Genomic DNA, 72089 nt, shown 5'->3' on the forward strand with positions numbered 1-72089 from the left:
GCTGACCTGACAGTGTGTCCTGCCCAAGTACCCAGGACCATAACCAGCTTTCCCATTCAACAGACAAATAGCAACTCACAACACCTACACCAAATATGTCTCCTAGCCAGCCCAGTTCTTTGTTTGTAAATACGAACGGACAACAAAGGATTATTAGATTGTTTTGAGGATCAACAGATTACAAAAAACCTGAAAATGAAGGAAGGGATGGAATAAACTGAACAATCGACAAAGTGAAAACAAATAATTCAGGGAAGATAAAATAATTTAAAAGTTATAAGTAATATTCTTAAAGATATTCTAAAAGATATTGCATCTATCAAACAAGAACAAGCTTCTGTGAAAAAACAAGGTATCAATTAATAAGAAAAGCTTGTTGCAAAATTAGTTGGCCAAAGGAATCATTGCTAGAGTTGAACAATAAAATGAAATCATCTGAAGATTAAGTTAGACATCTAGAAGATGAAGTTAAGAAACTCTACCGGAACATAGACCAAAAAGACAAAGATGGAAAATATAAGACATCCTAGAAGGAGAAAACAAAAAGAACAGAGAAGAAATTATCAAAGATATAATACAAGAAGATTTGACTTACCTAAATAAGGACATACAATTACTATGTGGGGTAGAATATATTTAAAAAGTCCAATATCTAGACACATTCAAATGATAAGCATTCCAAGGATTTAACAAAATCCTAAAAATTCCAGAGATTAAGAAAACATATCTACAAAGAAAAGATAATGAAATGTACATGAGACTTCTTACCAGTAATACTGGACTCTAGAAAATAATGAATGTCTTCAAAGTTCAGGGGAAACATACATTATATCTGAAAAATACATTGAATAATAGCTACCTATTTTAAAAGTTTGTTGATTTTCAATTTTTAGGATCAATAAATTGACAAGACACAGTAGACTCAATTATAGCTAGAGAACAGAATGTTGTTGTTATAGACAACAACATCATTAACCAAATTTGGGTAGCAGAGGTGGAGTGAGGAAGAAAGAAAGTATTGTGGGAGTATTGGACTCCCCAACTTTCAAATTCAGAAGTCAGCATTTTGTAAGTTGGTAAATCAAGAAATGGAGAAATATAAAGTATATTTTTAAAAGATATAATTGTAACTACCAGAAAAAAATAAAAATGGAAAGTGTTAATTGTGAATAATTCCTCCAGAGAATAGAATTGTACTTTCCTATAGTGTATGATTTTTTCGTGCAATATATTATATACACACACACACATATATATGTATGTGTGTTTGTATAAGAGTGATGTCTGAATAGGATCACAATGGAGCCAAGGGAGGAATCAACATTACTAGGAGGTTGTGGCTTTTGAGACAAATCGGCAGCTTTGGTGGCCTCTGGATGCAGATGATTTGGGATTGCATGGCTGTTGGGAGGCCATAAATGAGCCCATAATTGCATGCACAATGTTTAGACAGGATCAAGCAGGGACATCTCTAGCATTGTAAGTGTAGGATGTGTGCATGTCACCTCAGGGCTGGATGGTACTAGGTGTGTCAGCCAATGTGCCTGCCGTGGCCTCTTCCTCCCCTGCTCAAACTGCCCTGCCCAGAACCCTATGTTGAAGGATGAAGAAAGCAGCACTAAATTGGTCTTTGCATAGGGATGGCCAATGACTGTTCTGCAGTCATTCAATAGCCTACTCATTGGACCATGGCATAACCTGGTAGCTAGAGTTGAAATAATTCAATCAAATTCCTTTTTTTCATGAATTTGAACTCAGAATGTGGAGAGATTTGGCTGGAAGCTGACAGTGTCAGGAAGCTGCTATGAAAAGGCCCACAAACTGCAAGCTTGAGACCCCCTGGAGCCACGCGAGTCCACAGCTGTCCCCCAGCTGCAGGGGCCCACGGCTCTCTTTTACCTCCTGTGCCTGATTTCCAAGGGAGTCCATCTCCCTTGTTAGACCACGTGTGCCATTCCAGTAACTACTTCTTTTGCCTGAGCTAGCTTGAGACACTCTTTTAGGCATCCAAAATCAATCTAATTGAAAAAGAAGCCTGACAACTGTGTTCACTTTGCATTCAGAAGGGAAGAGAGGCCTGGTGACCGCTGTCCCCTGGGGCAATAGGATGAGCCAGTATCGCTTTATTGCACTCCAGCCTGCACAAGAGTTGGGTGCAGGAGGCTGAGGTTGCTTTTTCAAGAATAGTGTTTTTTTGGTTTTCTTTTTTTTGAGGAAGATTAGCCCTGAGCTAACATCCGATGCCAACCCTCCTCTTTTTGCTGAGGAAGATTGGCCCTGGGCTAACATCCATGTCCATCTTCCTCTGCTTTATATGGGACGCCGCCACAGCATGGCTTGACAAGCGGTGTGTCAGTCCACACCCAGGATCCGAACCTGCAAACCCGGGCCCGCCAAAGCGAAGAGCGCAAACAACCGCTCCGCCACTGGGCCAGCCCCAAGAATAGATTTTTTTAACTGCTTAATTTTTTTCTTTTTTAAAGATTATTGAGCTATTAGATTGGAGGTCTCAAGATATTTCTCAAAGCCTCCAGTCTTCTAAAACGAGCTTAGGAGATAATTAAGAGGAAATAAGGTTCAAGTTCTCTTTAATGAGTTTTATTTTGCTCAGATCCAGAGACAACAGAACGTGTACTGAATCTAAACCTTCAAAACAGGAAGAACAAAGGTGTCTGGAAGAGGTCAGAATGACCACCCTGCTTTTCTGTGAAACTCTTCTCCCTGAGAGCCCTTCCCAGGGGGCCTGAGAAAGAAAAAAGCAGCCCTTGACAGCAGGCAGCTGGTCTGGCACCATCAGCCAGGCCTTGGTATCTTCCTGTTGAGCAAAAAATTTCACAGAACATCAAGATCAAGCAAGGCCACCCTGTGAGTGTGATGGATCAAGAAAAAATAGGACCACTCTGCAATCACATCTGGACACAAACAAAACATGAACATTGTCCAAACCACAAAAATGACCAAACATCCCCCTATCTAAATAAGCTTTATTAAGGCACCCTGTCATAGAATTAGCCCCACTTCCTGATAGCATCCAATTTAGAGTAAAGCCCCACTTTCTTCAGCCTTCCCTAAAAATCACCTACCACAAGCCCAGATCCTTTCAAACCTTTTAACACCTCTTACTGAGATGCCCCATGGTGCCCCATGAAGTGTGTTTTCTCTCCCTAAAAAAGTAATAAACTCAACTTGTTCAGCAACAGATGTGTTCCTGGTGGTGTTTTGCTGGAGAGTTTTGACAGGCCTAAGGAATGTCATGTTTCTCTGCTCTTCTCCTACTATTACTTGTCTCAGTTCATCAGAGTGGCTGCCCTGGATTAACTTTCTCGGTCCAAGCAACAATTGCCAACATTTAGCAAGCACTTATTACCTGCCAGGCGCTTTGTAAGGATTATCTCATTTGATCCCCACAGTGGCTCTATGAATTGATAAGCTTCGTACCCCATTTAGAGATCAGGAAACTGAGGTGCCAAGGTTACAACACTATTAAGTGGCTGAACCAGGACTCCAAGGCAGCCAGTTGGCCCGGCCCTAGGGCTCCGATGCCCATACCTCACTGCCTCCTGCTGCATCGGTCTACTGGGTTCTCATGCGTCACTGAATAGTGTGCGGTCACAGGTCACTGTGCCATCAGCCCACACTGAAGGGCACTATGATAAGCAGCACCAGGAAATCACTGCTGAGTTTCCTACAAGATATGAGAGAATGCAGACCCACAGTAAAAAAAAAAATCTCCCTAATCACAGTACCAGAAATAACTGAGCTGCTTCTAAGCAGTTGGAGTTTTTTTCACCTAATGAAGACAATTGTGTAATCAGAGTTTTTCAACCTAATTTAAGAAAGATATGGGATGATTTTAAGTTGAATAAACCTAAGCAAGAAAGATATTCCCTTTGCATTTTTCTTTCAGTTTTACTAAAGTGATCAAGAGAGCATTCCTGCTTGGTAGTGATACGACTAGCATTTCTTATCTCCCCAGGAAGACAGAGGCTGAGACACAGAGCCTTGGAAGGTGATAGTTAATATCTAGTGAGATTTCAATAACTCAGTTTTATTTTATTTTATTTATTTTTGTAATTACCTTCCATCTATAGCCAACTATACTGATTTTCCATTTATAAGTGACGTAAGTTTCCTTTTTAAAGTTATTTCAGTAAAAATTTGAGTTCATTTAAAGAAAAATGTTAGGTAAATAGTGGTACAGGTGGTAGGAAACCTAACAAGGAAACGAAAATCATGAGAGTGTTTTGGGAAACTCTGACTTCAGTGCCCTCTTTGCCTCAGACGCTGGAAAGACCAGAGTTAATTCACGTGTCATTGATCTCCAGGGTGCAGTGCCAGGCTCCATGATTTCACCTTTTAATCTAACTCTTGGCTTTCTCTTCTATCTCCTCCCTCACTTTCCCGTCTGCCTTCTTGTCTTGCTACTCTATATCCTTTCAGAAAAAAATACTAGGGGTGTGGGGGTGGGGTGGGGGCGAGGGACACTCCTGTTCTTGGACACCGTGCCCAAAGAGTAGAAGTGACCCGGGCTACCTCTTCGCTATGTAAGGAGCAGGGAGCTCTCAGAAAGCCCAGCGCATCAGATTTCCTCTGGTCCTGGGAAGTTTTAGTTCTTCAAACTGGGCAGGCACTGCGTTTCTAAAACTGCTTGGACAGCGGGTTCTTTGGCCCTCCTCGGTCCCAGCTTCGAGTCACTCTGAGAGCCTGTTCTTAGAAGAAGCGTGAATGAATTCAAGTCCTGCAGTGTTTGAAAGGCAAGGAGGAGGTGCCACAGATGCATGCCACTCCCCCTTTCTCATTAAGCTGCATCTTGACCTTCAGTCCACCTCCCTCCTCTTTCCAATCCCTCAGAGTGGGGGAGTTCTTGGGGACCCCATGGAGGCCTGGGGGTGGGGTGGGGGTAGAGGGCAGGGATGGAGACTGGCTCCCGGGATTGGGAGGGGGATGGGCAGCGCTGGAGAATGACGCCCAGAAGTCGGGGCAGCGCAGCCCCAGACTCTCTGGAAAGCCCAGCAATCTAGAAAAGCGAGCTTTGGATTCTCCCCCAAGAGTTCTCAGGAAGTTTGGGGGAGGGGCGAGCCGCCCTCTCCTGCTCCACCGCGCGGGAGGGTGCAGAGGGACGATTGCAGCGGCGGGTCTCGGAGCTGTCACGTTCCGCCCAAGGGCGGGCTCGGGTGCTCCTGGCGGCGTCCGCCGGGCGCAGGCGAGGGGCCGCGGGCAGAGCGCGCCGGCCGGCATGGAGGGACTGGTGCTGCTCAACGCCCTGGCCACCCGCCTGCTGTTCGTGCTGCACTCGCTGGTTGGGGTCTGGCGAGTGACCGAGGTGAAGAAGGAACCGTGGTACTGGCTGCTCGCGCTGCTCAACCTCCTGCTCCTTCTGGAGACTGCGCTTACCCTCAAGTTCAAGCGCGGCAGAGGCTACAAATGGTGAGCGTACCCCGGGAGAGGGAGGGCGCGCGGGGTCCCCAGGTACCGTCCCCCATGGCACTCGCAGCCCAAGAGCCCATCTCCTAGCAGCCCGCCGATTCTTTCCTCGGATTCGGACCCCCTTTGTCCTTGCTGGGAGCTTCAAAAGAGCGCGAGATGCTTGCGTGTCTCGTGGGCAAGCCAGGAGTACCCGCAGGGTCCCAGGGCAACACTGGGAAGGCTCGAGCCGTGAACGCAGCCGCGCGTCACCCAGTCCCAGGTTTGGGAACTTGGAAGATGAGAAAAAAGAAGGAAAAGGCTTGCCTGCTCTGCAGAAAGTGCTCCGAAGTGGGGGAGTTGTGGGGCAAGGAGAGTGGCGTGTGCCTTGTTCTTCGAATTTGGAATGTGTGGGTGTGCACGGGTTAGTCTGCGTTCATGCAGATGTGGGAATGCCCTTCGCTGAGCATCAGTGACTTTTGCAAGAGGTTGTCGTTTTCCGGCAGCCTCCCAGGGCGAGAAGCCCTCGCAGCACGTCTGTGATTTCAGACTCTTCGCTTCCTTCCGGCCCCTGGCGCCCTGGCATGGCACCAGCCTCAGATGTCCCGGGTTGGTCGCTTCTTCGGAGCTTGGTTAATAGCCCATCTTGTCAAAGACGAGTTGGGACGCTGGTGGAGGGACCAGTAGGTAGTGGTTCAGACTTAACCTCAACGTGCAAGGACTGTTGGAGGCTCCGCATGGTGCTTTATTTCCTCCCCAAAGACTTGAACGGCAATAGAAGAATTGGAAAAAGATTCTCTCGCCCTTTACAAAGAGCCTCCACCTCCATCCCTCCACATCCGGTAGATTTTCATCCCAAACTTCTCCAAGTTAGTCCTCTTCCTGTATTGATTTTTAAAAACAGCGAGGCTGTGTTTTCTTATACGTCAATTTTTTAAAATACCTAATACTATGAGAAGGAAGAAAATAGTATTAGCCAATTCAAGAATTACATATGCTATGGCATTATACTTAGCCACCATATTCAGGAAAAAACAAAAAACAAAACAAAAAAACTTTCTCTATCGTTTTACGTATTAAACTGCAAAAGGCGGTGTATTTCGTGACAGTCCCAGGAAGAGAACGTGTCTCTTAAAACGTGAATCTTGCTTAAATTTTCCACTGTTAAAAAATTTCTAGAATTATCAATGAAAAAATTTTCAGTAGAATCATACTTGAATACAATGAGCATTGGAATGTTACTGTTCTCTACCCCACGCCCCCGGTGAACAGCTTACTAAGCAATAGAGATCTGAGGTACTTTCCAGTGCGTCTCCTGGAAATCTCAAAGAAAAATGGCATTAGCTTCCTAAATAAGCCTTAGGGTTAAAGAAACAAAATGAGTGAAAAGTGTTCACCCAGCAGGTCAGATGACATTGATTTACTTTTTACTGAGTAGCTTTAGTATGCTAGGGTAGAAATACCTTCAGTAACAGGAGGATGAACTCTGAGGCTGAAAAATGTTGCATTTAAGTAGTCCTGCTACCAACCATCAGAGCTTCTGGGAGAAATGTCAACCTCAGAAAAGGGACCAGCTCAACAGCACTGAAATATTCCACCTCCCTCTCCAAGGGTAGACCACAGACCTTAGCTCAGGTTAAGTCAAAATTCCACTCCAGTTGTGTAGAATTACTGTAGCCAATGGAAGTTTACCTCCATGTCTATATCATCATTGACAGCTGACTCAGACTGACGTGTAATTTACAAGCAAGTGAGGAAAAAAGATTGGGGCAAAGAGGGTGATGGTCAATGCAACAAGTTCAATAAAGAACTGAGGACATCGTTGTGTTTAGAGTGTGGCCTCAAAATCAGAGACACAATTGAGTAAAATCAGAGCTTTTCTACTTGCTGTGAGGCAAGTAGAGCAAGTTACTTAACCTTTCTGAGCCTCAGTTTCCTCATCTCAGAGGTTATAAAAGAATTAAATGAAATAACATATCTTGATGGTCAACAAGTAAAAAAGAAATGGTCTTTTCTAGATCCTAAGGTTTTTCTTTTTTTTTTCTTATTAAAAAATATTCTGTGTCAACTGGGCACATTTTCAGTCTGCGCAAGTCAAAAAAATTTATTTGAGAGACTGGCCAATAAACCATTAGTTCAGAGCCAAAAAGTAGAAAAGAAATTCTCATCTTTATTTCAGAACAGGCCCATGATGTACATTATAGCACTACTTAAAAAAAATCTTGCTGGCTTAGTATCTAGGCTAACATTTGAAAATAAGCAGAGAAACAAAGCTGATAGATTTGGCTTATTATAAAATTTCAGGAACAAATGAGTCTTTGTAAATGATCTAAATAGAAGTGTGATGTAATGCTTTGTTCTACTGATGTTACCAAATACAACTAAGTCTGCAGATATGGTCATTTTTATGGTGGACAAAGCCCACATGCCATTGTGTCACAAGTTTGAAAAAAAATTAGAGGATAGAGTGCTAAAAAAGAAAAAAAGGAAATTGTCCTTGAAATAACATGGCAACAATTAAAAAGGGTTTGATTTGGGGCATATTTCATTTCTGAGTCCAAGTTTTCTGAGTAAAACAAGGCATAATGTTTTGTTGTTTTTGAGTGTTAAAAAATGTTTCCATCAGAAAATCTAGGCCGATAGAATAAAAAAAAGATAAAGTAAATATTATGGCAGTATCTATAACTTTATACAGGAAAATGTTAATATATAGAGATCTAGATAAATATAGATATATAGATATGTCTTTCGATCCATTGGTCTTACATTTTGGAATCTACCTTATAGAACCAAAAGTACCAATGTGTGAAGACATATGTATAAAAATATTAATTTCCATCATGTTAGTGGAAACTAAGCCCAAAGCAACCTGATTATCCATCAATAGAATGGTTGAAAAATTGTATTATACCCACACTATAGAATATTTTGCTGGTATTAAAAATAATGAACTAGATTTTAGCTATTGACCTAGAAGGATGTCCATGATATGTTGTCAGGAGAGTAAAGTTACGGGGTTATGTATATTATGGTCTCATTTTCTTAAAAAAAGGACTTGTCAAAGAATTCCCTTTGTATCAACTGAATACATTATCTATTAAGTCAAGAAAAAGAAGAAGGAGAAACTCCCCCATACTGAAAATCAACCAACCAATCAATCGATCAATCAAATAATGCCTGAATGGTAGACTAAACTCTGTACACACATGAGGTGAAAATTTCTTTTCGGGAACATCAGACCCATGAACCTCCTTTAGACTATTCTGGGCTAGTTTGAACATTGTTCTTTTTACTAAAATTTGCACCTGGCCCCAAACAAATCAAATCTACAGACATCATGGAACAATAAACAGAGCTATAGAGGAAAATGTGAGCCAAATTTCTTGAAATGTAGCAAACATATCACACTTGTCCAAAGAATGTTTCTTTAGCTATCCTTTGGAAAGGAAAAATGGAACTGAAGCTGCTGAACTCAGCTGTCCAGGGACAGGCAACATTACGTCAACACTCATAACTTGCCAGTTAGAGAAGTTTAATTTGCTGAAATCCTATAGGATAGAGAGAGTAAGCCAACGACACGTCCCTTGTTAAGTCCTATCAATGTGTGCTAGCGGAATTTGCTCCTTTTCACCTAGTATTTATTTATTTCACCTGCATTTTCACTTACATTTCTATAAGATGGATATTAGTATCACTTTGCTTTATTTTTTTGTGATTTTATTTTCTATGGACTGGGCAACAATCCAATGGATCTGTGAATTATGATTTAGGTAAAGTCAAATAGAAGACAATATTTTAGTTGCTTTCCAGCCAATACTGATGAAATATTCCTTAGGGGATAGAAAAATTACCAAGAATGTGACAAGTTTGAAGCCTGTTCACTTGAACGCAGGAGGTATCTGAGAATAAGTAGAAATCTAAGTTGAATTTACTGGCAAAAGGACAGAATTTTAAGCACTGAGTTTTATTCATCAGAATTGCAAGAATACAAGGGAAATATAATTGAGTTAACAGAAATACCTCACCTATGTGGTCACCTTTCTTTGTTATCTCTCTTTCCCTTTTCCTTTATTAAGTTCAGTCAGACAACTGTTTATTGAATTGCCAACTAAGTAAGCATGATACTGTGCTAGACACTGTGTGACAAGGCAGAAGAAACAGAAAACAAACACATTTGAAATTTTAAGATAAAAGGTAGCGTTTTGATTAAGTGCTCACATGCATGAGAATAAGAAGGATTATAAACATTTAGCATTTACTCTGTTTAGGCTCTTTCACATGTTCTACACTGATAATCCCATTTGATCGTGATAACATTTGTAATTATTTTCTGTTTCTCTGTTTCCTCCCATTTTTAGTTGAGGAAACTGAGGCACAGAGCTATTAAATTATTTTACCTAGGATCATTTACTTGGCAATTGGGAGAGCAGGGATATTAAGACTCCAAGCTCACGCTCTGACCCACTACTGTCTTTAACAATTTAAAGAAAAGATATGATGAGGAGTACTGTGGGGGGGGGAGCAGAGAGATGAGACTTTAGGGCATCTGAGCTGTAGCATGAAAAATGGATAAGATCTACATCTGGAAAGAGGAGTGCAAAGGCTGCGTAGGTAAAAGACGTCCTGAGGGAGGAGAGTGTAGGGAAACATGAGCAGATTTCTCTCAAGGAAGCACAGAGCTCTATCATTCTTCATTCAACACATATATCTGGAACGTATAATATGTGTTAGACGTTGTTTGAGTGCCAAGAATATGGAAGTGAATAAAACAGGTAAGATCCTGCCCTGAAATAACTCACATTTTTGTCAGGGGACTCAGAAAATAAAGTAAATGATAAATAAAGGAGCTAATAAGTAACAACAAGCAAGTAAACAAATGAGTGACCAGAACTGTGAAGGCCTAGGTGATATGGGTTATAGAGGGATGGAGTACCCAGGGAAGCTTCCACTGGGTGGTCAGAGGCCTCACTGGGGAGGTGATATTTGAGCTGGGTCTGTTAGAGAAGAGAAGGAGCCAGGCATGAGAAGAACCAAGTGTGCCTTGGGACATTCTGACATAGTCCCAGAAGACAGACAAACACTGACTTTCTTTTCTACTCTTCCTTGTCTCTTCTCCTCCCCATGTTCCCCTGCCTCCAAGTGAAAAATTCCTTCTAAATTTTATGTCTTTACCACACCTCATTTGAAACATCATATGTTAGGAAATCTCTGGGAGGCTCCTGACTGAAAACAGGAAATAAAAATTAGAAATCAGAAAAGATTCTATCCTAGATTGATTTCAAATTCAAATAAATTTTGTAAAAGCTCAAAGAAATCTGTTTTGATTACTCAATTGTATTTAGAAGGTTCAACAGTAGAAAAGAAAAACCTAGACTTGACAGATACCATCTAAAGTCTGATCTTGAACAAGTTTTGAGTAGTGTAGGAGAACCTCTTTGTATGATGTAATTCTGTAGTATTTGGTAATATATATCTTCCTCCACCAAAACTGTTTACAGAAATGCCAGAGAGAAAGTTGGGAAATAAAAGTACTCTTCTGCTGATCTTTTTTAGATATCAGAGAGGATGAAATGGAGGGATTTGGAAGGAGATCCTGTGATTTCCATATGGCCAACTTGGGCGCTGGCAATTCTCCCAGCAGATAGACTATTTCTCTCCTTGTTCACACTTGCTGTCCATATTTCCCAAAATCTCTCCTTAGCTTTTTAGTTATTCCAGTAGCACTTTACACTGTGCATTGGGTTTATCAGCCCTGCCTGCAGTGTGCATACAGTTTAATTATATTCGTTATCCTCACGTGTGTTCGTGTGTATGCGTTTTATATCCTGAGCCTTGAGCTCAATGCAAAAGGGTAACTTACATTTACATCCTTTTTAGAAGCACACACCGAATATTACCAGAAAATGACTTTGCTTTTCCTTGATTTGAGTCATGGTTTAGGAGGAAGAGTCTTAGCCTATCTTGAATTACCAAGAAAAAGTCATATTTTCATTTATTTCACAAGGGACTTGGGGTCAAAGCAATAATTATGTCTGCATTTAGAATGGGACTCCCAAGAAATTGAACCATTGAATGATGTCCATGCTTTCTCCATGGGTGTGTGGACCCTATGACTGAGACATTTAGAGCTGAAAATTAAAGTTATAATATTTTGTAACTTTCTCTACTTGACTGGAAGAAAAACAACATGCAAATTAGTGTGGGCAGCTCCCGTGAGTCGGCATAAATATATCCCTACTTCTAAATTTCACCCATTTCTCCTTCTCACCGCAGTAGCATTATTATGCATACAGCAACAGGACAAATCTGAATAGTTGAACTTCTTTTCCGACAATGGAAAATTCACCTTTACATTAAGATTCATTCTCCCCATGTGCGTGTCCCTTATTACTCTGGAAATTCCTCTGAAGGACTGGTATCGGGAGAGTTAGACCCCATGTGTATAAATCATTTTGCTAAAGAAAACCAGTTTTTTTTTTTTTAAATAAAATAGTTTTATATTCAGGTATCAAAAAATGAACTTTCTTTGAAAGTCTCATTGAAATAATACTAAGGACGTACACAGATTGTTAATATAAAATGCCAAGGTAGGGACTGATTTTGTTTCTTTTCTCTGAATATAAACCTACCACCTATGGTTGTTTAGGGAAGGGGTTTATGTTTTATCTTTCATTTGTCTGACTGACCTCAAAGAGGTAGCTGGTGTACCACTGACTGAATGTTGTATGCTTATTAGAATAAAAGTTAGTAATCTTTAAGAAAAAAAAGGTCCTCTCTACCATGAGTGCTGCTGCCAGCCCTGGGCAGGTCCTACAGTATCCTTTGCTTTCTTATTACCCTGACGGAACCTCCTGCTCCACACACCTATTTTAATCCACCTGGAATAATTTCCTAATAAATTGGCTACGCCGTTTTCTGACAGTCTGTTAATAATAGTAATGAGAATGATGACGAAGGTGATGGTGATGGTGATAATGGAGGTGGTAACAGTCATCAATTATTGAGCGCTGACAATGCTCCAAGCCAGCTTTACATCCATTATCTCATGTAATCCTCACAATTGACCCTATGACTTAGTTTTCATCTTTATCACCCTTTTATGATGAAGACACTGCTGCATAGCAAGGCTAGATCACTTATCTAAAGTCACAACTAGTAATAATAAATTGTAAAAACAATTCCTAGCATCTGGTGAGCAGTTATTGAGCCAGGCATTTGCATTGCATGCATTACCTCATTCACTCCTCGCAATAGCACTGGTGGTACTATTCTTGGCTCCTACTTGTACCTGAGGAAGCCAAGGTTTAGAGAAGATTTCCCATCCCAGGACTGAACTCCATCAGCCTGTTGTGCTCTGCTTTCAATAAACAAGCTGGGTTTTGCTTGTGGACAGTACAACTACATCAATTTTTAGGGTCAACGATTCCCTATATTGGAGAAAGGGTGGAAGCATTTTTTCTTTTTCAAAATTGGGTAGGTAAATCCCAGATAATCTGCCAATGAGCACTAAGATGATTTTGGTTAGAATAGAATGTAGAAAAGTTCAGACTACACACGGACATGGCTCAGAGACGCTGCCGTACAAGCAGACATCCTTATAAAAGCAAACAGGAGGGGGCCGGCCCCCTGGCGTAGCGGTTGGGTGCGCGCGCTCTGCTGCTGGCTGCCCGGGTTCGGATCCCGGGCATGCACCGACGCACTGCTTGTCCGGCCATGCTGAGGCGGCGTCCCACGTGCAGCAACTAGAAGGATGTTCAACTATGACATACAACTAACTGCTGGGGCTTTGGGGAGAAAAAGGGAAAGAAAGGGAGGAGGCTTGGTTAATGGATGTCAGCTCAGGGCCGGTCTTCCTCAGCAAAAGGAGGAGGATTGGCATGGATGTTAGCTCAGCGCTGATCTTCCTCACAAAAAAAAATGAAATAAAATAATAAAATAAAATAAAAAAAGCAAACAGCATATAAAAGAAAACAGAAGAGGGGGAAAATTCTAGATTGTCTTTATTTTTGGTCCTAAAGTGAAGAACAATTTCTTCTACAGAACAGAAATACATACCATTGTCTTTTGTAGAATGAAATAAATTAAAACATTACAAAAATAATTCCATAGTGCATTTTATCCTCTCAGAGACCATTAAAATTCCAGTAGTCATTAGTGCTTAAGTTCACTTATTCATTAAATAACCATTTATTGTATTAGGTACTATGATGGTATTCTTGAAGGAATATAAAATATATGCAGTTACAGGAGGACAGGACAAAACAACACTCTGAGAGCCAAATAATTTCCCACAAATTAGGCCCAAGAGTGCAGAAAGGCTGAAGAATAAAGATACAATCAGTACAGTAGGCTTGTTAGACAAGGAAAATTTCTCAGGTAAGTAATTTATGTACTGCCCTTTGAAGTAGCTGATGGTTTACCAGAGTGGAGGAAAGAGAGAAGGATTTTTCAGGTCGACAGAATATCATGATGGCAGCACTTAGAGTTTCATTTGGAACCAATTCTTTTAGAAAGATGTCATGATTTTCTTTGCTTCAGAAATTTTATGAGAAAAATAGGATGTAGATCCTAAAATTGATGCATATTTTGTTCCTATAACTAGTTTAGTCATACTGAAGCATCCTGCTAAGGTTTGAATATGAGCAACTTTAATTTTAATAAAGCTTGTTCTTGCTTTAGATATACTCTTGGACAATTTTAAGTTAAGTGAGGTATATAGTACTAATATTGCTACTGGTTTATATCATAGTTTGGGAATATGACTTTATTAAAAAAACAACTGGCAACATGCAATGAAAACTATCAGTAAGACCCTAATATTCACCCTCAGAAGTGTTTTCCTTTTTGCAAAACCTAAATGTGGGCATTCTTCAAAGGCTTTGGAAGTATAAAAAATGATTCCATTGCAGTGGATAGTCCCAACCCATTTGAAACTCCTCCCTGTCTCTTCTGTTCTTGTTGTTAGTCTGCTCCCCTGCAAGATCAGGGACAAAACCTATCGTTTGATCTTGGCACCTACTAAAACATACACACTCCATATTCAATTTTCCCTTTTGGAAGGAGTTCTCATGGGCTTATGGCCATTTAGTTGTGGCATTCCTCCCTCCCCAGTGGGCAGATACAGAGAAAGGGCTCTGGGAGAGAGGTGATTGTCAGGGGCATGCTAGTTAAGAAGACATATAGGTGGTGGCTGGGATCAGATTACTGACTTCCCAGGCGGTCAGGGGTTGTGTTCTGCAAAAGCATTGGGTGCACTTTGAGGGGCTGCAAAGTGGTAGCTGATACGTTGAGGCTGTCATTTTGGCCACTCTTTCCCCATGTACTAATAGAAAGCCCTTGCTAGGTAGCCCAGGTGGAAATCATGGATGTTAAGGCCTACTTAGAGAAAGCAGTCTACATATAAGGAGGACAGACAATCTTTAAATTATTAGACAGGGTTTAGGGGCTCACGAAAGGGTGTCCTGACCTAGTTTCTTGATTTCCATGAAAGTAGGCCTATTATTATAAAGTGTTCCAGAAATTTTATTGAGGACACTCAAGGAGGTTTAAGGTAAGATTTTGAAACTTGGGTCTAGTATCCTTACAACTCCACTCTGCCTCTGTAGAGTAGGAAATACTGAGATGTGAAATACAAATAAAATTACAATTCACATCAAAGTAATTTTGGAAAATTTTGGTTCACTTAAATATTATCTATTTTCAGATTTATGCATATTATTAGAAGACTAGAATCATCTGTTCGTAGAGAGAAAAGTTAAACAGGGTAGTGGGTGATACTATGCTTAATTTTTCTTCTATTTGCTTATTTATATTGTTATATGTTTCTAAAATGTTACTTTGGTTTCTAAAAGTAACCAATGTTACTTTTTCAATGTGAAAACAACAATAACTGTCATTTTTAGAAAGAGGAAAATGGAATCCTAATGCTAGAATAATGGTGAGTTGAAGTAAATATAATCCATTGCAGGGCTAAATTGCTAAATGTCATGACATAATCATTTTGTGAAAAACATAATTTGTTGAAATCACAACTTTGTATGATAAATCATATCTTATTTTTCGATGAAATGAACTGAAAAAAAAACAATGGGTATAGCTCTTTAAGAGTGGAGTGGTGTCTAGCATGTACCAACACCTATAAACATATTTGATTAGTAAACAAATAAGTACATAAACAAATAAAGAAAAAATCCTTTAGGATGGTACTCCTGCTGTGTACTTTAGAGAGAAGGGGTATGTTGGCTAAAGGCTGTGAAATACAAAATAAACAAACAGAAATTTACGTGGAGAGAAAGACTATCTTTAGAAAGGTTTTAATTTAGAAAAAATAGCTGAGCAAAGGCCAAGTAATTTGGCATTAAAGTATTAATATTGGAGATCTTCTGTATTCTGACAGGATTGTGGTAATTGGTATTCTAATAAATCTGAGTCTCTAAGGGCAGATAACTCATTAGTAATAGGGTATTATCAATTTTGTAAAAAATTCCCACTTGGATGTGTCTTATTTAATCATACATTTATCAGTTTCTGTTAGTCTATGAACAGTATGTCTTATTTTTATAAACAAGTATCAAGAAAGCTGATTTAAGTTATTTCTGAGTTGGCTAGACCCTTCTATGGTATTAGTCTTCACACAAAGTACTTGGCATCTATTTACTTCCGATGCCATTAAGATGTGAAGACTGGAGTAAAATGATTTGGTAGCTCCTAAGAAAGGGCATACAATTTGATTAATTACACAGAAAAGAGTGGGATCAGGCCTACTTTTTATTTTCTAAAATTCACATTCTCCTTGGTTCCAAAAATGAATTGCACTGACAATGCACCATCAAGAATATGGCAAACCTTCAAAACAGTAAGTAACGGCTAAAATGTCACCTTGAAATACTATATCTTTCCTAGTAGCAAAACAATATTAAATTCATACGAGAACAGAATAATTTGTTTCCTTCAGTAAAACTTCTGATAAGAATCAGTTTATCAAGATATTTCTAGAAGAGATTTTTAGTTAAACCAACCACAGAGCATCAAGAAAGTAGGAACTGCAGGGCCGGCCCCGTGGCTCAGTGGTTAAGTGCGCAGGCTCCGCTACTGGCGGCCTGGGTTCGGATCCTGGGTGTGCACCGAGGCACCACTTCTCCAGCCATGCTGAGGCCGGGTCCCACATACAGCAACTAGAAGGATGTGCAACTATGACATACAACTATCTACTGGGACTTTGGAGAAAAAAAAAAGGAGAAGGATTGGCAATAGATGTTAGCTCAGAGCCGGTATTCCTCAGAAAAAGAGGAGGATTAGCACGGATGTTAGCTCAGGGCTGATCTTCCTCACAAAAAAAAAAAAAAGAAAGTAGGAACCGTAAATCAGCTGGGGCCTATTCAAATCACTGAACATTTATGGGGAGCCCACCATGTGCTGGGCCCTGTGCAAGCTGCCGAGGGTGTAATGATGAGCAGACAGACACAGTTCTTGTGCTTGCACTACTTAGAGTTGCTGGGAGACAATAAAGCAACAGCAAACATACACACACATATACATATATATATATGTATATGCACATATATAATTATGAGTTTTGAAAATCTATGGGTAAAAGTGAAGAGTCCTATGGGACAAGCATAACAAGGAGATCTAATTTAGACTGGAAGGATGAGGAAAGTTTTCTGTGGAGTCCCCTATAGCTGACAGGAACTATGAGAAGGAGATAATCAGGTGAAAAGTGAGGAAGAGAGGCATTTCAAGGGAGAGAAACACATGCGTGAAGGCCTGAGTTAGGAAGGCGCTTAGCTTTTTTCCAGAACTGAAAGAAAACCGCTGTGATAGGAACACAGTGAGGAAGAATGGTAAGCAACAGAACCCACGAGGTGGGCAAGCATTGTGCAGCATTTTATAGGTCATGGTGGGCAAATGGTCCATGCAAACCATGAGGGCATGACAGCAATTGCCTTAACGTTGAGTGTGAAGTTAGGCATAATGACATCCTCAGCAGTATAAACAACTCCCCTTTATTCAAGGAGTCTCAAATAGGTTTAGTTTTGAGAATCACAGTTTAAAAATAGGAGTGATTGTGAGTTATTTGAAGAAACAGTCTTCTAGACTGGGGTCCTCTGGGTCGTCTTTAAGTGTAGGTACTAACTATGCAGCTGTGAGTTTATTTGCAGAGTGGAGCCTAGAAAAGGCAGCTACTCACATGCACTGAGCATGTAAAATATCAAGCCCATGGCACACACTGCCTCATTTAATCTTCACAATCACACTATCAGGTAGATATTATTATCTCCATGTTATAGATAGGGACATTGAGTCTCAGGGAAGGTAGCGAATGTCCACAACCTTGGAAGAGGCAAGATTCAAATTTGGGTCTCCTAGGTTTGTGAAATTTCTACTGCAGTGTAACAATTCCTCAAGGGACACCAGGAGCGTACTTGCTACTAGACCTCCTGAAATGGAAATAAAATGTCCTTGTAGAGGCCAGTAGCCTCCATTCACTTCATTTGCTCAGTCCTCTCTTTATTCATAAATTAAGGCGTTCAAGCATTTAAGCATTTGCTTAATAAGCATTAACTAAAGACTTACTAAGATACCTGATATTCCTGAGGATAAGAAAAGATGAAGGAAAGGGAAGAGGGGAGAGATGTAAGACTCAGGATCTGCCTTTAAGGAACTTAGTAGGAAAGCTAAGTCATATACACATAAATAGAAAACAGTGGAGAATGTGTTGGGTCATAAGGTAAATATAAGTTAAGATTAACTCCTGCTATGCCTTTGAAATACAGGCAGGATTTTGATGAGTAGAGTTGTGAGAGGAGAGCATTCCAAAACAGGCAGTCATAATTTGGAGGGACATTTGCTCTGAAGCCATTTCAGAACCTCTCTTCTCAGATCAACCAAGCTGAAGAGACAGAGGGCACTTTGTTCTTAACAGGAATCCATGGTTAGTTAAACAAAATGTGTGCTATATATGGCTGAAACTTATTCTTCATATCCAAAATAAAATCTATTTATCCATTTTTCAATACTTCTTCAGATAATGGAGATTTTACGTTCTCCATAAGCTTTTTAAAGATTTCACTGCATAACTACCACAGCCTGCTACTGGGGAGTTAGAGAGAGAGGAAGTAGAGAAGAAAACTCCTGATTCTGATCACTCTGTGGCACTATGTACTTCATTGGTAACTCTACCTGGAAGCCACTTGAAATTCCAGCGAATCCTCTTAGGTGTAGCGTTAAGAGGTGGGAAATATGGGGAAAGAGTCTATGGACTGAGTCGAATATCATTAATTCTTGCGCCCTCAATGTGATTCCTTCTTTCTAACCTTCTTTTTATTCAGGTCAAAAAAGTTTAATAAAGAGACATTAAAGTGAGGGAAACTTTCCAATACATTTCATTTCTTTTTTTTGCTTTAAATTCACAGTAGGTTGGAATTACTGAGTTGCTCAGCTTGATAGGATGTGGTGAGGGAAGAGTCAGGGGAAGTGGAGATAAGACTAGACAATAGAGCCTTCAAGTATCAGACTATGGAATTTAAGTTTTCTGTAATAGGCAACTCAGAAAATCTTGGATCTTGAAGTTTTTTGTTTTTGATGTAATCAGACAAATTGAAACAGGATGGTAATTTTTATGCAATTATAGAAATAAATCTTATACATAGAAGATGTTAAGGGTTATTGTTTGTTTTATTTTTAACCTCTTTCAAGAGCTATTATATGTTCAGTCTCTGATTTCTCTAGATTATTATTCTAACAGTACTGTTAGGGGAGTTAATCCCAAAATTAATCCCCAAAGAGTCAACAAAATTGCAGTCCAGCCAACAGATATTTACATATTCCAACTGTTCCTCCTACTAGTATTCATTTCCTTTCCCAATTTCACGAAGGAAATATTTTCTCCTAATATTTCCCTTGACATGTAAGGTCAAAGAATTAACTGTTCCTTTTCTTTTTAAGAACATGTTCAACATGGGGGTTTTTGATATCTCTCTGCAGCCCAGCCATTTTCCAAGTCAGATTTTAATAATATCATAACCCATAACCTTTTGTTTCAAAATTGCTTTTTGCAGGAAATCAAAGGTGGGGGAGTGTTTATATTAAATATTGATTTTTTTTCAAGACCCTTCTTTTTCCTACCCTTTTTCCCTCCCTCTCCCCAGAAGTTGAAAGGAGACATTAGTGAAAGGGTTAATAGCTTTAAAAAAGTCTGTTCTAAATGTTCTCTTCCATTTAGGTTGGTTCACTTTTCCCTCCTGGCTTATAATATTATGGTTTAGGACCATTTCATCTTAAATAACTCTATTTGTTGAACAATTAGCATTTCTATTTTTCAGGCCATTTTAAACCATCACATGTGTATACTAAAGTATTTTAATAAAATTATATTGAATAAAATAAAATTTAATAAAATTACAATTTTGACTTTGAGATGGTCGATAAAGAAAGAGTCCAACCTAAAATAAAATAAAATTTGAAGGAATAAATTTGGAAAGTGTATTATTTTTATCTTATTTCAAATTTCTAAGGACATGATTTCATTGCATAATGTCCCATAATAATACTAATAACAGCTATCATTTATTGAATGCCCACATCTGCCAGGCACTGCTTTATAGAAAGAGTAATAAAAACTCCTGTGAGATAAATATTGACTTCTGAGGACTGAATTGTGTTCCCCCAAAATTCAAATGTTGAAGCCCTAACCCCCAATGTGACTGTATTTAGAGGTAGAGCTTTTAGGAAGTTATTAAGGTTAAATGAGGTCATAAGATTGGAGTCCTACTCCAATAAGATTGGTGGCCTTATAAGAAGAGAAGAAAGAGAGAGAGATCTCTCTTTCTCTCCTTGTGGTGTGCATGCACCGAGGAAAGGCACATGAGGACACAGCGAGAAGGTGGTTGTCTACAAACCAGGCTGAGAGCCCTTGCCACACTCCCACCATACCACACTGGAATCCTCTCTTGGACTTCCTACTTCCAGAAGTGTGAGAAAATTAATTTCTGTTGTTCAAGCCACCCAGTCTATGGCATTTTGTTATGGCAACCCAAGCTGACTAATACAGTGACTGTCCCCATTTTGTGGATTAGGAAGCAAACTGAGAGGTCAATGGCAAAACTGACATTTGAAACTGAGCATGTCTGACTACAGAAGCCCACTCTTTGGATTGCCCTCTGAATTTTGAGTCCAAAAATAATGAATATAGATAGCCTTTTAAAAAAATCCCAAACCTCTCATGTGCTGTTGTTTGTTGGTATTTTTATTTTTAGTAGGTTTAGCAGATACCCATAAAGCCAGCTGACTTTTTCTTATTCCTATTCATTATCATCTGATTTTTGTGTTCTAGCAGGATGTTATTATTGGAGCTCTCAGAATTCCAGGTTAATGTTGAAAAATGTAGCAAATCTTCCTGAAATTGCAATGTTGAAAAATCTAAGATTTACTATTGCTGTATTTGCTTTTTGTAAAACATATTAAATACAAAATATCCAGTTTTGTGCCTGAAACTAATTGGCAGTGTCCCATTAAACCTTGTTAAAATTAACATCTATTAATTGGATTAGAAATTCAGTGAGAATGACAGCTGCTAGTGCCTTTTACAGTTACTTTGTTTCTCTATAATCCATATGGCAGAAATCACATAATGCTTTCTTCCTCATTGAAATGAACACTTGAGATAAAAAGGTTTGACACAGTGTGGTCCAGGGTACGTGCATTTGTTCTTTCTTTTTTTTAATTTCTTGTAAAAGCTGAACTATCTTTTTCTTCCTCTTCACAGGTTTTCACCAGCCATATTTTTATATCTGATTAGCATCGTTCCATCATTATGGCTTCTTGAAATGCACCATGAGACCCAGGTATGTCTTTTGAAAAGCAGGAAAGTGGAATATTCAGCAATAAACTACTTTCATATTAAAATCTTATTTGTGCCAGAAATGCACTTTTCTAAGGAACTGGAGTTATCAAGAATTGAATAAATAAGAGGCCATCAGCAAAAGGAAGTGAATCCACGATCTGCCAAAACCAATAAAAATATTATGTTCATTTAAGACTTAAGATTACATAATTAATTAACAATTTGTCTTAGAGATCTTGTTCTTAAGACTCTCCTCCAATATGCTAGAGTTTATTTACATGGTTGGAGTATGTGTAAAAATTTGGTTTTAATCCTTGCAGCTTCAATGAGTTTCTATATTGTGCTAAGAATGGGCAGGGCTCAATAATCTAGAATCTATCAAATGACATTTTCAGGAACAACGAAAACAAAGAGAAGCCCCATAATCTGTACTCTGCTACATAAATGCAATCAAACTTAGAGGGGCTATTTGAAATAGTCTGTCTGAAAATACAGGCTTTGCAGATTACAGGAGATTCACTTTTAGGGGTCCCATGAGCTGTCTTAATGAAAGAAGAATTTTACTCTAGAGCCCAGAAATAAGGATAAAGGAGGGGAGTCATGGGACCTAGCATTGGGAAAGGTGGGCTCTACGTATTAGGACCGCATTGACCTAGAAAACAAACAGTGGCTTCCAATAAGAGTCCCTAATCCAAATATATAGAGAGGTACTGATTTTTAAGTGAGTTGCTTCTTGCATGGGTAACCCTAGGTAGCAAGATCTAGGCTGGATTCTGCCATTTATTGTTGGGAATGCCTTGCACAAGACTGGGGAGGTCAGTTAGTAAAGTCCATCAAACTCCAGCCTGGATTTCACATCTTCAAGGTTCAGGTACAAGACTATGTTTTACAGATAAATCGTAGTTATGATATAATATTATCATATTACCTTCACTGATAAAATGCTTTAGGCAAGATCTGTGAGAATTTGCCCCATACAGATTTCTTTGCTACAATCGGTCATTTCATAGCAAAGTTAAGCCTCTCATACATGTTCCAGATATTCAAATCTTATCTGGAAAGTGCTCGCTCCAAATTTTAGGCACACAGAGGGGAATTTCGCTCTGTGCACTATTTTTGAAGAATTCCACAAGCACATACTAGTAATATAGGCTTGAAGGAAACATTTGTTGCCTTAAATGTCCTGTTTAAAAAATATTAGTCATAGGCTCTGTGTCTGTAGCGAAAGTATTTTTGTAGCAGCAGATTGGTTGGTTCAAGTTACATGGCTTTTAAGAACTGTACAATAAGGAGTCAGGGGACTGTTTCAATTTCTTTACTGCTTACTACTTTCAGGGGTATGGAAATCAGCTCTGGTTATTGGAACCATTTTTTTCCTTCCTATAGAATTCTGTGACATGGCTATCCTCCACAATAAAAATTCATTTCCCCAAATGCTTTTATAGTATAAATGTGTTGCACAGTTAATTGATATACAGGTCAAATCCCATTACAACAAATAGCATGCAACCAAAAGCTCTCTTTTTAATAAAAAAAGATTTTTGAGCCCCAGGCAGTGGCTCTCTAATTTTCATACTACAAAAGAAATTGGACCTTTAGTGGTAACGGTTTTTGACACTGAGAATTAAAATGAAAGCCCAGAGACTGAATTGGGCAGGGTGGGTAGAGATGGAAGCAGAAAAGGGTGAGAGAAAGAGAGGTAAAAAAGTATTGGAATTTTGTTTAAAGAGATAAGAAATGGCAGAATAAGGGGAGGTACAGCAAGTCTCTTAGTCCATTCATTTAGGAAATTTTGGTTGAGATAATAATCACTTTTCTTCATAGAGCCCCTTTGTTTCAAAGTATTTTCAGAAACATTTTCTCATTTTTGAGCCCAACAACTCCAGAAGTTAGTCATGGTTTACATATTTCTATTTTATAGAAGAGGACCTGGACACTCAGAAAGGTTAAGTAATTTTCTCAAAGCCACACAGCTAATCAACAACAGTTCTAGGGCTTAGAAGCTAAATCTTGACCTCTACTCTGTTAAACCACTCTGCCTTTCTCAGTCATGTGTTCTGTGTTTTAGAGGAGTTTGCATCAAAATCATCTGAATTTTTCATGACAGGAAGAGTAATTTAATTTCCTTTCACATTTTCCACTTACTCTACATCCCAAATGTTCTAATCTATGACTTGGCATTAGGAAAACATCCTGACCTATTTCATGAAGACATTTCTCCTAGATGATCAATTCGGTACCTGCATTCCTGGATCTGGCTTGCTCTACACGAATGGAAACAAAATGGTTATGATAACAGTTAGGACCTTAACTCTTAGTCAGGTCTGTTGATGAAGTGTCATAATTAAAGCAATGGAAACTTTCTGGTCTTGATGGTGTCACAGTCTGGTTTGGCCCAAAGGAATATTTTTGAAGCTAGTAAGTGTTTTTAAGACAGAGCCCATGGAAAGTGACTTGGTGGCACCCAGACCATCTACATGAACTCACCTATACAATTCTGAATGTAAATAATATTACCATAAAAACACCACCAGTCAGGTTAGGTTTTAGGAGTCAAACCAGTTGTTCTTCATGATCTTACTGCAGCTGCCACTTAAAGGAAAGTCTCATCAATTTATAATAAATAGAATTACAAGAGTGGAGAGGGACTCAGGTCATAATATCATAATGTGGACTACAAAGCTATTTGCTACCAAGTTAACTCATACTGCAGTGCAGATAACTTTTTTTTTTTAAATAACAAGATGTCTATGGATTTTTAGTGATAAGGATGTAAAAAACATATCCAGGTCACTGCTTTTAATAGACAATCTGCTTTCATGCCTGCAAACAAAGTGGTTGAAGTTTGTTTCCTATTGACCATTTGGTTCTTAGATAGGGTCACAAAACCATTCTGCAGTGAGGATTTGTTGCTTAGTTCAAAGATTCAATTTTTTATCTTTAGTATCTTTTCTTGGAGCCTTAGCTGTACCAAAAAAAATGTGTAAACAGCTATATTTTTGTTCTTAGAGATATGGCACATGGCCATTTTTCTTAATTATTCTTGTCATTTCACCCATGACACTAGTTATTTTGATGAAGGGCAGGAAAAAATAGCTTCTTGACAGACTTTTCTGTTTTTTCAAGTAGCTCATAGAATGACCGATGAAGTATCCAGAATAATTAAGAAAAATATACTTCTTACAGCTTTAGCACTGAAAAAAAAATAGTTTCTCTCTAAATCCAAATGTGTGATGTGTGGTGCTGGTGGTGGTGGAATGTGCGTGTGTGTTTTAAAAGTATGTTAGCCCTACAGATGTTTTAAAAAATCTTCATGCTTATTTTTTTTTTTTTACCCATTTGTGAAATAATCATTGGCTACAGTTACATTTTCAAGTGCCCTCCCTTTTCTCTTTTATATACTTTTTCCTTCTCTTTCTCTACCTCAGATTCCCAGCATCTGGCTGGATAAAAATCTTGCGCAGATCACTTGCAGAAATTTACATGCAAAATGAAGGAACAAGAGGGGAAAATATGTCATTTATTTTAGGCCTATTGTCAAATTTTCTATAGCTTAAAGTGATTTCTAAACTGACACTAAAATGTATATTTTGGTGGGAACATGTTAATTTATCTGGTTGTTACAGTGCTTAACAGGCAAGATTGAAAGCAATTGGATTATCTACTATAAAATGGTATTTTAGATAAAGAGGCTTTAGGACAAGAAATAAACTCTTAGTATGAATGCTCTGACCAGGATCATACATGTTTTAATGCTGTCATTGGTCGTTGGTTTGTTTTACAACTGTTTCGGGGTTCAAGAAAGGAGCCCCAGCTATCAATCCATAAATTCTACAGCTCTCCACAATGAACTCAGAGAGTCTACATCCTCATAGACTTGTGGAAAAATAAGATATGTATAGTTGACTCTCTTCTCTTATTAATTTAAAAGTGCTTTTCTATCTCAAGCCTATAATCTGATTTTTGGAAATGTTTATGCTTACTGTTGAAACTCCACATATCTGCTCATAATCTGTTAGCTACACTGAAGCCATGTTAAACTCTATTATGGTATTTTTTGACGTATTGCTTTTTTACAAAATTCCTAGTATTGCAGTAGCCAATCTGAAGGAATGTCACAGAATACCAGCAGCAAAGAAGACTTCAATCAAACTCTGATGTCACATGAACAAACCAACAGAGCAGATGATATCATTAAGACGGTGAGAGCTTTTCCTACCATACACTAAAGGATCTAGCAAAGCATCTTTTCACTGGGTGGGGAGAACATTCTGTACACCTTTCAGTTCATTCTTTCCTATGGAAATTTTCCAATTGTTTAATTTTTTGGCTCAAGAATTTGCAAAAAGTTATATTTTTATATTTATTAAACTTATTTTACATGCATAATAGGCATATGTATCTTATATATATTAATAGATATATTTAACTTGTAGCCCTAAGGAACTTTTAACACTTAGGTCAGATAATATATGCACAAAGCGAGATACATATATTTGTGAAGGAATGATTTAATTAAAAGATGGAGATCTGCCCTATATATTTTTTAGAGTGTTCATCTTAATAAAATAGGGAAGGTTTCCAGCCAAAATAGAATCGATTCTTTGTTCTTCACATGCCTGATATTTGGCAAACTAACCATGGCCTATTAGAAAATGGTACACAAGAGAGACTCAAGGCCAAGATGCCTACCACTGAACCGTGTTTCAACAATAAGATAGGCTATCGATTCTATGAGGTTTAACAGAAGTAGCCTTGGGTTCTAGTTCAAGCTCCAATCACCCTTTGAACAAATCACTTAATCTCTCTGTCTCTCAATTTATTATCTGACAATTGAAAATATTAATATTTACCCTGCTGGTCTGCTTTCTGTGAGAGTTAAATAAGATGTATGTAAAGTCTCCTAGAAGAAATATAAAGAAGTGTGCAAATGAAAGCTTACTGATCGTCTTGCATGGCTTCAATCATGTTGGCATCCTGCCTCGTCTTTTATCCGCCCTTCACTTTTATACTTGACATGAGCAAGTAATCAAGAGGCATAAATAGATTTTGCACAAACATAGTCAAGTCACTTGTATAAATCAGGAGGAATCACTATCCAATCCACTTGTGACCTATGCCCTTGTAGTCTTTAAAAGATCACAACCTATAAGGGCCAATAACATACTTTAAAACTTATTTAGAAGTTAAGTGGTCAAGAGACATCATCCAGAATACATGAATGGGAAGTAAATTTTTCTGAGTCCAAGAATAAGGGCAGAATAAAATTTAGATTCTAGCTTATGGGGCTTTGAATAATATGTTAAATATTCAGAATAAAAATAATTTTATAGTTATTCTCTTTCTTCACATTTAGGTAACGAATAAACATTTTATATATTTTCTTATTTGATATGGTAATATTTTAAAGCAATAAAAAACAAAAGAGAAGATTTGTACCACACTAAAATATTCCCAGATTAGTAAATTCAGACTTGAAGTCTCTGAAAGAAAAATATAGGAATTTTTGTGTTTTTAATATGGGATTTAAAAATTTTTGCTATGTGTTATACTTTGCTACAGAGTATAATAAATTGAGAATTGATCTTTAAAACATGGTAAAATTGGCTCTTTAAATATCATATGGCACAATCCCACTAGCAAATGTGAGATTTAAATTACTTCTAGTTATAAAGCTACTCCATTTTAAGGATCACGTTAGTTTTTTTTTTTTCAGTGTTCGGTTGAAAGCAGTTTTGCTTTCTTTAGTGAGTGAAGAATCATTTTCTGAAAATGACCTTCCATAAAAGCTAACTCTTGATTGAAAGCCACGGTAAGAAGGCCTCTCTCTCCAAGGTGGTAGCTCACACTCCTTTTGACTGCCTGACTTTTCTATTCAACAGGCCAGAGTTTTTGTAAATAACTTATCCACAGTATGTGAGAAAGTTTGGACTTTGGGCCTCCATCAGACGTTTTTGTTAATGTTAATAATTGGAAGATGGCTTCTACCCATCGGAGGCGGGATCACTCGGGACCAGCTCTCTCAGCTTCTCCTTCTGTTTGTGGGAACAGCTGCTGATATACTAGAGTTCACCAGTGATACCCTAGAAGAACAAAATGTGAGGTAAGCAGGCCCTGCAGTGGAAAGACCTTCCTTTCAAGGTCAGGCCCACACACCTATCTCTTTGTTCTATCATTTATATTCTGCATGAATAAGGATTTTCAGTATATCAAATGTCCAGTGGTAGAATCATAGAATTTGCTGCTCTTTACATACGTATTACATATCAGCCCAGTTTATAATTATATGTATAATTACATATATATAATACACACACACACACACACACACATATAAAGGAAGTTTCTGCTAGAGAAAAGGGGCAAATAATATTTCCCATGGGTAGGAATAGAAAAGCTCTGCATGTCTGCATGACCACAAGTTAGGTGGAGCCATGGATATCTGAAAACCTTCTGGAGGTTCAGTGACCATCCCTGGGTCCTCTTTCACATTCTCCAGTGTCCAGGAATGTAGCCAGTCATAAGACTCTCTTCTAGAGCAGAGCATAGCTGCAAGTCCAGGAAAGCCCCTAGCAGAGACCTGGAGAAATGTTTCCACTAGCCATTTGGGGAATTATATTCCGTGGTGTGAATGGCAAATTGGGCAGATTAGGTTTTATTTTACTAAATTTTATTTTTAGTCAGTTTTGTTCAAAGTGCCCAAAGGCTTTCTGGTGTAGATGCCTATAAATTAAAACTTATTGAGTTGGTACTTTTATTTTTTGCCACAAGCAAATAAGCTCAGAATCCATGATCACATCTGTTTGTGGAACTACTTTCTTACCTTTAGGGATTTAAGTCTCAGTGCCCGAATGTACTTTCAGCTTGGGTTGTTTTGCACTATGCTATAAAAATAAATTGCAATGAGGCTGGCTTTTAATGCTACAGTTTACTTTATGTTATGTTTCTCAAACAACGAAACATGAAGCTGAGCAAAATACACTAACTTACTCAGTAAACTTAATATCCCAATTATAGCACAAAGTATATCTGTAATCATCGGTTACCTTTACATGATAATTTTCAGTTTCATTTATGCTCATTTTTCTTATACCTTATTAAGTAGACATAGAATTTTAAAAAGAATTCAAAATAAGTTGATTCATTGTCCTCAAAATGTTGATTTTAGTTTTGTAGCTTTAATACCTTACATTTGGTCAGTGCTTTACATCGTATAACAAATGTTCAGAAGCTTTAGGACACTTATAGTATGATGAGGTTACAAGAAAAACACGAAGAAATCATGACCAAGCACATAAAAACAATAAATAACTATAGGCACAGTGATGGGGACATGAGAATATAAAGATGACTACACCTACATAGAAATAAACACATTCATGCTAAATATCTAGGGAGATGGGAGGGATATAGGACAAGAAATGAGGTATTCAGGAGGGATATATTTTGTGGGGCTGGTAATAAAAATGTGAGAAATGCCAAACTTGGCTATTTAATGGTATGCTTATTAGGTCCATCCACAAGTGACACCAAGGGGCATTTTATAGATCCGTGTTTGCCACTAGATGTTGAAATTAAATAAGTTAATGATTAAAATCTTAATTTCCCAGGGGAAAAAGAAAAAAAAAACCTTGAGAATCACGAGGTATTCATTCATTCACCAGCTATTGATCGATTATCTAGTATGTGCCAGGCAATGTGTTGGTGAGACACTGGGGAGCAAATGGTGAGCAAGTGATGAGAGAAAGGACACACAGTCCTGTCCCAGCCCAGGCAATTTCAATTCAGCAATTTCTTCTGCCACCTACAAATTAATCCAAATGTTTCATAAATCTTTTTTATTTTCTCATTTTAAAGTTGTATCATGTCCCAAGAATTGGATAAAATAAACTATGCCATGGTTTTTGTTTTTAAATTTCTTTTCAAGTTTCATGGTCTCAGACTGAAGTCATTTTATTTTTAACACAACTGTGCTGTGTCAGTGACCTTCTGTCATCTCTACTCCACTCCTGTATGTCTCTATCACTACTGAAAGACCCCAAAATCAAGGCCCAGAAAGAACCTCAAGTTTTTTCTCTCTCTTAAAACCCACCTCCCGAGCTCTGATTTGCTGTCTCAGGCCCCGTCTATACTGCAAGAATTGACACTGCAAATATCTGTCTTTTCAAAGATGACACAAACTCTCCTCACTTTTGGCCTCAAAAAAGACAATCAATCATGAAAAATGAATTTATTATACATGCAAAAGATGTTTACATGTAATAGCAAAAAGGGTTACTTCATTATAACCTATTTAGCATTACCTATTATCACCACATTTTATTTTCTATTTTATTTTATTCCATAATTTGGGCTGATAAATTTAGGAGAAACCCTGCAATGATGTCTACATCACAGGATGTTTACCCCTCTTTCTTGTATCCTGGCTAATACCTCAAAACCACTTTTTTTAACCTAAGTCAGTTTCCTTCCTTATGCCCACATTGAAGTTCATCTGCCTAATTCTTGTGAATTTACATGGACTCATGAGATGCTGTAAATTTGTCTTAAAACCTTGACCTTACACACCACAAAATTCAACTACTGTGATTCTGTGGTTCAATGATATTTAGTGAATTTATAGATTTGTGTAACTATCACCAGAATCCAGATTTCCAGGACTATTTGCAGTCAATTCTCACTCCCACTACCAACCCTCGGCAACCACTGATATGCCTTCTGTCTCTATAGATTTTCCTTTTCTAGAAATTTGTTTCTTCTGTGGCACATCTGCTAGCAACAAATTCTCCTAGTCATTCTCCAGAAATGTGTTTATTTTGCCATCATGTTTGAAAAATAGTTTTTTTATATATAGAATTCTTGGTTGACAGTTTTTACTTTAGCATTATATGTATATCATTTTACTATCTTCTGGCCTTCACTGTTTGTGATGAGATGTTAGCCATTGTTTTGTTGTTACCCTGTACACAATAAGTCATTTTTCTCTTGCTGTTTTCAAGACTTTTTTCTTTCCCTTTGACTTTCAGTAGTTTGACTGTGATGTGTCTAGCTGGGGATCTCTTTGTCTTTAATCTTACTAGGCTTTGTTGATCCTCTTGATCTGTAAATTAATGTTTTTCCTCAAATTTAAAAATTTTCAGCCATTATTTCTTCAACCATCTTTTCCACTCCATTCTCTCTTCCTCCTTCTGGGATTCCTATTACAAATACATATGCTTGTTTGTATTTCACAAATCCTGAGGCTCTGTTCATTTTTCTCCCATCTGTTTTACTCTATGTTCTTCAATTTAATCATTTCCATTGATCTATCTTGCAGGTCACTGATTTTTTTCTCCTACCATCTCAAATCCACATGTAGAGTCAAATTGTAGAGTCCACCTAGGGAATTTTTGATTTCAGTTCCCATAATTTCAACTCTAGAATTTTTATTTAATTCTTTTTCATAGTTTATATTTCTTTATTTAGATTATCTATTTGTTGAGTCATTGTCAGCATATTTTTCTTTAATTTATGGAACTTTTTTTTTTATTCTTTGAACATATTTATAATAGGTGCTTTGATGTCTTTGTCTGCTAAATCCAACATGTGGACCCTTTTAGAATCAGTTTCTATTGATTTTTGTTTTTCTGAGTATGGGTCACATATTCCTGTTTCTTTGCATATCTCATACTATTTTGTTGAAAACTGGACATTTGGATTATATTTTGTAGCAATATATTATCTCTGGCTTCCCCCCACCCTCCAGCTTCTTCTTGTTTTTGTTGTCTCAATAAATTGCCTGAACTTAATCTGAGTAATCTATCTCCCCTTGAATGGCGGCCGCTAATGTCTCTGCTCTGTTTTTTATTAATTTTTTATTCCTATTTTTGTTTTTAGCATGACTTGTGAGGGTCACACCTATAAGCGCATAGGTTATGATCACCCAATGATGTGGGCAGTGTTTGTGACCAAGCATTTTGAGCCTTTATGACTTTCACCCTCTGCTAATGGATCTGTGTATGGGTTGGATAGCGCATTCAAAGTTCATAAGGTTTTTATATACACGTTGGTTTTTAATTTCTACTTGGCTTTCTTGGGTCTTCCCTGCACATGCCTGGCATACATGGAGACCTCATCTAGCCCTTATAAGTCTCTCTTATTTTTGGAATCTCTCCATTAAATTTCAAGTTAGTCCCCCGCTCACCCCAACTGGGACTGCAACCTCAAAGTAGCAAAGCTGTGGGCTTTCCCATTCATTTCCGAATTTGTTCCTTTTCCTAACCACACCTCTAACCATGGGATTTCACACTCCACTGCAAATCAAGTAAGCACACTCTGGCCACAAGGGGCTTCTGTTTTCATTGCCAAGTCTTTCCTAGTAAAACTACTGCTCTGGCTGACCGAGATGGCCTTAACATTTTCCCCAGCTTGACTAAACTTTAGAAAGGTTTAATCCTGAGTATAGGCTTCTGATCTCCCTTTCCTTAGAATATTTACTTGAGAAAACTTGAAAGTGTAAATTCTTTTCTGCCCCTTTGAGATGTAAGTCTTCTCCCAGGCTCTTTCCAGTTTTACCACCCGAGAACGTCTTTCTCAAGGATCTAGGAGCCATCCCTTTGAAATGTGATCCTCAAGAAAGATGGCATCTCATCTCCCACTCTCTTTGAGAGGATAGGAGCCTAACTTAGAGCAGTGCCAATTAGCAAACACAGATGTCCTAATCACATTGACCAACCTCCCTCTTTAATGTCCTCCAATACTTTCCCAATAGCTCACCCCAGTGCTTAATTCTCCTGCCTTTTGTTTCAGTGGGGATGAATTCGATCTCTCTCACTTTTTGCAATAGTCTCTTTCTCCTATTGTAATAGTCTTGAATAAAGTCCTCCTTGCCTGTTTAGCTTTGTCTGGTGCAGTTTTTCTTCAACATAGCCAAACTGGATGGATATGAGAACAAACATCCCATGGGCAAGAATGTCTCAGACTCCCACTCTTCTTCACTGATGTTCTATCAGCTTTTCATGAATAAATGTTACTCAATTTGTTATTTGCCTTTGGTTGATTTCCAGAGACCTGAAGTAGTTGTTTTTGACAATTTTGTCCAGTGTTAACATATGTTTGCTGGGGAGAGGATTTGCTGACCTTTTCATTCTGCGACAATCACCCTCCAACATTTTAAGAAGTCTGAATTTCAATATCATTGCCAAGAAGAGTTGTGATTATTTATACCTTTGGAGATCACTCTTTGCAGTCTTTTTGTGAACATAGATCATTTATTAAAAAGAAAAAAAATATGTTCCCATAGCAGTACTGTTACTTCACTGTGAGCATTTGACCACAAAAAGTAGAATTTTCCTATGTTTACCCTGTGTTTTCTTTTTACTTAGCTCTTTTTGCTTGGTGAAACATTTCTTCCAGGCTAGATTAATACTTCCTTTTCTTTCTGTTTCTCAATCTCCTTTATTTTATTTTTATTTTTTTTTTTGCTGAGGAAGATTCACCCTGAGCTAACTTCTGTGCCAGTCTTCCTCTGTTTCGTATGTGGGTTGCCCCCACAGCATGGCCACTGATGAGTCGTGTAGGTCCGCGCCTGAGAACTGAACCCGGGCTACTGAAGCAGAGCACACTGAACTTAACCACTAGGCCACTGGGCTGGCCCCTCACTCTCCTTTATTTTTTTCCCTTCTCTGAAGAGATTTGTTGGATGCTCTTTTAAAAGCTAGATGAATTCCTTCCATTGATTATCTCTTATCTACAGGAATATTTACACTTCCAAAAAGAAATAGTTAAGCAAATTAGTGATGTATGACTTTATTTTTAATTTTCACCCAACAGATTTGAGCTACCAAATGCCAGTCTTTTATCCTCCCAGTTTTTCAAGTAGAGAAGTGATACTCACATCTATAATTATTCTTCTCAAGATCTTTTGTCTTTTTATGAATAGGGTCCATTGTCTGCTTATATGCTTCTCAGTTGACATTTATGAAGACAGATTCCACGTGAGAAAATAGGGAGAGACAATTGGGGGAGACAGTTACACAATGGAGACAATGTTGCATAAATTCACTCCAAAATTCCTTCACAAATTTTGAGTGTTCGCCATTTAAGCTCAGTGATTTATTTACATTCTAACGTTTAACTTTCTTGAGTAACTTTTACCATCTGATTTAATAATACAAATTTGTCTGCTTCCAAATTCTTCTGGCCAGCTTGTCCAAAGTTATTTTTGACAACTTTACTAATATGTTTCTCAACACCCACATTCTCCCATATTTTGTATGTGCCCAGATAATACTTGGATGCAAAAGACATAGATTCATTATTGTAGGGTAGGAATTTGGCTTATTTAGGGCTAGGGTTAGTTTATTATCTATCCCTATTTTACACAATGATGAAATTAAAACACAAGGAGTTTAAGAAGTATGTTCATATAATAATAATAAAAATACTACTACTATTACTACTACTACTACTAGATAATGTTTATTTGTCACTTGCTGTGTTCCAAGCACTGTTCTAAGGGTTTTAATTGTGATAATTTGTTTAGTCTTTACAATAACACTATGAGGTAGATACTATCATTATCACCATTTTATAAGCTGAACAGTGGCAGGCAAGAGAAGTTGAGAAAGTCTCAAGGTTATGTGGTAATAACAATAATAACTAACGTTTAGTGAACTACCATACTTAGTCTGTATCAAATGCCTTTCTAAGAGCTTTGTATGTTTCACATATTTAAACGACATACTGAATAAAATTATCATATAAAATCCAACAGTTATTATTATCGTCATCTTCATATTGAAGATGGAGAAACTAAAGCATGTAGATGTTAAATTACTTATTCATATTCGTCTAGCTAGCAAAGGATCAATTTGGGATTGGAGGCCCACATCCTATCTCTCTGGAGAGGACTGGAGCTGGTATTTGAACTCCAGTAACCTAGCATCAGAACTCATGCTTTACTTCTGCTTTCTGCTGCCTTGCAGACAAATTGCACATGAGTTTTTGGTAGAATTATTGAAGTTTGAGATGAGAAGAAACTTCAAAAGTGACCATCTATTGAAAAATCTATTTTACATCTGTTGCAAAATCCTCTCCAAAATTTTCTTACCCAGTTTTTGTCCAGATTTTCTTTGAAAATTTTCACTAATAGAGAATATACTAACCCCGGGGGCAACTCATTCTATTTTGAGTTCATATTATTAGAAAGTACTTTCCTCTATTGTGATGAAATTTGGATTCTTATAGGTGCCACTAAAATCCTTTGAACCTGAATTGGCCCTCTGAAGTCACGAGAAATAAGTTTAATTCCTTTTCCACATGATAGCTCTTTAAATGTATGAAATCAAAATTTTAAGGAATCTTCTCTAGTTTTCAGTTTCTTGAACTATCTCACATAGAATGTGGCTCTGAGTTCTTCCACCATCCTAGTCTCTCTCCTTTGGACCAAAAACTTTATAAATGTTTCTCCTAAAACGTGAAGCACAACACATAATATTTCAGATATATTCTGAAGATCATAGAATAGAGCAGGGCTAAAACTTTACATTTCCTTCATGGAAATAGTATAGTGTAATGGTTAAAAATGTGGATGCTGTAATCAGCTATCTAGTTTTGATTTCTGCTCCCAACACATAACCACATTGCTGGGGACAAGTTTCTTCCTCTCTAAGCCTCAGTTTCCACACTGGCCAAATAGGAATAACTGTACCTACTTGGTAGAGTTGGTATGAGGATTAAGCATGATTATAGAGTTCAACACTTAGAAAACTGCCTGGCACATAGTACGAACTCAGAAATTGTAGGTAAAATTATTTAAAAAATCAGGCACTTATTTAAGGTCTACTATATATAGACATTGACATTGCAATGAGGGAAAAGTTACAGACTGCATTCCCTAGGCATTTCCACTTAAAATTCTAGACTTTATACTTCTTGTGATGCAACTTATGATTGCATTTTATTTTGGAAAATCATAAATCATGTCACATTGTGGACTCATAATGAGATAATAGTAAGGGAAAATCCTTGAGCCTTTTTTATGGCTGCTGCTATGAAATGCTACCTCTGCTATCCTATTCTAGGTCCTCCAGTTACATCCTGTCAAGATCTTTTGGGATCTTGATTGTGTCTTCGGGGGTATTGGTTTCCTAGCTAAGCTCCATGTCATATGTACATATGAGAAGCCTTCCGTCAGTGTCGGCAACCAAGTCATTGATGAAATGTGAAGTAGAACAGAATCAAAGTCAGAGCCTGAAGCAACCCATTAGAGAGCTCCCTTTGGGGAGTCATTTACGCAGTGAGGAATTCATCTAACAGTACTCACACCCAGAACATTTCTTAATCTTGTTAATAAGAACACCATGGGAGGCTTTTTCATAAGCCTTGTTTAAATCCAGATGTCTATTATTAATTATATATCATTACCTGCTTGGTAATCCTAACTCTATTTAAAACAAGAGAGAGAGAAAATAATCTTGAATGCAAGATTGTTCTTAGGGAACTTCTGCTGATTCCTAGTAATTACTGTCGTCTTCTATAACGGCTCTCAGAAATCTTTTAAATAATAATTTATATAATCTAACTAGGGATTAATAGTAAATGTGCCTTTTGTAGTTTAAGATATATTTCTGCTTCATTTTGAAAGTTAAGACTTCATTTTTTTCGTTGCCAACCTTGTCTCCACCATTAACTGCCAAGACAGATGATGATGGCTTCGAAATCTCATTTACAAATTCTCTTAGAGTTTTGAGATCAGTTTTTTCAGGGCCCCAACACTTGAAGCACTTAAAGATATCCCTTACAATCACCTCATTTGGTTTGGTTTCAATTACTCTTCCCTGATGCTTTTCTATTCCTTTCCAATCTGAAAATCTCCCTTGACAGAGAAGTTGGCAACAAAACCTATTATTACACCACTAACCTCAAATTGATAACTTCCTTTATATTTTGCTAAAAAAATAAAGTTACTTTGATACTTCTTTAATATCCTGTGTATTTTTGTAACTTATATTCTTTCTGACTTTAGTCTTTGAGACCATTCTCCTGGGTCTATGACATTTGTATATTTGCCAAGTATGGGTCCTTCTTTTGTACATTCACCAGTTCCTTCCACAAATATTTGTGGAGTGCCAGGCACTGTTCTAGGCACAGGGGATACAGTGGTGAATGAAACAGACATATTCCTTGCCTGACATTCTAGTTTCTGGTATAAATCTGTTTTTTGCCTTTATCTCCCCACTTTTGTTCCAATCGAGGATAGCTTTCTTTTACATGCCGAGCTTTTAATTTTTGAGCATCATCTAGCCCTTATGAGATGTCTTTTTAACGTCTCGGGATCTTTGAACAACTTTCACTTTTTTCTCCTTGAATTTTCTTGAAATTAGCCCTCTGAATGTCCAGGTCAATGTCTAACTTATTTCCTAGCATTTCTCTCCTACAATGTTACCACGATTTTATAAGACTAAAAACAGCAATATTGGCTTTGCTATAATTCACACGGATATTGGCACATGTCAGGTTGGATTTTAAGGCTCAGATTTTTTGTTTTTTTACTTCTTTTTCATTTTTGCATTATAATCATGCATGGATTTTTCATGGATTTCTTATATCACCAAGATATCTTGACAACTCTCAAGAGGTTTATTAGGGTATACTCAAATATGAGCAAAAAGAGAAAAGATTTCTCTTTTCTGCATGTGATCATATTTTTTATTACTAAGTTAAAATTTTGTCTGCAATCTAGGAATAGCCCTTCACTGGTCTATGCCATCCTTATTATTTGGACCTGGAGCATGCTGCAGTTTCCACTTGACCTGGCAGGTAAGTGTGTTGACGTTTGCTCAAAGAAACAGAAAATTACAGATCTTGATTATAAACTGTACTAAAGTTAAGGAGGCATTTGAGAGGATTACCATTTTCATTGTTTTGAATTCTCGGTGTTAGCTCCAGTTCAGCTTAGAAGAAAAGTAGATTGAGACTGGAGAAAGCCACAAGCAGATCTACTCCAGTACATGGTGAGCCTGAGATAGTTGGGTGGATAAGAGCACAGCTGCACGTTCACATTATTCAATGATTCCATCACTTATGAGTTGTAAAACCTCCTGCAAATTGGATAACTCATCTGCACCTCAGTTTTTCATCCATGAAATGAGATTGGTAATCATAGTAGCTAGGGTAGAGGGCTCTGGTGATGACCAGATAAGATACAGTTTGTAGAGTACTCAGCACAGTCGCTGGCATATGAATGTTATCTCCTGATATTTTTAAGAAGTCATTTTCATTTCTTTGTCAAACCCAAGTATTAGAACATCAGAGGGAGTACGAGCAGTTTCAGGGCCACACGGAAAATTAACGTTTTCCTCAGTAGTGGCACTTGGAATCCTGGTGGTCTTACTTAAAGACATAAAGCCCTAAGACTTTGCAAGAAGTAAACTGTGTTCCAGGAATTTCATACTAGTGATGATCTGGAGCTGCATTGTCCAACATGGTACCTACTGGCCACATGTGGCTATTTAAATTTAAATTCATAGAAATTAAATGAAATTAGAAGCTCGTTTCCTCAGTCGCATTAGCCACATTTCAAGTGCTCAATTGCCACATATGGCTACCATATTAGACGGCACAGATATAGAACATTTGTATCACCAAAGAGGATTCTGTTGGATGGGATTGATCTGGAGTCATCATATAACTTCTAGATACCCTGGAACTTTGATTTGGCAGTTCTCCTGGATGCCACTTTACTCTGAAGAAATTCTAGGATTTAATAATTACATTTTCCTTAAGTCTGGCTTCTTTTTTATGGCACCCTACCTGATGGCCTCAGGATTAGAATTAATCTTAGGATAGGGATATTTAATTTTTTCTGCATCTTTTTTGGCTGACTTTGATAGGCCCAGAAGTTTCAGAGGCCATTTTAGACCTTAGCATCCACTTTCTGAAAGAAAATTGTCACCAGAAGAGATTGAAAGAGTGGCTGTGGCTTTTTTAGAAATACCAAAAACCTAATTACTAGTTAATAATTATGAACAAATGTCTGCCAATAACACACATGCGTGCACACACACACACACACACAGATTTTGTCATAATATGCCCTAGAGGGTACTCTACACCCATTGATCAGCTGATGTCTTCTGACAGAATATTAGGCACCACCACTTCAGATGTCAAATAATAGTGTTAAGAGATCCCCTGGGAGTTATTTCCTGACCCTCACGTCTTAGGAAAGGCTATTATTGATCTTATGTTGGTTTTTCTTTTGTCATTCGCTCTGCTGGTCCTCACCCTTCCATTTCTTGTGGTTTATAGCCTTGCTAAGAAAAATTTTATTTAAGAAAGAAATTCTGTAAACTTTTGGGGTGATAATATTATGCAGCTGTTTGTAAAACAAAGACCAAATGTTATTTCTGACTAAATCACTATTGTATTTTCCAACAAATAGTACATTATGTTCACCCATTTCAAAGCAGCTTCATAATATTTGCAGGCTCCAGTAGATGAAGGCATTCTTTGTTTGAAAATTCCAAATGGAAGTCTTCATTATTATTAAAAGGATTATTTTCTGCCCTTGACCTTGAATTAAGTTGACATTTTAGAAATTAAAACAAAAAGGTTCATCTGTTCATTTAACTGGAAAGTCAGTAATTATATCCAGTCTTCCTTGTAAACTGTGAAACAAAACCATAAGGAATTAGAAAAAACAAAATAACAATGGCATTTATTGGGGCCTTTCTCCCCCACCATTAGAAAAATACGTTTAACATGAATTAAGTTCAAATTTGAATATAAGCACTTGAGTTTTCACAACACAGTTTTCACATGTGGCCCAGTGAGTCAACCAGTAAATAGGAAAATCCCAAAGAGAGGATCCAGAAGGATCTGGGCCACGTATACTCTGTCCCGTCTCCCACAATTAGCAGTCAAGTAAGTCATTCATTATTCCAAGGGAAAGATAGAGTGAGAGAGCAGAGAGGAGCCAGGGGTCTGACTCTAACAGAAACTAAAAGAGTCAGTGAACATGCGCCTCCTGTTTCCTCACAGATACCATTGTTTTGCCAGTTTTCAAAGGAGGAAACCGAAGCCCAGGCAGGTTAAGCAAGCTGGCCAGCATCTTGCTGCTGGAAGATGAGGGAGCCAGGAGAGGCAGCGAGGCTCCTTGACTTGAAGCCTAGTGCACCCTGCTATGCTACCTCGCATCACTGCAGACCCCAAGGGCAGACATGGTAGTTTCTTTTATTCTTTGTTTTCTCGAGCTTAGTTAATTGTGCTTTCCCCCTCGGAGGACTAGAAGGTGATCTAAATTTTTGGACGTTGATGTACATATGAGGACTGGCTTTCTTTGGTGTGTTTTATTGGAATTATAACTGATTACCAATTTTGAATATAAAATGACCGACGATGTTAAATGGTTAAGCATGGTTAAGGATGATGTGAAATGTTAAGGGTGACTTCACTTGTTCCACCCAGAATTAAATTACAGAATCACTCCCAGTCGTTGACTAGCATGGCGCCCATTGTTGAGGGCTTGTCCTCATTTCATTCTGTCTTACTTTTCCACATTTCAGAGAGATATATTAACTGGTCTTTCTTGTGTTTTCAGTCAAGTACGTCATGTGCCCCTTGTCTGTGACATCGAGGGGGTTCCCCAGCCTGTTCTTTTGCCAATACAGTGCCGATCTCTGGAACATTGGAATCAGCATCTTCATACAAGATGGTCCCTTCCTTGTCGTGCGTCTCATACTGATGACCTATTTCAAAGTGATAAACCAGATGCTGGTGTTCTTCGCTGCGAAAAATTTCCTTGTGGTGGTGTTACAGCTCTACCGCTTGGTGGTGCTGGCATTGGCTGTCCGTACTTCCTTCCGAAATCAGCGAGGAGGCCTGAAAGAACAGCACAGCTGCCTAGGTGGCCCAGCTGCGAGTGGGGCATCTCCTGGGGACTGGGATGGTGGTTCTAAGGAGGGCTTGGCTATTCCTTTGCAGGCCTTGCCAGACACCTCAGATGACTCTCACCTCACACCATAGTTATTTATTGACAGCAGCATGCAACTAGAACATTCGACTTTCTGGTTCTTCTTACAGACAGAATCTCCCTCTCTCCCTCTCTTTTTTTTTTTCACCTTGGCATATAATAATTTTCAAAAGAACAACATAAAAAGTGATCTTAAACCAAAGCTTAGGAATTTTCTTTTTCAGCTGAAAGGAAAGAACTTTGATTAGCGGCTCTGGCAACAACTTCTGTGTGATGGTATCAGATGTTACAGTTGTTCAACGACTAAGTGATTTGTTTGTCTTGAACTGTTTGAAAAGCTATGGACAGGGTTACAGTGACATGCCCTCAAAAGATTTAGTGCAGACAAACTGTCGCGGCTGTTACCTGAAAATAGAGAAGCTTTGAACTTCGGCTCTATTGTCAGACTATCTCATCTGATCTTTTCTGCAATGTCCCTCTGACATCAAAAAATGTACATTCAGTGAATGCAGAACAAATGAAGGGAAAAGTGCCTTTAAAATTACCTCACTGTGGGCTGGAAGCAGTGAAAATCTCTGCTTAGCTTCCATAGCATCGAGAGCCTTCTTCATCGCTGCACAGACCTTCCCAGGAAAATCATTTTTCTGGGCTGATGTGGTATTCTGTCATGGCGCATATGCTCTTGCAGAAATTTTATTGCTTTTGGCTTGGGCATTGCAAAATTCACAGCAAGCCATTTCGGTTACAGATCTACTGGTTGCGAGGCAGGAAATACTGGTAATGCTAGCAAAGTCACAATTTCCACCTAGAACATGATTTGCGGTATTCGTCAGTATTTTTCTCAACTCCACTTTACCGTCTTCTATATTGCCAAGTCGAATTATGTGGGTTGATGTAAGGAAGCACCGAAGCAGTGAAAAAAGGTGTTTCAGGCCCTTTAAGTGTTACCATAGTTTCTGGGGTCTGCCAGCAGTCGCTGGAACTCCTCTGAACTGCCACTACTGGAGACAGCCTGTGGTCTCAGGGAAGACGTTGGTAATGGAGGCTCGCATCAGCCCTGTCCACGGCCAACAGCCCTTGATTAGTGACGGGGGTCAGAATATGCCCCTGCATTGTGGAAGTCAGGAAATTGGCTTTTCTTCCCTGCATTAAGATTTCATTTCCCCAGTATTGAAATAGCCATACTTTTCTTTTGTACTTTCCAGACGGAGGTGATTCAGAACCTTTTAAAATGATTTTTGCTTTTAAAGATACAATGTGAAAATTTCCCTGGCTATCTAGCAGTAATTATATGAGGCAAACAGTTCCAAAACTGTTCTTTTGGGATTCAAAGCATATTTCCTCGTTATTATTATGCTCAGGAATTCAAAGGGACATTAAAGGTAAGGCAGGGTATGACCTTACATTGGGTGTGACCTATTGACAACCAACTGGAACAATTTTATCTATAAATCTGTGTGAAAAGATATCTGTTCAAAACATGTGATAAAAAGTTTCATAGGCAAATTCTGTTTTTATACAGAGAAATTAATATTTTCCAACTAATGGCTTCTTCAGTGCCTGATATTATATGTTTCTATTTCTTTCTTTTCTTCCTCGTGTTTCTAATTTTAACAATATGATGATAAAATTACACATGAAACTAATGGAATACATTTATAATTTGCCATAATAATTTTATGAAAGTTAAGATGAGAACATTATATTTATATAAAGTAAAGAACTTGACAACTTTTAAGAGCTTGTTATTTAAAACGCTTAGCAATTGAAAGCAAAATAATAACTGCTATTTATAAAACCGCCTCAGCAGAATCTGTTTTTATGTTGACTGTTCTCCGTTGACTGTTTTCCCCCACAACATGTATGTGCTGCTTATTATTACAGATTTGCTCATGGCATACTTTTAATGTTTTAATTTTTTTCTTCCAGGAAAACAAACATTGAGCCTCTAAAAATAGAGAAAGTATAAAGTAGTACGGCTGTTGCAAGGATATTTTTAAAGGCTTTCAAATCTGAGACTTGGCTTGGCTTCGGGAATGAGTTTCTAGCGTTTAAGTATTTTGTAATTAGCACTCCTCCTCCTCCACAGACTTGGGAAATAGAAAGTCCAGAGTCAAGCTTTGCTTAGAGTGCCAGAAAGGCAGAGAGAGCCCCGGACCATCTCAGCAATTAATGGTGGCAAAAATAGACACATGCTCTGCAAGCCTTTCCAGGAAAATCTGCTAAGGGCAGCGTTTGTGAACCTGACTGCCAGTACTCCCAATCTCTTGGACTCACTGTTTTTAGGGCAGGAAAAAAATCTATATTCGTTTAGTTTATTTAAAAATAAAACCTAAGTCCAGGTGGTATCCCTAGGGCCCCTGATGAAAAGTTAAAAATTTATTCAGTTAATTGTATGTTTTTATTGTAGATTGCTAAGCATTGTAATGTTTGGAAACATCCAAGTGTTTGCTATAAAGTGGCTAGAACAGCAGTTAACCTCCCATTTGTTGACATCTTGGAATTTGCTTCCATTTTGTTTGTGATAAGATAACTGACTCAGATCGTCTGTATAATGTGATGTAAGCCATACCTCTCTACCACCCCCCACAGTCACACAGCACGCCAATCTCCAACCAGGGAAGAGAGTGGCTTATTTGTGGTTGTTCTTGCTGTTGTTATTTGTGATTGTTATTATTTAATTGCTTAGTTAGAGCTCAATCAAATGTCCTTCCTAAAAACACATCATTCCACTTGTGATAAAACACATTATACATGTTTTAATGATGCTGTGGAGAAACACACCTCATAACCACCCCGTGGGTTTTCCTTACTCTTACTGAACGCGTCTCAGAGGACATGACAACATTGCCAGATTAGTAAACTACATTTGTCTTTGATTATTCTGTTAATTTTTATTTAAGCTGGAAAGGACAACATAAGAAAATAAAAATTTGTATTTGCCAATAACATTCTTTCTAATCTTACAGAAGAAGATTCTTACATAAACTTATCACTTGGCTCTGTTTAGTTCTACTAACGTGTAGCAGCACGTCAGGCCTTATAAAGACCAGAAAGATTTGGCCAAGAAACATCAAGATTCAATATTATAATAGTAATTGTTTGGTCATTATTTAATAGAAACTTTTCAGGCACTGGGAAGGCATGCATTGTAGATGCACATGCTTTAGGATTCCCACCCGGGTTTCAGAGTACAACATTGACTCATTATCTTTGGCATTTAATCTCAATGACTCTTTATCAACTTTCCTGTTAAAAGACTGCAAACAGCCAAGCCTCTGTCCACCTTCTCTCTGTTCCAGTGCCAGGAAAGTGAGATGCTGAAATATATTGCAGAGGCTCAAAGATGTAAGTGAAAAACCAAACAGTCTTGAATTATAAGAAAAGAAGAGACTGTTACTGTAGTTCTAATTTCAGCCTTTGACTTTTACTTAGTGGACATTCTGATCCACTCTCAAAAACATCTGATTTGGGGCTACACTAGGCAGCTGGAGGATGTTTATAGCTTTGAGGCTTCAAATAACTTTCCATATGATGAGAGTAACTCTAACCAATGTTTGAATAATCAACTGCTACGGCCATATATTTTATGGGTGTCCATCCTCTGAATCTTTTTTACTAGACTATTTTATAAGAATATTTTCTCTGAATTATTTATATTTATACTATTTTGCTATGAAAGACCTTTGTATTTTCTTATAAACATTAAATAGTTTGTGTACAACTTTATTTTAATGTCTATTTTTTGCCTGCATTTCTCATCTTTGTTCTCTACTGTAATTCATTTCCTTTAGTTTTTAAGCTCTGGCTTAAAAAAAACCTGATCTATTTAGAATATGACTAAAGTGGCATTTCAAACTGGTGAGGAAAGACTGACCAATTTTATAAATGATGTTGAGAAATTTTGCAAACCATCTGGAAAAAATAAAGTTAGATTTTTATCTCACGCAATATATAGAAATAAATTCCAGATGGATTAAAGATCTAAATGTAAAAGTGAAAACTATAAAATATTAGAAGGAAACATGAAATGTGTCTTTAGCATTTGGGGAATGGGAAAGATTTTCCAAAGTAAGACATGAAACCCAGAAGCTATGAAAGAAAAAATTGACAGATTTGCCTTGTAAAAGTTTAAAATTTCTGAATGGCCAAAGGTATCATGGATACATCACTATTATTTTCTTTCCTGGAGAAAGATATCAGTGCGCTTGGACGAGAAAAATGAGAGGTACGGAAATTAGAAAAGAGGACTTAGCACTCTTATTTGTAAAAGATTGAGTCTTGAACATCCACGAAAAGTATATAAAAACCTAAGGAACTATTAAAAATAATCTGAAATCAGGCAAAAACCAATAGCTTTTCTATATATAAACAAACATCACAAAGAATATATATTTGAAGAAGAAATTTCTGTTACAATATGAACTAGAACCATAAAACACATAGGAACAAACTCAACAGGAAATGTACAAGATCCATGTAAAGAAAACTTTAAAATGATTTTGAGGACCATCAATGAATAATTTCACAAATAGAAAGATATATTCTAGGGCCAGCCCCGTGGCTTCGCGGTTAAGTGCGCGCGCTCTGCTGCTGGCGGCCTGGGTTCGGATCCCGGGCGCCCACTGACGCACTGCTTCTCTGGCCATGCTGAGGCCGCGTCCCACATACAGCAACTAGAAGGATGTGCAGCTATGACATACAACTGTCTACTGGGGCTTTGGGGGAAAAAATAAATAAATAAAATTATAAAAAAAAAATAATAAAATAAAATAAAAACAAAAAAAAGATGTATTCTATTGAGGAGTGGGAAGAAGACTTGCAATTTTAAAAAATATCAATTTCTCCTAAATTGATCTATAAATTTAACACAATCTCCATAATAATATCAATAAGATTTTAATTTTTAATGACTACACAAGCTGATTCTAAAGATTTACAAAAAAAATAAGCATGAAAGAATAGCTAGAAAATACTAAAAGGAAGAAAAAAATGAGAAAGAATTTCCAATGTATTTATTTTATAGAGCTACAAAAACCAAGAAAATTTGATTCTGTCAGGTGGAAAAATGGAACAGAATAAGGTCAAGAAATAGACCAAAATACATAAGGATTTTGATATATGACAAATCATGGCTTGGGAGGAGATAAAACATTATAAGTGGTTTAAGGTTTGGAAAATATTAAAATGGATCCCTACCTCAATCCTTATGTCCAAAATTTTTCCAGATGGATCAAAGAATTAAACATTAAAAATAAAAAATAGAGAACTTGGGGGGCTGGCCCGGCGGCATAGCAGTTAAGTTCACGTGCTCCACTCTGGCGGCCCAGGGTTTGCAGGTTCGAATCCCGAGTGCAGACCTACGCACTGCTTATCAAGCCATGCTGTGGCAGGTGTCCCACATGTAAAGTAGAAGAAGATGGGCACGGATGTTAGCCCAGTGCCAATCTTCCTCAGCAAAAAGAGGAAGATTAGCAACAGATGTTAGCTCACGGCTAATCTTCCTCACCAAAAAACAAAACAAAACAAAATAGACAATTTTGCTTTTATAATTACAATGGTGAGCATGTTTTCTATGCAAGATATAAAAGTAGAAACCATAAACAATTCATAAATTTCAACTCATAAAATTAAAAATTTTAGCATCGTAAAATTACCATAAGCAAATTCAAAAGTTGAACAACAAACTGGTGAAGTTTTTGCAACAAGCATAACAAAACATTAGTTTCCTTAATGAGCAAACAGTTCCTACAAATAAGAAAAAGAGTAAACACTCATTGGAAAAATGAGCAAAAGATATAAGTATATGAATCACTGCAAAAGGAATAATTAAAGAAATGCAAATCAAACCACAATGAAATACCATTTTTCAAATGCAGACTAAACCACAAGATGCCATTTTCCTATTATTGGGTTGGCAAAGATTCAAAAATTTTTTACAATGCTATATTAGAGGGGATCAAAGGAAGCAGGCATTCTTATTCATTGCTAGTGAGGATGTAAATTGGTACAATTCCTTTGGAAGGCAAGTTGGCAATATCAGTCAGAATTAAAAATATATTTATCATCTGACCCAGCAACTCAACTTCTAAAGAATGTATCCTACAGATAAATGTGTGCAAAAATGTGGGTATAAAACTGTTCAGAGCAGTATTTTCTATAGTAGCAGCATAGTGTCCATCAATAAGGTCATTATTAAGTTATGGAACATCTATACTACATAATATCATGTAGTTTTTAAAAAGAATCAAGTAGACCCATAAGTGTTGATAAGGAACAATTACTTAGGCTTTTTGGTAGGTAGAAGTAAGAGAGCAAACCATGAGGTTAGTATGTCACCCTTTTTGTAAATGTTATCTAGACATTTATGAGTGGCTAATAAATGTATGAAATGATGCTCAAGTTTCCAATGATTATGGACATTCTTATCTTTTCTTTTCCTTTAATGCCTTTTATAGTTTGAAGGTTTTCTTTCTTTTTTTTTTTTTTTTGTGAGGAGATCAGCCCTGTGCTAACATCTGCCAATCCTCCTCTTTTTTTTTTTTTTTTTTTGCTGAGGAAGACTGGCCCTGGGCTACATCCGTGCCTATCCTCCTCCACTTTATATGGGACGCCACCACAGCATGGCTTGCCAAGCGGTGCGTCGGTACGCGCCCGGGATCCGAACCGGCGAACCCCAGGCCCCTGCAGTGGAGCGCGTGCACTTAACCACTTGTGCCACTGGGCAGGCCCCAGGTTTTCATTATTTTTGTAATTTTAAAAACAATTACTAACAAAAGGAAATCTCACTAGCTTATAGAGCCTGCTGCCATGTCCAGATACTCTGATATCATTTTCCAAATAAAGCAAATGCAAATCACTTTCACCCAAGAAAATAAAAGACTTTGCCATTATACCTAAGGATGATCTTTTTAGATCCTTAGATAAACCAAAAGTTAAACCATGTCAAATTTTGCTTGCCTTATGAAGCATCAGACCTTGGGAAATGAAATAATGAATTGATCTATAAGACCACCAAACTGACCAAAACGATTCATTGGGTCTTGATGAGTACCATGGAGACTACTTCGCAACGGCCCGTCTGACAGTTTTACACTCCCTGTCGTTTATGGAGCCACCAAAACAAACCATAGGGGAATTTCACATTGACTTACATCATCAAGCTGATTTACCCAGGAGGGAGAGAGAATTGAAGGAACCCTGAAAGAGAAAACTTCAGAAAAAATCTGTGCATCTGTTTCCAAGTCCATGTTCATAGCCCATCTGATTTGTATATGTAAGCTTTTTTGATTTTTGTCAAATATTTACTAAATTTACAACTGATTGTGGTAAGTGATCAAATGAATCATATGCAAATCTGATCAAATTATGGAGGAAAACAAAAATTCTTAACCCAATCATATGTCAGATATCATAGTCTTTGTATCCAAACAGAATTTCGGGCAAGCAAAATTGTATCTACAAGACAAAATATGTTTTCTCTGCGGATGCTGTTGTTCAGCTTCTGCCAAGTGCATAGCTGGAGAATTCAGATGGCTGTGGTTCTGGGATCTTGGGGGTTGTTTCTACCTTCTGGCAAAGACTGTTCTTCCCTATTAATCAAGAGTTCCCATATGACCTGAGTGACAGCTAACAGCTGGGTCAAAATCTATAATTATTCCATCAGCTCTCTTGGTTTCAACTAACTCCTATAACAAGTGGTTTTTATTGGTATCTAACCTCAACCTCTTTCCTGGACTCCATGTCTGGATTTACATCTCCCCTGGATATTCTGGAAGTATGACACACTCAATATATCTAGAATACATATCTTACCACACCCAACTCCCAATGTACTCCTCTCCCTGCACTCCCTATAACGGCTAATAGCATTGCCAGGCACTCATGCTAAAACTGGAGATATCGTTGACGCCGGTTCTTCTTTCTTATCCCTCCTTACTCAGTAATGCCCAAATTCTTTCAGTTATACTGCTTATAATTCCTTTCAATCTTTGCCCTACCCTCTCTATTCCAACTGCTACTACCTTAATTTAGTGTCTCATCATTTCTTGCTTCAGTGACTGTGGTAATTTCTCAACTGGTTGTCTAACCTCCTGGTTTAATATCCCATAATAATATCCTAAATGGCATTCAGAGCCATTCTAAAATGCACATTTGATCACGTGTCTCTTCTATTTAAAACACTTTGGTGATGCCTCACTGTCAACAAGATCAAAAGTCCTTTCACAAGCTAGAAATCATTTAAGACCTTTCATAAACTGGCCCCACCCAACTTTTCAGCTTTGTTTCCATGACTACACACACACACAGACACACACACATACATACACACAGCTATCACCATAACATACTCCTCATCCTCCCCTAAACTTGCCATTGTCCCTTACATCACTATATATTTGCACACAGTTTCTTTTTTCAGTAATGCCTTCCATTGCCACCATTCCATTATCGATTCCTTGTCCACTCATCCCTCACCCTTCCTGGGTAGGCCATTTCCATCCACAGTTGATGGCTAGGGGAAGAAAAACAGTCCTATCAGCCAAGATTGCTCTGCACCCTATGGGAACCCCAGGGGATAGACATCCTCTGAGAGTGGAGACATCCTCCAGTCCTGGGTCCCTGATTTCACAGAAGCAATGCTGATGAGAAAACCAGATAAGACAATGTGATGTAGGGCTATGTGATTTGTCATTTCTTGTGGTCCCAGACTAAAGGTTTGCAGGAATAACACTGGGTCAGTGGTCCCCAGAAGTTTTCCCCTATTCTTCTTAGGTTTGGCTGAACTGTGCAGTTTCTCCTGTATTTTCTAATCTGACCACTTCTATTCATATTGCCTGAGTAATGTCTTCCCTTGCTCCTTACAAAGATTCCCCCTTCTAGCAATATTTTCCACTCAACCTTGACAAAAATCTACACAAAACCTTCAGAAGGCTTAGTTCAAAGACCACCTCTGCCTGCTTCCAGAATTGAGAGCCTCTCCTCCTTTACTGTATATTCATAGCACTTTGTTCTTGTCTCTGTCTCAGTGTTTACCACAATAAATGTAATGATTTGTTTATGTGACTGTCTCCCCCAAGCCTGGGATCTGTCTGAGGGTATGGGCCATGTCTTATATGCTATTGTAATAACAATACAGCTCCAGACACACTGAAATTTTGTCTATTCCCAGAACTCACCAAGCTTCTTTCTGTCGTGGGGACTTTCTTCTTGCTGGTGCTTTTTCCTGGGACAACACCCAACTCACCCCCCATTTTCCCAGAGCTGGCTTCTTCTCTTCATTTAGATTCTAGCTTAAATGCAAGATCCTCAGAGAGGCCATCACTTTTTCCCTTCCTCAATAATCTCCATGATCGATCCTTATTTTATTCCTAGCATTTATCACTAGTCGAAATTATCTTTACTTAATATGTTTATTTATTTACTATCTTACCTACAATGAAAATGTAAAGGTCAAGGGTATCTGTCTTGCTCATCTCTGTGTCCCCAGTGGCTAGCACATAGTAGCTGCTCAAAAACTACTGCTGAGTGCATTATTTTTTCTATGCTTATTTATACTTATAATCCTTTTACAAAACTAAAATCTTATGACATATTTATGCATATACCCTGCTTTGTTCATTTATTATCATTTCTTGAGCTTTTCCTAATGTTGACTGTTCTTTGAGAACATAATGCCTACCTCCTCCTCTGTGTGAATGTAGAAAAAGACCTAATCACCACATACCATAGGCTTTCCCAGCCATCATCTTCCTTGACACCCTGCCTTTGGTACTGTGGAATGTCTTTTCTTGGAGGCCTTCTCTGCTCCCACGGTGATGTAAGATTTTCATATTCCCTCGTTATGGGTTCTTTCTATATCCTTGGGTCTGTTTACTTCTTCACTCTCTAAATGTACAACTCCTACCTTGTCCGTCTGGGCTAATGTCTTCCTTTGCAATTTCACTGCCATCAATGACCCCGTTGAGTCTATATGGCCAGCTTTTCCCCAAGCCTCTCTTCCACATTTCCCTGCAGATGCTCTTCTGGCACTTCCCGCTCAACGTGTCCACAATTGGCTTCAAAACATGTCTTCTCCCAAATCAGTTTCTTTTCTTGAACCTTCAATTTCTGTTAACAGAATCACCACCCTTCCAGTCATTTTGGCTCAGACTAAGTTGTCATCTTTGACTGACTCTCCTCTTCACACATTTGCTGAATCTTATTTCTTGTTTTGCATAATGAATATAATTTCGTTGCTTTTCTCTGGTTATATGTCATATTTGATCAATGTAATGATTCCAAACAAACAAAAGAGTATAAGGAAGAGGGTAAAAATCACATGGAATCCCACCTCACAACAATGTTAGATAGATAGATTAGCTTACATAAATGGGATAATATACTAATTAAATCTTTAAAGATGAAAAAATCAAGAGTTGCAAAAATTGTGACAAGTTAATTTGTACGTAAATTTGTATTTTTAAACTTCAGCTCTCAATCTTGTCAGTATTACCTTATGAAGGTGTATACAACCTCACGTGGAGAAATGAAAAACGTCTATATTTTAGGCCTTTTGTGAATTTGAAGCCTAGACCAAATGGTGCCCCTGTAGCAAACTCTGGAATTGGGACTTTATTTTATTCATCTTTCTGTGTCCCATGGAGACTCTCATACTCTCATGGCACATGTGGAATAATTTTTCACTCTATGAATGATCAATGGCATCAACAAATATCTTTTAATGCCTACAATATATGAGCCACTGCTAGCTATGTGAGGGACACACAAACAAATAAGACATTGCTCTTGCTTTTGAGGAAATTTATATCCATGGTCTTTCAAAAAAACATTGCTACTGTAACCTCCATAAACTTTGCGACCTACCACCTATCTTCCTGCCTGTGAAGGGCTCATTTTGGTTCTCTATAGGTTTTGTGTAGAAGCTAAAGTCCCCAGCCTTGCTCCCAACATGCCCTTTCAGATATGAGAGGGAATGCGAAAAAGAGAGGAGATCTTAGAGGGCTAATTTAAGAGAAATGAAAGTTGTTTGTTTTTTGAAAACACATTTTGTAGGTTGATGGCTCTTGATCACTGTCGGATGGCCACCGTAGGATCCCTCAAACATTGCAAGAGCCCATCTTGGACTTAACAATGATTTTGGCTATAATCTGCTGTCTTCTTTTCAAAGGATGTAGTTATTCTGGTGAGGCTTCCATCTGAACTCAGCCATATTTCTATGCTCAAAGGGTGAGACACCATGCATGTGAAAGCACCATGGGAGACTTCAAAGCATTGTATGGACCTTCAGAATATTCTAAAGTATATTCCTAACAGATGTTCAGGGCAGAAGATGCTCATTTGTCACGTTTGAGGGAGCAGTGAGATTTATTTTTACAGATTCACTGGGCTGAAAGGAAGAATACCTGGGGCCATCACATCCTAGCAATCTCAATTATGGCAAAACAATATTAGGAAAAAAGACATACTTGGTCTATACTTGAGATTACAATCTTTTTTATTAACTCTTTGCAAATACTTTTCAAAAAGTTTAAGATTCTACTTAAGCGATATTTGGCATAAAAGCCTTAGGGAAAATGTTAGTTTGGAGAACATGTCAGTCATTTTTAAGAGCAGATGTCCACCATGTCTCTCTTTGGTGAAGCAGCCCATTAAGCTACATGCTGCTGAATCAGATGTGACAAAAAAGTTCATTCAGCCTGGTTTATTTTGGCTTGAGAGTCAGCAGCATGAGTGGCAATGGCTGGTATTTCTGGGTCCACGTTGCTTCGTCTGTAAAGACTGTCGAGTCAGACCTGACTGAACTCGCAGACGTCTCTAGTTCTGCTGCACACACATGCCTCTTCACAGCCTGAGTGCTGGTGATCTATAGCATCCTGGTAATTTGTGTTTTAAAATTGCACACCCACCTGCACGGATGTAAAACCAGCACCAAGCAAAATAAGCCTACCCCCGAATCTTTGTGTTCTGTGTTCTTCCATAGAAGACTAAACATCCAAGAGCTGATCCATTTATTATATCATACATGGCATCACTGGGGGTGACAGCCACATTCATCAAAGCTCCAGACCCTTGAAAGTGATAACATTCAGGAAATATTTGATCAGCTATCACAGAATTCATCCTTGCCTTATGGCTTTTCTAAAACTTAATAAAAACCCTCTTTCAATCAGAATCTTCCAAAGAATACAGACCTCATTTCTCCAACTTCTTGGAGAAGCCAAAGCAAACATCAACTACTATAATTTCTGTTTTTTAGTTTCAAGTGCCTCAAAAATGCTCTTTCACTTAGTGTCAAGCAGCTGACTTCCTTTGAGGCGGTGTCCACACAAGGATTTTACTCAACATAGATTCTGCTCTTTGTTTGCACTTGGAGTCACATACCTTTGGAGCTTTTGAGCTTGAAAGAGTGTTGGATCACCTTACTCTTTGAAAGCGAAGAAATGAAATCTGGGAGAAGAGAAGAGTTGTCCTAGGTGTACTCTAGTGAATGAAAAATTCAAGACCAAAATGATCTGTACACAAAAGTGAAGTACAAAGAAAAACATACAAGAAAAAATTAAACATGCTTAGTTTTCTGCTAACAACACATAATATCTATAATACTCTTAAAATAATCTTACTTGTCCAACATTTTAGAGTTTACACAATGCTTTCACACCAGTTGTTTCAATCCTACAATCACTCTGGAGGCAAATTTTTTTCTTAAACAAATGAGAAGATGAGCACTCAGTGTGGCCAAAAGACCGTGTCTTGTCTTTGGGTCTGAAAAGGAGCTCAGGTCCAAAGTTTCAGATCCCCAGGTAGGAATGCATTATGAAATGATTCTACTCCATCAGTGAGCAGCAGCGAGTACAAACCCACTTAAAAAATCTCAATAGACTTGCCTTCCTCATCGGTCTGAAATTTTACAAACTTAGCTTTGACCAGCAAAACTGTCCTGCTCACCCTGGAAGTGGGTCCAAATCCACTTCCATAAAACAACAACTACATCTGTCAGCATACTCAGAATGGGATTAAATCACCACTCTACTCCTTTGGGCCCTGAACCGGTTTGCTCCCAACAGCTTCCATCCTCAGGAACATTAATGTAATTTGACTGCCTCTTCCCAAAGAAAGGTTCGTATTGTGCACATTTCTTCAAAGAAAACTGTTGCCGTTGTTTCTGTGGTACTGGGATTAATTATGTCAGAGAGTTCTCTTTTGATTGTTTCCTTTTCTATATTTAATGGAGCTAGGAAAAATAAAACTCATTTTTCCTCCTTCCCACAATGAAACCCTTACCACATTTTCTCAGACAATTAAGATAATCTTGACATGGTGACAGGGAGGATGTGGGGTTCTGTTACAGAAGACCTTTCAAGTTTCCCTGACACAGACTTCTCTCTTCTCTTCCCTTCCTAGCTCTTTCTCTTTCACACAAGCCCTTTAGGTCATGGGGACAAGAGTCCATGGCAGGTAAAAGTGAAACTAAAACAGTAAGTCTTCCTTTCTCTGCTTTCTCTGACTTCTTCATTTGCATAAATTAAAACCTATTCTAAACTCGTTTCTTTCTTTCGCATGAAAATAAGTTCTTCAAGTGCTCATTAAATGCCCAGTTACCTCACCCTGTCTTCTGCTTCCTTAACTTTTTGTCCCTCAATTTCCCATGGATATCTCTTGTCAGACTCGTATAATTTTTTTCTGTAAAACCTGAATTAGTAACCTTGGAAAGTCTGAATTGCATCCAAAAGGAATTCATTACTGAGTGGGGGTGACTTTGACTTTCATGAAAATGAATGCTCTGAAACCATCAGCTTTGGACAATAATTCATTACAGGTTTTTTTTTTTGGTGGTGGGTGGATAAAGTGCCTTTCATAAAAGCTCCTCTTGTATGAGTATCCTGTGTGACCTCTCTCTTATGAAACAAAATGTTAGGACAGTCAGCTATTTGGAAACATTGTACGTGCAAGCTTTTATGCTGACTTTCAGTGAGAACAAGATGAATCATGAATACTTAAAATTTTTTCCCTGTGGTCTTGCCTAAGTCCTAGTTTAATTCTTTCCGAGTATGCGCCTGGGAGATGCCGTATGCAATATGGATTTGGGAGTTAGAGCTTCCAAGAATTGTCCAGCTTAGTGGCCAGTGGGAACGTAGCTCCCCGGAATTTTCATCTCAGTTCTCTCTTGTCTCATTATTTGGGCAGATACTTTCATGTCTCTCTTTCTCTTAAGGCAAAACACCACTTACCACTAGCCCCAGTATTTTGAAGGTTAACAAAAGTTAATCTCAAAAGTCTTAAGATTTTTCCTTACTTTAGAAAAATTACCTAAAATAACAAAGTGTAAGATTCAGGCATCTAACACCCACATCAGCAAACTTTAATATTTTGTCACATTTGTCAGGTTTTTTTCATATTAAATATATTAATAAAATAGGGATTAAGTGAAAATCCTCTTTGTACTCCTCTTCCATTATATTCCTCTTTCTCCCTCCCTAGAGGCATGTGATTGCATAAGCTTGGCATATATTCTCCCAGTCCACGTTTTTATATCTTTACTACCTGTCTTCAAACATTATGTAATATTTGAGGCCGACAATTGTAATTGTCCATCTAATCATCTTTATTCCCTTCTTCCATTCTGTCAGAACCCTGGTCTTGTCCAGGAAACAGTAGCCCACCAAGTCTATTCATCCCCACTCCCAGGACTGGTACAGCTAAAGAGTGGAGGGGCGGGTAGAGAAAGACGTGACCCAGTTTTGGTCAAGGAGCTATAAAGAGAAGTTTAAAAGGTGGCAGCCCTTCTAGGAACACCATTGTTTTCTTAGTAAGAGGGGGCACGTTCAGATTCCGAGATATCCTTTACTTTCCCTCTCTTTGGATCTAAAGCATGGATGCAACGTGTGAGGAGAAAGCTATCATCTTGTAATCTTGAGGGCAAAAGGGAAGAAGATACAAGTCATGAGCCTTGAGAAAGCGACCCTGGTTGTAGCTTTGAGCCCTCCTGAAAAATAATTTTTCAAGCCCTCCAGGAAAGGTGGACTAATTAAACATATTTACACAGGTTGCACCCTGTCCCCCTTCTGGACAGCCAGATCTAGTTAATTTTATAAGTGTCCCCTCCCCTGCTTTGTGGGACTTGACTGATAGCATCTTGGAGCCACTTTCAGCTGACTCTGACAGGACAAAATTATAAACCCCTAATTTGTTAAGCCACTGTCGTTAAATTTCTTTAAATTTGCCAAACACGATCCTAACTCATAATGTACTATTTTGTTTTTAAGGCTTTTATAGAAACAGTGTTACCCTAACAAGTTGTTCTGCTACTTGCTTTTTTCACTCAATGTTATGTTTGACTTCTATCCACTTACATACATATCTAGTCCATTTACTTTTGAGTTTATTTTTTCTGTCCATTTCTTTTTTATAGATATTTAGATTGTCTCTTACTTTTCACCACTACCAGTGATATTTTTCTGCATAGCCCTGGGGACTCACATTCACAAGAATTTCTCTAGGATATATGCTAGATGTGGACTCTGATGGATCTTTTTGAAATTCTTAATTTGGGTCCAAGTGGCTTTTTGAAAATAGAATTGTTTGTGAATTTAGAGGCAGGTAGGTAATGGCAGTCTCCAGAACTCTTCAAGCCGTACTATGCCACAGTTCCTTGTTTTCTTATCATATTTGTTAAGCCTCTGACAAAAGTGAAAACTAAAATCTGAAAAAATAAATCCAGAAACAGCAGCAACTGAGTGAGAAAGATTTTGATTTCCACCAGCTCTATGACAGGTCCTTCTGTTACTCCCCTTTCGGCTGCGAAACTCTACACCAGCATTTTTCAACCCTGGTACTACTGACATTTGGGGCCAGATCCTTCTCTGGTGTGGGGGGCTGTCCTGTGCATTGTAGGAGGTTTAGCAGCCTTTCTGGCCTCTACCCACCAAATACCATTGGCACACCCCTCCCAAGTTGTGACAACCAAAAATGACTCCAGACTTTGCCAAATGTCCCCTGGGGGGCCAAATCACCCGGTTGAGAACTACTGCTCAACTGTAGCTAATCTTGTAGTTAGGACCAGTCTGTACAGAGAATCCCATGGAGGCAATAGCAGACGATGTAAATTTTTAAAAATGGTCATTTTAAGCCCATTTAAGAAGGCTACTATAGTACTCAGTTTCAATAAATCTATATTTCCAACCCTTAAGTTAGGGAAATTAATTTAGAATATTTATAAAATCTTCGTAAAATAAAAATATAGGAAATAATAATAGCATTTTATTCTGTGTTGGGAATTTTCCTAAATATGTTACATATGCTTGTTTAATCCTCACAACCCACTTGTAATATAGGTACTATTTTATACCCATTTTACAGATGAGAAAACTGAGATTCAAGAAGGTTAAGACTTGCTCTTCATATGGATTCTCTTTAATTTTCACAAAAAGCCTTCAAGGTACATGTGATTACAACCATTTTATAGATGAATAATTTGAAACAGAGATTAAGAAACCAAGCAAGGCTCCCACAGTATTAAACTGTGAGGTGATATTCAATGTGGATTAGTATGCTTACACCCATGTACATGATACAAATTAGAATTGGTATCTACTATCAAAGCTATTTAGTGTAAAGGATATGGATCCGTTAGGAGGAATTTAGTTACCTTTTTTTAAATATAGAAAAATTAGATTTTAAAATTTGTCATAGAAGATTGTATTTATGTCTAAGTTTAAAAATTTCAACTTTCTTCCTCTTTCTCTTTCCTCCCTAACCCCACATTCTTTCCAGCAAAGATTTAGGTAAGGCAGCTAAGCAGATGTATAAAGCTAACTAAACATAATAAAATGCGGTATAGGAACATAAAATGGATTCAGAAATGATGAGAAAACACTTACTATTAGGATCTATACAGTGCTATGGGGAGGCTATAAATGAGTTCCTAGGGCCCATTAAATAAACAACAAACCCATTACTCAGAAGAAGCACCACTGTTCTTGGCACCCGGATCAGACAGGAATTGCTCCCGTTGCACCTGACAGTGTTACACTGCACGTGGTGTTTGAACAGCATCCTCAACAGCAGGCAAACGATAAATCTAGTGACGAGTTTCATAAGACTGGGTGGGTTGTAAGCCCAATCTGGCGAAGGCATGATTATCAATTGTGAGTTTTCCTTTCTATGCTGATTGTAATTTTATTCTCTCATAAATACTTCTGAAGTCATCAAAATATCAAATTATATAAGAATTTCAAAAATTATCCTGACCTTATTCTTTTTTTTCTGATTTTTGGGAATCTCCATTAACTTCTATTTGATAGTCTCTTTATAAGTCTTTAGACAAATTCACTTATTTTTTAATATACTTTCTCTTTTAGGGTTTCGAAAATTCCCAAGTATGTCTGATGTCCTGAAACTACTGTATTGAGTCATCGTAGGGTCACTGTGGTTTGTGCTACTAACTTAATAGCGATTTACGCAACTTTATTTCCCCAGCCTGCTCAGTTGCTTATATTCTGTAAGGCTCAGGTCACTTTATAAATTAATAATTTTTAAAAAGCCTACAATAATAGTTGCAAAACCAGCAAAACCCGCAGCGGGCAGATTTCACTTTCTGTTCCAAATTGCTAGCACAGCTCTATTAGCAACTGGAACGATGGTGAGGATTATAATGGTTTTTCCTGTGTTACATCTTTAAAAGAAGATTCAGCAGGGTAGGTCCAGGTAAAAATAGCTGAAACTTCCAGTTCCTGTTGTAATTCAGGAAGTACTGATATTTATTATTATTATTAATATTATTATTATCATTATCATTACAAATAGTGAAAGCAGGGATGCATAAATAAAGGCTACCCTAGGGGCAGCCTAAAGCCATATTCCAGCTAGCTATTGTGCTTCAGTATTATGAGAATTTTTATCCATCATCAATAAAAAACGAGCATAGCAGTTATTACGGCAGTTTCTACAGTGAAGACTGTTTCTGCTATTACATCTCTTAGTAAAAGGGTGATACACTCTCTGTTATACGATGTCAACTCATCCACCTTTCGACATTATAGTATAATGGACAATCTTTACGTGGATTCTTCCCTAGCGAAGTCACATTTCCAAGAACTTGGGACAAGGACACAATGGGGCTAAATTAACTGTGGGCAGAAAGTAAAGTAAATTACATTTTTTATAAACCAATAGCAGCACTGAGCTGCCTCCATTTCTTTTTCAGAGAGGAATGAAGTTGAAATAAATTTGATAAAATAAATATTTTACAGAGGAGGCCTGTGCTCACCAGTGGTGGAATTATGCCAGACCACTGCCCTTGATGCTCCACTGGGCACACTCTCTGGAACCACAAAAGAAGCAAATACTTCTCTATCCCCAAGCTCTCCAGTACCACAGATATGAATAAGCAGTCTGAGCAAACTGGCTGCTGCAGCCATCTTTCCAGCAGCAAGGTAGTTGGGGGTGGGTTCTCAGAATATCAAAGACTCCGTCCTGATATGCTGACTTTTTCTTGTTCCTCTAAGCCCTTTTTATTTTATTTTATCCTTTAAAAAAAAAAAAAAAGAAACCTAACTACTCTTGCTTATGATCATTAAAGGGATATAGATGCTTCACAGATAACTTACTCAAGAGTGTGTGTGGGGGAGTTCGAGAAGCCCGAGATTTGGAACAGAAGATCCCAGTTCAAGCCTAGCCTCTGCCTCTCCTTAGATGTGCTACTTCCAGAAAATGTCTTTCCCAGTTTCTAATAGATAGTTTTAAGGGTATCCAACCAGTTCAAAATGATTCCCACTTCTCTGGGAAGCAATGTCTGTCTTGTCTGCATACTCCTTAGTCATAGTTGACTGGACCTTACCCATCAGGTTTTCTCCCCCAGCACTGTTGAAAAAAGGTAAGCTGTGGAAAACCTCTTTCTGCCATGTGGACAGAGGAGCAGAAAAAGCTAACCTGCAGGGAGAAAATAATGTAGTAGAAAGAAAGAGAAGAGCAAATACAGGAAAGAGAAACCAAGTCTTGCATTCTTTTTTTTCTTTTCTTTTCTTCTTTTGTATTTCCGCCTTATTTCTTTTCTTTTTAATTATTTTGTTGAGATCATAATGGTTTATAACTGTGTAATTTCGGGTGTACATTATTATTTATCAATTTCTGAACAGACTTTATCATGCTCACCACAAGTAGTCTAATTTTTGTCCGTCGCCATACATATGTGCCCTTTTGCCCCTTTCACCCACTCCCAGCCCCCTTCCGCTCTGGTAACCACTGATCTGTTCTCCTAAGATATCCTAGGGAACGAGGGAGAGCCGTCTGGGCAGTGTTCCCATCCCTCAGCCTCCATTTAGACCCTACCTGATATTTGACTGCACATCTACCCTCTGGTTCTGTAAGACACCCTATGTCTTAGTGCTGGAGTTCTTTCTATTGTTTTTGTAGATTTTGTGGCTCTTTGTTACCTGCAACCACAAGAGTTCTAAGATACTCTTTGAAGTCCTGGTTTTTCTTTTCTACCATGGAACTAAGAATTCCTGACTCACAATCATCATGGGCTTGTTGTGAGGAGAAAGTGAGTTGATGGACAACAACATTCTTTGTTGTTGGTCATTTACAAGCTCATTCAAATGTTTACTGGGCATCCACTATGTGCCTTACACTGCTCTAGTTGTGAGAATAGAGCACTGAGCAAAAAAGCCAAACAAACACAAAACAAAACAAAACATTGCCAAATGGAATTTATATTCTGGGATAGGGAAACGGAAAGTAAAATTTTAAAAAGCAAGTAGATATATTGTATGACAGAAACCAAAATGAAGTTAAAAAGTAGTGTAAAGGTGACAGGGAATGATGGAGGTGAGGGGGTTGTCATTTCACGTAGATTTGTTAGAGAAAGCCTCAATAACGCAATAACACCTGAGACATGAAGGGAACTGGGGAGTGAGATAGGGGAACATCCAGAGAGCAGGATTCCAGCAGAGGGAAGGAAAACGCAAAAGCCCTGAGGAAGGAGTGGACATGTTGTTTTTGAGCAACAGAAGGAAGACCAGAGTGACATGGTACATAATGAGTTCCTGTAGTGGCTGGTATGCTATGGTAAAGACTTTTAATTTTACCCTGGATGAGATGGGAAACCATTAGAGGCTTTTGAGTAGAGACACAACATGATTTGACATCCATTCTAAAAGGATTATTGGGATGCTGTGTTAAGAATAGACAGTAGAGAGGAAAAGAGAAGCAAGGAAACCTTTTTGGAAGCCACTGCAGTGGTCCAGATGAGAGATTTTGGTGGCTATAGAAGGATAAAGAAGTGCCAGATTCTTATTTAATTTGAAGACAGAAGCTATAGAGTTTGCCGATGGTTTAGAGATGGGTTTGAGAGAAGAAAGGCATAAAGAAAGAGTAAAAATGTTGGCCAAAGAGAAAGATGGAGCTGTCGTTGATGAAATGGGAAAGATTACAGGATCAGAAGTTAATTGATTGGGTAAAATTAAGAGTTTAATTTTGGATATGGTAAATTTCAAACAACTGTTAGACATCCAAGTAGAAAAGTCAAGTAAGAATTTGGATATGCAAGTCTGGAGGTTGGGAGAAAGCTCTAGACTGGAGATCTGGTTTATATTCCCGCCTCCCCACTCCCTGCCAACCCCCTTTCACCTCCAGATAAGCATCCCACTTGGACCTGCTAGAAAAATTGATATCTTCAGTCAGTGGTATTGGGAACTAAGGAGATTACAGATGGCATGATACTTTGAGATCAAAGTGTTTGAAAGGGAAGCAAGAGAATTTTTTAAAGCCCTGATTGACTTTCTTAGCTTTCTGTAATTAATTTGGATCAACATGTCTTTTATCTTTCAGCAAAATACTATCAGCAGCAAAATATCTTTTACCTATAAATATATTTATTGGAAACACTTAGGACTTTTGAGTCAGAAAACAAATATAGAGATCACTGCAATAATAATTAACAAATTATTCTTTGATGCATGAATTGTTGGATGAGCGTATCAGTCATTGAACATTTATCAAGCACTGATTTTGTGCTGCTGAGAACAGCCTAACAAGGCTAAGACTGATAAAACTCAGTCCCTGTCTTCAAGGGGTTTAGAACAGAGAGCCTGAAATCTGGAATATTCCCAAGGTCAACTCACAGCAAATGGTAAATTTGCACAATCTGTTTTTGGTCCTTTTCCACCACCACATTTAGAATTTAACTTATCCTACAGCACATCCACTTTCCAAACCAATCTGTAAACTGGAGAGACGGTGTAGCAGGGCATACCCTGAAAATATATGCAACTAGAAAGAACCTATATTTACAACGTGGAATACAGCTGAGAATCATGAAGACAATGCAGTTTGGTGTAAAGAGCACCAAAACAGAGCCAACTCCTTAATCCTACTTAGCATGACACTTATCAATTGTGTCATATATGATAAATTTATTTATATGGAACACTTTAATGCCTCACTGATGCAAGAGAGAAATTATCCTGCACCAAAGACTTTAGAAATTTCTATCTCTAATCCTTCAAATCTTCATTGCTTTACACGGTTTTGTTTTTTACTCTTTATTTTAGTGGGGTTTACCTACCCAACTCCAAAACATTTTAATCTGTAATTATCATATGTGGCACTCATGAGCCCAGTAAACATTAATTGGGAACCTACTGTGCTACCCACTGGTGACACAAAGAATGAGATGCAGCTCTTCTTTCCAAGCAGGGAGGAGAAACGACATAAACAAAAAACATTACAGAAATTGCAAAGGTAGATCTTTGTACAAGATATCCTAAGAGCCCAGAAAAAGGCACTTATCAACCCAAGAGGGTCAGCGAAGGCTTGCTTAGGAAGTCTTAGAGAATAAACGGGAGTTCACCAGGCCAAGTGATAAGAAGCCCAAGGGCAGGAAGAAACATCATTCCTCTTAGACGGAGCAATAAGAAACAACGAGTCAGCTGCATGAGATTAAGTGTTAGAATACAAATTTCAAGATGGGGAGTCATGAGAGGTGCAACTGGAGGGACAAGTTAGAGTCTGATCATGAGGGGTTCTGATCTCTGAACTTAATTATGCTCTTGCTAGGGAGCCATTCTTCCCTAAACCAACTCAAATCCTTTTTTGGGGCAGTGGGCAGAGCATGTTGAACAACTAAGAACTAAATAAATGACTTTATACAACTGCAGGGGTTTCTTCTTTTATGTTTTCCTGATGCCTGGGGAGAAATGATGCAATAAATAAATATTATGGAAATTAATTAATTAGGAGATTACTTGTATTTAAAAATCATCAGAAATAATGATACATGCTAGAAGCATCTTTTAAATGATTATTAGAGATTACAATCAGAAAGCATAAATGATAAATCAATGACCTCTGGGGTCCCTTATAACAGTTGCAAAATTCCATAATTATGACCTTGCTTTTTTTCTAATGTCTGAGGAATTGCCAGAGGGGAAGTGTCTCTAAAGAAGGAATTAGAAACTCAGGCTCAGCTTGTGTTGCAACATCTCTGTTCTTAGAGTTCACTTCATAGCAAACAATGAGGATATTTACCAAGGGTTTCTCGGAAATGATTTCAAATTTCAAGAAAGTACATTACAGGAAATCAGGAGATTAGCCAGACGGAAGCTTATGAGAAAGAAGCAAATGATGTGAAAAACATGAATTTAAGTAATACAACAAACTAAGCTTACTATAGGTATATAATGATATGTATATAAATATATAAACCATACCTCATTAGTGCTTTTTATGATGTGTGTCTGATTCTATGACTAAAAATATATCCAGTAATACACACATTTTGATCTGGTACATTTTCATTTTAAAAAAATCATTGCCCAAATCCTATAATTACTGAGATTGCTGACCAGTGCTATTTGAAAACTCTTTGCAGCCCAGGTTACTTATCATCACTTCGGATAAAAATAGGCAAATGACATCTGCTCCCTTTTAAGAAATAGAGTTCCTGGCGTCATCTAACCTAATTAGCTGGTTAGAGTAGCCATCCATAAAAACAGAAGCTAGCGCTTCAGGGCCCATTAGCATCACCCCATGAATCTATTCTCCTTAGCTGCCTGATTGCTCTCTTTCCAAGCCTAGGGATCTTGCCCCTGAATACGTGGTAATCCCATTCAAGTTTCCTTTTACCTTTAATTCTGTAACTGGTTAGAGTAGGTTGCTAAAGAGGTTAAATAATGAGCGGAAGTCCTAGGCAGATTTTCTGTTATTGTTGTTGTTTGAGTTCATACCTTGACTCAGTTAGTTCCATCAAAGTTAAGATGACAGTTAATTGTAGTTTATATTTATACGTTCTCTTTTTGAAAGCACATTCTAACTTTAAAAAAAAAAATCGAACACAGAATTTTACACATTTAAAATTTTAAAAAACATTTTAAATTTAAACATTTTAAAAATTTCAAACATTTGTTTCATAGAACACCAGTTCTCAAAAAACTATTCCTTGAAAAGCAAAGGAGGGGAGGCTCCTTGAGTTGACCCTTTCAAGTTCAACACTTGACATGTTGCATGGATGGCTCATTTGAGAAGACTTCCAACCACCAGCACATTAAAAGTTCTGAGACTTCTAGCAGTAAACAAATTTGTTTTCCTTCATTTAACCATAATTATCAAGCTTATTTGATCAAGGAAAGTTTGTTTTTTTCTCATCAAATATGTTACTATTCCATGGAATTCCACAATTTTGGAAATGAGAGATATTAAATCAGAATTTTAGAGTCCACAGCAGTCAAAATTTATCCATTTTATATATCTACACAAATCCCAGTTGACAAATAACTTGAGGGTCATAGATATCATTCTAAGGTTTTGGCTTGCTCCAGTTACAGAACTGTAAATGGCAATAAGGTTTCCTTATTTCCATTCCAAATCATCTCATTGTTACCAAAGAATTTTGGTTAGTTGCCTGAAGATATTCTCCACTGCTTTATCTGGAGGCATAACCTACTTGCTACCAGATTTGAAGGAGAAGCATATTTATAATTTTCGATCTAATAACATTTCCAAACACATGCAAAATGGAGCAGAGTTTACATTTTTACCACATGCATAGTTCCAAAATCATAGCAATAAGAGGTAAAATGTAATATTAGGCATTACAAATGTCATAAGGGGGCTCACCAAGATAAACTCCTATAGATATGAGAAATGGAGTAGAAAAGCAAAGTGGTAAGCAAGACTGAATCCATGAATCCAGATTCAGGTTGTAACAGCTACTGATGGGAAATTAAGAGTTCTAGATGATATTAGGACCAAAACTAGAATCATTACCTGAAAAAAAGGGCCAGAGTGGAGTTCTCTTGCTCTGGAAAAATAAAGCTGGGGAAAAACAAAACAAAATAACTACTGCTGACTTCCTATCTGGAACTATGGCATTATAGAGATGAGGGAAGGCAATGGCACAATCTCAAATGAAAGAATAATTCTTATTTACCAAGAGTAAGAATCTGTAAAACATAAACACACGTAAATGAAACAAGTCCAAGGGGAGATGAAACAGACTGAACCATAGACTTTGGAAATAAAAAATATAGTCATTGAAATTAAAGAAAAAAACAATGCTCATTAGGTGAAACATTTCTAAAGATGGAGCAGTACTGTAGAAAAAGAGAGAGTTAATGAATCAGATGATTATACTGAGAAATTCACAAAGAATACATCACAGAGAGCAAAATAAATTTCTAAAGGACAAGGAAAAGCAGGTAAGAAATATGGATGACTGATTTGAGAGTCTCCAGAATAAGAGAATAGAAGGAATGGTAAAGAAACAATATCTAAACAGACGTAGTTGTGAATTTTCTGAAAGTGAAGAAAGACAAAAATGTTCATAATAAACTATTGAATTCTGAGACGTGTGCAAGATAAACATAAAGCTAGAACTAAAACACTGAAGATGTTAAAAATAACCCTAAAAGCTGGAGGCAAAACATTATCTGCAGAAAAATGGCACTTAAACTGTCAGGAGATTTCTCTCTAGCAATAAGAGACTCCAGAAGACAACGGAGTTATTTACTCAAGGTGCTGAGGACAATACCTGTGACCTAGAATTTTATACCCAGTTAAACTATAAGAGTGAAAGCAAAATGAAGACATTTTTGAATATACAAATGCTAAGACTAACCACCACAAATACTCAGCTTAAAAAAAATTAAAGATTGTCATCAAGCAGAGAAGTGAACTCAGAAATTGATAAAATGTCACTAAATTTAATTATTTATTGACTGTAAAAACAACTTACTGTTTTATATATTTTTAGAAATGTAAAATATATGTCATTGAAAAAATGAGATGGTATGTTGAAATGATAATGCATAGTTGTAGTATGATAGGTTCTGTTATGTATGAGAGAGAGAAAGAAATGCTGCCTTGCTATAGAATTTGTCAGAAAATAAAATTAACCATATGTTTTTAAAAATTCCAGAATACCTAGTAAAATAATAATATAATTAGAGCTTCTAAGCCTATAAAGGAAAATAAAATGGACTATTAAAAATTTTATTAATTCAGAGACAACTCTGATGGCCTAGCGGTTAAAGTTAGGCATGCTTTGCTTTGGTGGCCCAGGTTCAGTTCCCGGGTACAGAACCACACCACTCGTCTGTCAGTAGCCATGCTGTGGTAGCAGCTCACATAGAAGAAACAGAAGAACTTACAACTACACATGACTATGTACTGGGCCTTTGAGTGGGGGGATGAAGAAAAAGAATTCTATTAATTCAAAAGAAAGGAGGAGAAAAAAGGAACAAAGGAAAAGGATGTGAACAGAAAACACAAAATAAGATGATAGAAATAAAATTAAGTAGATCAATAAATATAATAAATGTAATAGATTTAACACTTAACAAAGCTAAAAATTAACAGAAGACTGACTTACTAAATTAAGTTTAGAAAACAAAATCCATCTAAGACAAAACTACCCTGAGAAATTAAGAATATGAGGATGGATATTTCATAAATTATAAATCATATATACATCATATTGTGTTATCCTACCACTGTTTTTTACTTAACCTTATGTTTTGGGCATTTATTAATCTTGATATATGTAGCTCTAGTACATTCATTTGAACTTCTGTGTTTAGTATTTGTAGACTATTGTTTGATATTAATAATAACTACAATAACTACAATTTATTTATCCATTCTCTTTTTAAAAGCTTTTCAGGTTATTTCCAGTTTTATTGCTTTATAAACAATCCTACAATTTCCCATGTTGTATATACCACTGTGTGCATTTTTGCAAGAATTTTTTCTAGATAATATGCCTAAAGGAGGAATTGTGGTATCATTAGGTGTACACTTCTGCAATTATATTGGACGCTCCCCAATTGCTAAACAAAGTGTTTGTAGATGCAGCAATATACACTCCCACCAAAGCTAGAAATTCTAAACTTTGCAAGCTCCTCTCTGTTTTTGCCAATATTTGAAATTGGCAGACTTCTTAAACTTAACCAACCCTATGTATGTAAAAATGTTCCTCATTTTGGTTTTGGTATTGATTGTGTATTATTCCCTGAATACTAGTGAGGTTTAATATCTATTAACACGTTTATAGGTTTTCTCTAATGTGAATTGCCTGCTCTTATTATTTTCCCTTTTTTCTATTGGATTCTTTTAAAGTTGAAATGTTTTTGATTTGTTGGACTAGATATTATTTGATCGTGACATGTATATTAAGTCATTTAATTTCTTTTTCTAGTATTTTATTCAGGAACTTTATATCTATGTCCAAAATTTTCTCTTTCTTTTTCTCTCCTCATCTGGTTTTCATTTCAAGGTTACTCCTGCATTTTCTATTCTGTTAAATATTCTGTATGTGAGTTTTTTAGAGGTTGGACAAAATTCACTCTGGGAATAGTCAGGTTCTGGAGTTTTTTGTGTTTTGTTGGAAGAGAGGAAAATAGAAACAGGAGACAATAATTTTGACTATAAATTAAATTTATTTAAAAGCTACTGTTTATTACATCTTTCTGTTGTTTTTCTTTTCAATTTGTATAACATTTTCTAGAAGTATTTATATTTAATCTAAGTTTTCAATTTTTTTTTTACTTTTCTTTAATGTATTCTCTTATGATTTTAAAAAGTGATAAAAGATCTGTAGTTATGTCTCTTTAGGTCAAAATATTTTAAAATTTTTTCATTTTTCTTGATCACTCTTTTTGGAAGTATGACTGTTTTATTAGTTCATTAAAGAACTATATTCAGTTTTGTTGATGTTGTCTTTTGTTTCTTCAACTTACTTTGCATTATTTCTAATCTTATTTTTGACATTTTCTTCTCCTTAATTAAGAGTTTATTCTTTGTTACTTTCCTAGCTTCTCGAGTTGAAAGCTAAATTCATTTATTTTCAAATATTCTTGTTTTCTTAATATAGCCATTTAAGACTATAAATTTATTCTAATTACAATCTTAGTGAGATACTGTAAATTTGTATTATTTAATGCTCTTATATTTTTCAACTCTAAGTATTTTTAAATTTCTATTAGAAATTTGAAGTGCCCTCCCAAATTGCTAACTTTTCTCATTTTAATTATCAATTTTTTATTGAATTATTAATTTTGTTTTATCTTAGAGAGTGTGGAATGTATGAGCTCAATTTTAATAAATGTTTCCCGTGTACTTGAAATAAAAGTATACTTTCTATTTCTTCAGTGTAACATTCTCTCTCTGTCCCTCTCTGTGTATGTGTTCCATTCAGAACGTCTCTCTCCTAACTACTTTACTTTCGGCTGTTTGGCCTATGGAGTTCCTTACAGACTTGAATTAAAATATCCCATCATGATTGTTAGTTTGTGAGATTTAACTTGAAATTCTGTGAGTTTTTGCTTTATACAGGTAAAGACTACACTTTTATTTGCGCACAAACTCATAATTCTTATGTATTCCTTGCAAATAATTCTTTTTTTATTATTTTTTTTGTTCCCATTCAGTTCTTCTTGCCTTAAGTTCTGTTTTACCTGATATTAATAATTCCCTGCCAGTTTTCTTTTGGTTAATGCTTCTTTTGGTTAATGGTTTATATGGCATCTTATACAAATATACATTTACATATGCAAATATAAATTTATAAGCACACATAAAAATATCATATATTGTTTATGGATCCGTACATATGTAAAAAGTATCAAAAATAGTCTTAGAGAGTGCTGAGACTGATAATGGTAGACTAACAATTTGAATCAATACACCCAAAGAGAAAATCTGTATGTCTGTATGTATGTATTCTGGAAGAGGCAGTTGAGAGGCAGTGGGTCAAAGAAAAAAATCAAAAGGAAAATTAGGATATATTAATATATTTTGAATTAATGATAATGAAAAGACTACATATCAAAACTTGTTTGCTGTAGCTAAAGTCATGTTAGAAAGACATTTTTATCATTAAATTTGTATATCAGAAAAGAATAAAAACTGAACATTCACGAGATAAGCACCCTTCTCAAGAAGTTAGAAAAAGTAAATTAAATTCATAGAAAGCACAAAAGAAATAACAAAGACAAAAGCAGAAACTTTAATGAGACTAGCAAAAAGAAAAGCACATTTAATGAGATATGTGAAATATCTGTACATGGAAAATTTAGAAAAATTAAAAATCTAAATAAATGGAGAAGTGCACTGTATTCATGAATCAGAATACTCAATGTCCTAAAAATTTAAATTACCCTCAAGTATATCAAATTGTTTCAAGTAATTCCAAACAAAATTCTAAAAGATTTTCTTTTTGTGGAAATTGATACGGATAGTCGAAAATGTATATAGAAATACAAGTGCTAAGAGTAACCAAAACACTCATGAAGAGTTACTTCTCTCATCTTTTTCTCTTGTACAAGAAGAAAAAATGTGAGGGAAATTGCCACATCAGGTATCAAAGCTACAAGATTACACAGTATAAAGATACAGTAGCTAATTAAACAATGTGGTATTAACACAAAGAAAGAAAATGGTTCAGAATAACGAAAACCAATCCTCTCATCTATGATTTATGATAAAAACACAATGAACAGCACTGGGTAAATAATAGCCTTTTCAATAAGTGCTGCTGAATCTATTGGATATCCATGGGGAAAAATAGAACTATACTTCTGCCACACACCATACACGAAAATCAATTCTAAGTAGTTTGAACATCTTAACGTCAAAGGAAAAGCAATAATGGTTCTAGAAGAAAACATAGGAAGATATCTTCATGACCTTGGGGTAGGGAAAAATATTTCTTAAATAAGATAAAGAAAGCCATATCCATAAAGGAAAATATTATAAATTGTACACATTAAAATTAAGAACCTCTATTTATTAAATAGAAAATTTTATGAGTGAAAAGTCAAGTTGGGGAATATATTTCTAACATACATAATTTGATAAAGGGCGTGTATACATAATAGATAAAAAATTTCTACAAATCAATAAGAGAAAAAACAGACAATCCGATCGAATACTGGGCAAGGCCCTTGAGTAGGCACTTCACCTGAATGGACCAATAAACATATAAGAAAAGGGTTCAACCTCATTAGTCATCAGGGAAATGCCAATAAAATCACAATAATACTTTATATTCATCAAAATAGCTAAAATTAAAAGGCTGATAATGGAAGTATTGGCAAGAATGCAGAGCAATGGCAACTCTCATACACTGCTGGTAGGAGTGTGACTTTTAGAATCACTTTGGAAATTGTTTGGCATTATCCATTAATTCCACAATTTCCTTCTTTGATATATACCCAAGTGATTAAATCAATTCTGGTATATTGATACAATTGAATACTATAAAGCAATGAAAATGAACAATTAAAGCCAAATGCAACAGCAAGATGAGTCTCACAAATATCATTTTGAGCAAAAGAAGCCAAACACAAGGAAACATATAGTTTGACTCCTAATATATCAAGTTCAAAAGCAGGCAAAATTGATCTATGGTGGTAGAAGACAGAATATTGGTTACTTTTTGAGGAGAAAGTTAGGGCATAGCGGTGGGGGTGCTCCTTGGAAGCTCATAATGTTCTATTTTCTAAACTGGATAGTGTTTGCATGAGCCTCTTCACTTTGTGGAAATTAATTGAGCTATACACTTAACATTTATACACTTCTTTAACATGTATTTAAAATTCAACTAACAAGTAAATTTTTTTAAATGCTTGGAAATAACAAATATCAAAATCATAACCACATATCAAAAAGTGGTTACTTCTGGAGAAAGAGGGTAGTAACTGAGATTTGGGTGGGGTTGATGATGAAGGAAGAGAGTTCAACTCTATGTCTTATTTAATTTTAAAAGAATATAATGCAAATACAGCAAAATATTAAGATGTAACTAAGCTGAGGATTTGTTATGTTGATATTTGGTATATTACCACAAATCTGTATACAGTTCTATAAATTCAAAATCCTTCCCACACAAATATAAACCAATCAGTTAGGTTATCCTAAGTAGTACGTTCTTCAATGCCAGAGATACTGGCATTGTCCAGGATTGTGCCATCATGATCTCCAAACTGCCCTCAGAGACTGGAATTGCAGCATCTGAAGATGTCGTTGAAGACTGTGTTCATTACATTTCAGAGTGCACTTTACTAGCCTTGGGAGAAACTTCTCCCTGGCCTGAAAACTGGGAATATTTGGGCTTCCCTTCCCCTAAGGTAAATAGTAGACATTTTGAATTATCATATAATTGGTCCTATTTTTGCTTTTGTATTATTAATTAGAAACCTCAGAGTCAAATTTGTATCCTTTCCCTATCGTACAAGTTTTCAGTACTAATCTAAATCTTAGTTTAATTTTACTTATTTTAAAGTTAATTATTGTTTGCCCCATCCAGTTATTAATTTTATTTAATCTTGAATTGCTTCTTAAAGCCCTCCTGGAATATGACTGGTTAAAAATTATTAAATATATGATGAATTTGACCTAATGATTTTTTTAAAATGTCCTTTCTATCATTTACCTTCTGTGTTTGTATACTTGGAGAGATTTGCCTGACACAAGAACTGGTTGAAGCACAAGGGGCGATGAGTCTCCTTTCCAGTCACAAATGATATACTGTTCTGTGGCCTGATATACTGTTCTCTTCTCTGTAGGGAAATATGAAATCTTGGTGACTCTTAGGATAAACACCTTTATGAACTCTTCATTAGACCCACAAACTCTTCTGCATGGAGAAAATTTATACACATGTATAGTTGATATGGAAGGCAAAACTAGTTTTCTGACTCTCTTTTCTGAATATCTTGTATTGATGTCATGTTTGTAGTTTTATTACATTTGTGTTATTATATATTATTTTGTTATAATTATTTTATTTCATTATTATTTTATTATATTTTATTACATTGATTTGCTGCAATTAAGTTATAATTGATAGATACTCTGGTTTCTCCTGCTCCCCCATATTCCTTTCAAGTGTACACACACACACCACACACGTGCACACACACACACACACATATATCTTTCAAATAACCATGGATGATTTGTAAACTACTTCTCACCCCGTTTTCCATTTCAGTCTCGTTAAAATTTCCAAAGTCTGCTCTAGAGTTCAAGCTTTCTCAAAGATCAATGCAGACTTCACTTACCATTGGGTTTTGTTGATCCATCCTTCAAGAAGCTAATTTAAATTTCTTCCCGCTAGGTAATATGGTAAGTCACTACTCTATGTCAATATTTGCTTTAAGTTCTTTTCCACTTGATGGAGTTCATGAGATGTGTAAAGCATTTTCTTGGCTCTTCAAGAGTGGGTTATATATGTATGTAAAAATAGAAAGGAAATGAGTGTAAACTTTTCCAAAAGGCCTTTCTGAAATGAATGATCATTTTATTATTTTCTCAGATAAAATTAACTCAGTCACTTGAAAGAAATACAACGCTCATATTTAAGGCAAAGTATTGAGATGAGAGAATGAA

At 37.2% G+C, this 72089-nt stretch overlaps 1 protein-coding gene across 1 annotated transcript; it reads left to right on the forward strand.

The window, feature by feature from the left end:
• Nucleotides 1-5031: 5031 nt before the first annotated feature.
• On the forward strand, nucleotides 5032-41864 carry TMEM26 (transmembrane protein 26). The gene is made up of 6 exons (XM_058543378.1): nucleotides 5032-5427; nucleotides 21170-21248; nucleotides 25336-25449; nucleotides 27130-27350; nucleotides 36972-37048; nucleotides 39831-41864. Exons 1-6 carry the CDS (start codon nucleotides 5237-5239, stop codon nucleotides 40253-40255), a joined length of 1107 nt encoding a protein of 368 aa, XP_058399361.1. The 5' UTR covers nucleotides 5032-5236; the 3' UTR covers nucleotides 40256-41864.
• Nucleotides 41865-72089: the final 30225 nt, after the last annotated feature.

Source organism: Diceros bicornis, chromosome 6 (genome assembly GCF_020826845.1).
Source record: "Diceros bicornis minor isolate mBicDic1 chromosome 6, mDicBic1.mat.cur, whole genome shotgun sequence".
Lineage (NCBI taxonomy): Eukaryota > Metazoa > Chordata > Mammalia > Perissodactyla > Rhinocerotidae > Diceros > Diceros bicornis.

Bases quoted from the DNA above. Each gene is read 5' to 3' on its own strand.
- TMEM26 (XM_058543378.1), top strand. From the start codon at position 5,237: ATGGAGGGACTGGTGCTGCTCAACGCCCTGGCCACCCGCCTGCTGTTC. The intron at 25,450-27,129 runs GTGAGAGCTTTT...TCTATTCAACAG, and splicing joins CAGATGATATCATTAAGACG to GCCAGAGTTTTTGTAAATAA. The intron at 27,351-36,971 runs GTAAGCAGGCCC...TCTGCAATCTAG, and splicing joins CTAGAAGAACAAAATGTGAG to GAATAGCCCTTCACTGGTCT.